At 45.5% G+C, this 68,635-nt stretch overlaps 6 protein-coding genes across 6 annotated transcripts in view; 3 read left to right on the top strand and 3 right to left on the bottom strand.

The window, feature by feature from the left end:
* Positions 1 to 1,141: 1,141 nt before the first annotated feature.
* On the top strand, positions 1,142 to 7,259 carry LOC137442572 (actin-related protein 2/3 complex subunit 5). The gene is made up of 4 exons (XM_068141514.1): positions 1,142 to 1,336; positions 2,111 to 2,183; positions 4,670 to 4,846; positions 5,999 to 7,259. The coding sequence occupies exons 1-4, from the start codon at positions 1,194 to 1,196 to the stop codon at positions 6,059 to 6,061; spliced, it is 456 nt and encodes a 151-aa protein (XP_067997615.1). The 5' UTR covers positions 1,142 to 1,193; the 3' UTR covers positions 6,062 to 7,259.
* Positions 7,260 to 9,979: 2,720 nt separating this feature from the next.
* LOC137442575 (14 kDa phosphohistidine phosphatase-like) lies at positions 9,980 to 13,653 on the top strand. The gene is made up of 3 exons (XM_068141517.1): positions 9,980 to 10,188; positions 10,942 to 11,066; positions 13,416 to 13,653. Exons 1-3 carry the CDS (start codon positions 10,059 to 10,061, stop codon positions 13,506 to 13,508), a joined length of 348 nt encoding a protein of 115 aa, XP_067997618.1. The 5' UTR covers positions 9,980 to 10,058; the 3' UTR covers positions 13,509 to 13,653.
* Positions 13,654 to 15,593: 1,940 nt separating this feature from the next.
* Positions 15,594 to 20,149, bottom strand: METTL18 (methyltransferase 18, RPL3 N3(tau)-histidine). The gene is made up of 2 exons (XM_068141516.1): positions 19,973 to 20,149; positions 15,594 to 19,754 (listed from the first exon to the last, which is right to left on the bottom strand). The coding sequence occupies exon 2, from the start codon at positions 19,525 to 19,527 to the stop codon at positions 18,520 to 18,522; it is 1,008 nt and encodes a 335-aa protein (XP_067997617.1). The 5' UTR covers positions 19,528 to 19,754; positions 19,973 to 20,149; the 3' UTR covers positions 15,594 to 18,519.
* FIRRM (FIGNL1 interacting regulator of recombination and mitosis) lies at positions 19,749 to 40,980 on the top strand. The gene is made up of 24 exons (XM_068141518.1): positions 19,749 to 20,336; positions 20,752 to 20,791; positions 21,435 to 21,523; positions 22,239 to 22,343; positions 22,861 to 23,001; positions 24,197 to 24,359; positions 25,667 to 25,751; positions 26,265 to 26,403; positions 27,210 to 27,290; positions 28,234 to 28,298; positions 30,266 to 30,414; positions 31,293 to 31,401; positions 31,911 to 32,097; positions 33,088 to 33,170; positions 33,742 to 33,793; positions 34,110 to 34,199; positions 34,794 to 34,979; positions 35,647 to 35,769; positions 37,255 to 37,350; positions 38,190 to 38,303; positions 38,729 to 38,833; positions 39,127 to 39,207; positions 39,970 to 40,083; positions 40,379 to 40,980. The coding sequence occupies exons 1-24, from the start codon at positions 20,238 to 20,240 to the stop codon at positions 40,562 to 40,564; spliced, it is 2,682 nt and encodes an 893-aa protein (XP_067997619.1). The 5' UTR covers positions 19,749 to 20,237; the 3' UTR covers positions 40,565 to 40,980.
* Positions 40,981 to 41,319: 339 nt separating this feature from the next.
* Positions 41,320 to 60,420, bottom strand: SCYL3 (SCY1 like pseudokinase 3). The gene is made up of 14 exons (XM_068141515.1): positions 60,357 to 60,420; positions 56,502 to 56,792; positions 55,824 to 56,009; positions 55,026 to 55,139; positions 53,545 to 53,601; positions 52,739 to 52,841; positions 52,069 to 52,180; positions 51,352 to 51,429; positions 49,220 to 49,359; positions 48,114 to 48,301; positions 47,146 to 47,317; positions 44,680 to 44,823; positions 43,370 to 44,100; positions 41,320 to 41,760 (listed from the first exon to the last, which is right to left on the bottom strand). Exons 2-14 carry the CDS (start codon positions 56,664 to 56,666, stop codon positions 41,698 to 41,700), a joined length of 2,253 nt encoding a protein of 750 aa, XP_067997616.1. The 5' UTR covers positions 56,667 to 56,792; positions 60,357 to 60,420; the 3' UTR covers positions 41,320 to 41,697.
* Positions 60,421 to 66,963: 6,543 nt separating this feature from the next.
* The window catches only part of KIFAP3 (kinesin associated protein 3), a 77,676-nt gene continuing 76,004 nt past the window's right edge, over positions 66,964 to 68,635 (bottom strand). Inside the window, exon 20 of the mRNA XM_068141519.1 lies at positions 66,964 to 67,377. Within this exon, the coding sequence (XP_067997620.1) occupies positions 67,269 to 67,377 (109 nt within the window). The 3' untranslated portion in view covers positions 66,964 to 67,268. The remainder of the gene's footprint in view (positions 67,378 to 68,635) is intronic.

The raw sequence follows: 68,635 nt of genomic DNA on the forward strand, positions 1-68,635 counted from the left end.
GGGGGTGGGACTAAATGCGATCCCTTCTAACCCCTATGGTCCTATGATTCTGTAATCTTCCTCAGCACAGCTTGAAGCCATTTCCTCTTGCCCTATCACTGTTACCTAATATGTTCACAGGAAGCTTTCTAAGCTGAAATGGGGTTGTAGTGAGGTGTATGTTGGTCTCTCCTCCCGACTCTGAAGTGATAGGATAGGAAATTACCTCAAGTTGCACCAGGGTAAGTTTAGGCTGGATATTAGGAAACATTTCTTTACTGAAAGAGTGGTCAAGGCCTGGAACAGGCTGCCCATGGAAGTGGTGGAATCACCATTCCTGGAGGTTTTCAAAGAATGTGTAGACATGGCACTTTGGGACATTGTTTATTATGCATAGTGGTGTTGGGTTCATGGTTGGACTTGATGATTTTAGAGGTCTTTCAGCAACCATAATGATCTTGTGATTCTTTATTACTTAATTTGCCAAAAAGCATAGAACCAATGATGTAATTTATTATTTAGTTATTTTTTAACAATCTCATAGCAATAAAGTGGTATTCAGTCCTCCAAATTCAGGACTAAACTGTACTTATTAGCCATGGGGCACACGTGTTGTGTTGACACTCTGTTGGGTGATCTGTGAGCACTTTGTGCCCAGGAAAATCTGGAAGGGGTTGGCAGCACCCTGCCTTGTTCATACCTGTCTGAAAGATGGGCCAAAGCTGAAGCACGGCATCATGGCTTGTCAGTGGTTCTGCAGAAATAGCTGGTAGGAGAAGCTGGACACTGAGAGAGGAAGGTGGACACCGGCACAGACTGCACACGGTGAGGCTGCACAGCCATAGATGGGGCTTCACACTGTCAGGTGAAGCTGGCCAGGGGCCAAACAGGACACCACAAACCCCACAATCCAGCAAACCCCAAACAAACACCACGCCACAAACCCCCAGACACTAGCGCAAACTGTGCAACAAAAAACACCGAAAAAAAATGCCACCCAGAAACACCGACAACCAAGACCGAACACCACCACGCCGCCAGGGGCGCTCGCAAGCAGCAACCCACACGGCTAAAGCGTTAACGGCCTCGCCCGCAGCAGTGGCCCCGCTCCCGGCCCGTGACGCACCTCGCGGCCCACCAATGGCAGCTGCCGCCGTTTCCGTGAGCGCGCCTGCCCTGCGCGCGTGTCCGTGGCAGACGCGAGCGGGGCGGCCATGGCGAAGCACACGGTGTCGTCAGCGCGGTTCCGCCGGGTGGATGTGGATGAGTACGACGAGAACAAGTTTGTGGATGAGGAGGATGGAGGCGACGGTCAAGCGGGGCCCGATGAGGGCGAGGTGGATTCGTGTCTGCGGCAATATCCTTCCGCCCGCGCGGAGGGAAAGAGTCTCGTCAGGAGCGGGCGCGGCGATTGTGGGAGGAGGGTGCGGAGCCTTGCGGGCAGGGAACGGGCGCTACGGCTGCTGCCGGAGCTGCCTTGTATGGGAACACCCGTGCCTGGAGCGGGGCGACCCGGCCGTGGCCTGACAGGAGGGCAGGAAGCGGCTGAGGGGAAGGGCAGCCGAGGCTGGCAGGAGGAAAGGCTGCAAGGCTGACAAGGGGAAGCGACCGGGACTGCGAGAAGGAAGCCAGCCTCGCTTCCTCCCCATCACGGCAGAGGCGGCGGCGGCGGCTCAGGGCTGCCGTATCTGGGAGGGGTGAGAAGGATGGAGGAATGGGTTTTCCTGTGGCGGAAAGGAGCGCTCCGTGTGCTCGCCGCCGGCTTCCCTGCCTGGCTACCTTACGGACTAGCTCTTGCCACAAGCCACTGTTAAGTCGCTGTCCCTAAGGCCTGCTATGAATTGCAGATGTGGGTAATGATTCATTTTACTGGGATTCTCGTGCGGTGAAGAACCAAAGAAGTATACTCCAATGCTGGAAGTGTGCAGCTTTTCGGTGCTGTGCCTTCCTCAAATGGCCTGATGATTGCAATCTCGCAATGTAGTCTGTGCTGGCTGTTGAGGGAATCATTGTAGCCACTGAACCGTTAAGTAATTTCGGTCATACACAAGCCAGCTACAGGTCTCGGGACCCTGCAGCTGGTTCTGTTGCTTCCTAAATACTTGGTATCTGGTCCTTAACCATCTGGCACAGGGAACATGATGGCTGCACTACAGGCAGCTCTGAAGAACCCTCCCATCAACACGAAGAACCAAGCGGTGAAGGTGAATAGGAACCAATTCACTCATGGCTTACTCCTTGTCCTGCTTTGAACTAGAACAAAACCAGTTCTCACTTCAGTGATATTTTTTACAGCCTTAGCCCCTGATGCTCCTTAGAAATCCTATTTTGTTTCTATAACCCCAAAAAACCCTGACAGGTGCACCTTAGGAAGCCAAGGAAGCTGAGTTTAGGGTATTCCCTGATGTCAAAGCATCTGTGTCCTCGGGTGATGTAATCTTGTTCAAAACACCACAGCTTTGTCACATGTGCTTTAACTTGGTGCTAGATCAGGTTTTGTGTGTTATCCTACCTGGGCTGCTGGTGTGTTGTGTGTCCTGGGTAACTCCACACATCATCGGGTACCCCATGCCTGATCCAGAGCTGGCAGCATGTAGATGTAGTTGGCACCAAACAACTGAGGAACCAAAAGTGCAGTTGTCACCTCTGACCAAGTAAGTTGCTAGCACAGCCAGAGCCTGAACCTGTGAAAAAGGAAGAACTGGTGGTTATTTCATTTGATCAAAACTGAGCTGTTCAAAACCTTAGTGCACGCAAGCACTCCCCCTGTGACAATGTAGGAACCTGCTGCATGGCTGTATTTCTGAGTCTCCCCAGAATAACCATGAATGGCTCCTGATAGTAGTGGCAGGAGGAACAGGCAAAGAAAATGTGGAATTGTTCAGATGGCAAGCACCTGTAGAGCTCTGTTCTCCCTGTTTGAGAGTCCCACAGGCATGTGTCTTGTGCTGCTCACCAAGATGTCCATGGAATCTTTTTCACCTTTCCCAAGGATTTTCACAGAGTTTTGAGATCCAGCTGTTCATAAGAAGTGTGACCAGCAGCAGGTTGAGGGAGGTTCACCTCTTCCTCTACTCTGCCCCAGTGAGGCCACATCTGGAATAACTCTGTCTAGTTCTGGGTTTCCCAGTTCAAGAGAGACAGGGAACCACTGGAGAGAGCCCAGTGGAGACTACAAAGAGGCTGAGGGATCTGGAGCATCTCTGTGAGGAGGAAAGGCTGAGAGACCTGGGGCTGTTGAGCCTGGAGAAGAACAGCCCAATAGGGGAGCTGCTACTGGTACCTAAAGGGGAATGGAGGTAGGGTCAAGAGGGTGAGGAGAGGATCTTTCCACTGTTGCCCAGTGACAGGACAAGGGGCAGCAGGCACAAATTGGAACCTAGGAGGTTCCACCTCAACAGGAGAAGAAAATTCTTAGGTGTGAGGGTGCTGGAGCCCCAGACCAAGCTGCCCAGAGAGGTTGTGGAATCCTCTGAAGAGATTCCAAACCTGCCTGGACACAGTGATCCTGTGCAAGCTGCTCTGGATGATCCTGCTTTAGGAGTGGGATGAGACTAGATGATCTCCAGAGATCCCTTCCAACCGCCACCATGCTTGGATTCTTTTAGGACAGCACTTTATGAAAGGCTTAAAAACTTTGTCCTCACATCAACCAACTTGTTTCCATTACAGCCATATTGATGTACATACTATGAAGGCAGAATTGAAGAGGGCAGAACAACTGAATGTTAATGTTAGGCCTCATTTTCAGTTGTTCTTGTGGAACTTTTAAGTTTTTACCTATAGTTTTTTACATGAGGTCTTGCTGAGCTGAGTAGCTATGGGATATTAAGCTGAGCAAACTAACATCCCTAATTTCAAAAGAATGAAACTGCTTGAAATATTTGTAGAATGGAACTATTCAAAAGTCCAACATGCATGAGACCTTTTTCTTTCATCTACCCTCAGTGATGAACAGGAAGAGCTGCTGTAATCATGCCAAATACATTCCTGGACCTGAAATGACATCCAGCTAGACTTGCAAATGGTTATTAATACAAAATATTAGTGCTGCAGGTTTGCAGGGACAGAAGCTGACTATTGAAAACATGGCTTCAAGTTATCAGCTCTTCCAGCCTGAGCAGTGGCATTTCTATGGAATAGAATCATAGAATCAGACTGCTTGGGTTGGAAGGGAACTTTAAAAGGTCACTTAGTCTAACTCCACTGCAGTCAGCAAGGACATCTGCAACTAGAACAGGTTGCTCAGAGCCCCATACAACCCAATTTAGAATGGGTTCCAGGGATGGGGCATCTACCACCTTTCTGGGCAACCTGGGCCAGTGTTTCACCACCGTAACATAACCTAGTATCTCATAAAATGGTACAGGTGACAAGGGAAGGCAACTCTTAGAATTATTTTGGAATTTACCAGATCTCAAGTTTCAAAACTAAATTAGTTAGCCATAACCTAAATTTATAGGTGGAGAGCTGCAAACACAAGCAGAGTGAGGGGAAAAAATCCTACAGCAGGACAAACACAATTCAACCCTGATGCTGTTTATCTGATATGTGTTATTATCATAAGCTTTGAGCACAACCTGCCCTTTTCAAACAGCCTTTAGAATAATTTAAAAACTATCTTTGTTGGAAAGATGAAGGCACTTTCCATGGGAGTGAGCATATCTTTGCTTGCTTCATTTCTTGACAGGACCGTGCAGAAAGCATTGTCCTGAAGGTCCTCATCTCCTTCAAAGCCAATGATATTGAGAAGGCAGTGCAGTCACTGGACAAGAATGGGGTTGACCTGCTGATGAAGTACATCTACAAAGGTTTTGAGAGCCCCTCTGACAACAGCAGCGCCGTGCTGCTGCAGTGGCATGAGAAGGTGAGTTCACAGGGTGTGCTCTTGTAGGGGTTATCTGTGAGAGCAGGTTCTTGGGTCTAGAGCATGCTTACCAAGCCTGGTAAGAATGACCTTGCTGCCTGGTAAAAACTGAAATGTCACATTTCATGCTGCAAGGAGGTCCTGCCTTTGATTACTTGGGTAAAGATTCTGCAGTTAAAGTTTGGGTTTTTTTAGACTGAGGGAAACAAAATCCTTCAATCCAATGATTCACATGGGTGGAAGTAGAATATCCTTCCCTGAGGGACGTAAAATTTGCAACTTAGAAATAAAAGCTTGTTAAATACCTGCCTTCAAAGCAAACATGGTCATTGTTCCCTGCACCCTGAGTTTGAGTGTAGTTTTGGTCCCCACTGTACAAAACAGATGCAGACAGGCTGGAAAGTGCCCAGAGGACTGGCAGCTCTGCCATGTGAGGAAAGGCTGAGAGAGCTGGGTTTGTTCAGCATTGAGAAGGCTTAGGGTGGTTTAGTTGATTAGGTGGGTTGGATTGGTTGATAGGTTGGACACAATGATCTTGAAGGTCTCTTCCAACCTGGTTTATTCTATTGTATTTATGGGCTAGAAAACATTTTTCATCCATCCTGAATGGTGCATCAGTGGTGTTGGGTGATAGGTTGGACTTGATGATCTCAAAGTTCTTTTCCAACTGTTTATTCTAATCTAGTCTAGTCTAGTCTATTCTTACTACCATGGACTAGTACAGAAAGGGTGGCTACCAGGAGGATGGAGACTCCCTCTTTACAAGGAATCCCATGGGAAAAACAAGACAAAGGGTTGGTGGGTACAAATTACTCATGGGGAGATTCCGATTGGATTCCAGAAGAAAACATTTCTGCAGGGGAACAATTAAACTGTGGAATCATCTCCCAGGGGAAGTAGTGGATTCCTCTACGTTGGTCAGTTTGAAGACTCAGCTTGACAGGGTGCTGGGCCATCTCATTTCAACTGATCACCTAGAAAGGTTAGACCAGATGATCCTTGGGGTCCCTTACAACTTGGTTCTCTGTGATTCTGTGTGATTTGTAAAATGTGGAGAGATGCTCATTTGAAATAGTCAGGAAGGCTTTCTGGTCAGTGGTTTCAGCCTGTAGTTACCTTGACCTGGGGTAATTCCTATGTTTCTGTTCCCAGGCACTGGCTGCTGGAGGAGTGGGGTCCATCGTGCGTGTTCTGACTGCCAGGAAAACGGTTTAAATCCAGCAACAAGCAGCTGTCTGCCCTCCAGGGCCTGGGAAGTGCTGGTGCAAACCCCAGACCACCAAATGCCGTTGCTGCCCCATGGGCAGTGCCTGTCTCTCAGCTTGCCTTCTCACTGCTGCTTTCATACCTGACCAGTAATGCATATCGTGATGTCTTTTTGATGGTTGTTTTTTTGGTTAAATTCTGGAAAACGATGAAGGTGCAATTTTGTTTCTAACAGGAATATTTGGTACTGATGAACGTTTCAGTGACAGCATCTAGTGATGTGTACAGCTTTGTCTTTAGGGTGATTGGCATTTGTGTGTAATTATGGCTGATTTCAACCTGACTTTCCAAGCAAGTGCTGAGGGACTGAGGGCAATGTCTTAATTCTTTCTGCTAGCCAGCAGTGTTTTGCCCTAAGATGTGCTTTTGAGAAGTGAGGCAGCTATTAATACAGGTAATGGGACCATGCTTCCTTTGGTCAACCTCTGAACCTACAACCTTGAACAAGACAGTAAGCAAAAATTCCTTTCTGACACCAATTATCATTCCTGAGAGCTGAGTACTTTTCTTACCCTCACATCATAAAGCCTGCACAGGTTCCTCATGATCAGTCAGGTTCTGGGTCCACAGCAGGAAGGTCATAAAGTTGTCCATCATGCAGTTGGGATGATGGAAGGTTGATGGTCCATTTTTGCTGGAGCCCAGCCCAGTGGGAGCAGCAATCCTGAAAAGAAGGAAAAGCAGCTTTCACACAGCAGATAATCCTTCAGCAGCTTGAAAGTGGTTTAATTTTGTCAAGCACAACAAAGTGGCTGCTTGGGGTGATCTGAGAAACACTTACTGGTGTCCATTCTGTGGTTGCAGAGCTCTCCCATGTGTTGTTTTCTGGTGTCTTAAGGGACACCAGAGAGCTGACATTCCTGTTGGGTTGAGCCATAATGTGTTAGCTAATGGGCAAATCAGGTTCCATAATACAGAGGAGTACCTCACCAAGAACTGGGAAAAGCCAGGACATCCCAGACCTCAGGTGACTGTTGATGGTTTAGGGCCAGGACTGAAACACATATTTTCCATTCACCATTTTACTGTAGTTCACTTGTGTAAAACTCTTGGGGAACTTGGGAAATCTTTCCTGTTTTTTGATATCTGCCTTTTTGTTTTTGTAAAAATAACAAAGACCAGACAATAAATCATTGCTGAATATTTACTTGGTGTCTGAAGTGCCTTCAAGTTAACTATGGGACTGACTGTTTTCAGCGGGCTGCTATTCCACAACAGATGACACTAAAAACCAAAGCCCTAAAACATATCCTGTTATTTTTCTTAATATTTCTGGTTTCTAGCTGCTACTTGTTTATGTATGTATCTCTGGATTGAGATCCCTGTTGTCCCATGCCATCCGCTTCATACCCTTGAGGCCCACAAAATGGCACATTAACTGGTACTGCCAACAGCAGGGGATTTCTGTCTTCAGCCTAAAAGCCAAGAGGAAGTTCCTGTACTTCAGTGTGGTGTAGGAAGCTACTTTTGGATGAAAGGGGTGCTTGGACAGACAAGCATTAAGAACATTACAAAATTCTTCTTTGCCTATTCTTAACTCACAGACTTATATGTTGAAACTCATGTCAGGTCAATCCAGATGCCTCTCCTTGTTGAGAACAAATTTCCTTTAAAGCGAGCTTCTGAGGTATGGCCTAAGCATTTCCTCTACCATCCTTGCCCTTGTTTATCAACATTACCATTGTTTGCTGCCAGTTCCTTCCATACATCTTAACTCAAATGGACTAATAAAGTTTTCCACAGGTTTAGACATGCAACAGACATTCTTCTATACCCAAGGAAACAAAGCATCCTTTTCCAGCTGAAAATCAACAGGCAGTGATCATTCAAACAAGCAAGCTCCAAAAAAAACCTTCCTAATGCTAGAGCTTCAAGGAGACATAATTAAGGCTAAACTAGAATAAAAAACCAATCAAAGTATAATCTGTAATACAAAAAATATTGAGACAAACATAGACCCTCTGGATTGCTTGGCAGAAACTTGAAAGAACAAACACTACAATGACTCTACAGGTCTTCATTTACTGAACGTGCTTGAGCAACCCCATCAACTCCACAGGGGTCTCAGCCCTGTGATCCTAAAGAGCACCTCAGAGAGATTTTATCACTTTCCCTGCCTGCCTTGGCAGATTCAGAACACTTCAGATGGTAAGCTTGCATTCCAGTTAAACCCCTCCTCACCTTTTCAATTCCTTCATTTGGCCTCTGGTTGTCTTGCAGTGACAGTGATGTTCTGTGCCCAAGAAGGCAACTGACAGCTATCTAAAATAGCAAAATATCAGAAATATTTATTAAGGCTTGGGACTGCTAACAAAGTTTTTTAGTAAGCAACTTCAATTATGAAGTACTAAATGACAAAAGTTTCAATAAAAAATTTCCAATTACTTAAACACCTCTAAATGCTTTATTTAGCTGATAATGTGTTGTTTCTCTAACTTAATAATGCTTTTAGTGCATCTTTATATAGCATTGATGGGATTAAAAGGAGGTAGTGCGTTTACAAAGGAAGAATTGTCTGTGAGTTGGAATAGAAAGGGAGGAACCAGACAGTTCTCCTTATCTATGTGTGTGTAAATCACAAAAGGGCCTCTGCTAAGTACCTTACCTTGAATCTGGTAAATCAGTAGGGGTCTGTCTGAAGATAGCAGACACTGAACACAGCCTGAACTTCTGAACTTTTAGGACAAGAGCACAGGCTTAGTAGACCACTGAATATTAACTTCTCCACCCAGAGAACCTAATTTAATGGAACATACAATGCATGATGCAAGGGGGTTACAAGGGAAGGGGGACATGCAGTAGGCATTTGGGAAAGATTGTAAATCCTGAGTGCCTCAGCCTAAGGGGAAAGGGAGAGGGAAATTTGCATCCAGGGATTTAGGATAAAAGGGAAGCTGTGTCTTCCAGCAAGAGAGATCCAACAAGGAATTGCCCTGTGGACTCTCCCTTTATTCCAATGAAGGTTTACAAGACTCCTCTGTCTCTGTTGTGAACAGGAACTTCTAGATCAGATTATTTTTTTCCTTACAGCATGCTGTGTATCCAGGCACTGGTTTTGTACTGTAAAACTATTCTAGATGGAAAAATTAATGTCAGCAATTATTTGCTACTTGTATGCACTAACAGCTTATTTGAAAGTGACCCACGTGCAGCACTTCAAAGATGCAGCTGTGTTGAACCTCAGCTGTAGAGATACTCTGGAACTCTTGGAAAAACTTAACTCTTCGAAATGCAAATACTCCCAGTTTTTGGAGTAAACACTTGACACAAGACCATGCTCTTACTGCAGCGCTACAAGGCAATAATTCTCTTTTTCCTCCCAAGAGCAGTGTACTAGAGACTGGTACTTCTCTAGATCCTGCTGTGTTTACGATTGCTGGTTTATCTTCTTCATTCTAGACGTGTGTCTTTGTGATGAATGTGTGTGAAGCTTGCCTAACTCATTGTGCAGAACCCCTAAAATATAGTGAGTGGGCAGTAAATTTCTGTCTTATTTAGTGTTTATAAGTACTTTATGTCTCTCACTTACAGTATGTAAACAGTAAACTATATATTCTCAGAGCATTAAGCTCTCGCTGTCCCTTCCAACCCTCCAGCATAAAGCCTTAGCTCTGCACTCGATCTGTGACGGTGAGCACCGGTAGCGCCCTGCTCTGGTCAGCCGGAGAGAGGAGACGGCCCAGCGGCTGAAGAGGGGGGCCATGGAACCGAGCACCCCGAGGCCTCCCCCGGCAAATGGAAGCAGTAACGCTTTGTTTTCCCCTTATGCCTTCACGCAAAGCCGGTGAGCCGAGACCGCCACCTCCGCCAGCCCTCACCCTGCTCGCCTCACCATGAGCCGCAGAGCGGCCGCGACAGCCCCGCCCCGGGAGCGTGTGGCGCCTTCCCGCCCACCGCGGAGGACGGCGGTGGCGGCCCGGTCACCTCACAGGCGGGTGACAGCGCCATGGCGGCGGTGCGAGACGTCGAGATCGACCCCGAGGGAACCTTCAAGTACATCCTGGTGCGCCTGCAGCGCCCGGGCGGCGGGGAGCAGCGGGACATAGTCCGCGGCACCAAGGCGGCCGAATTTCACAGTGCGTGACAGGCCGAGGGAGCGGGGCTCGGGAAGCGGCCGTTGGCGGCCCCCCTCCGGTGGCTTCTCCCTCAGGGACGGGGCGGCCGATTTCCCCGGGAAGCTGAGGCGGAGGGGAGCCCCCGGCCTGCGGGGACTGGTGCTTAGAAGTGCGTTTCGTACCCCCTTCATAGGTGTCACATGCAAATGCGACAAGTGGGCCCGTGTCTGTCACATGAAATTCCCCACCTTGATAAAGCTCATTTAGGAGAATGAGGTGTGCTAACCGAGCGAACTGGGAGGACAGGAAAGCTGGGGAGAGACTTTTTGTAGGGAGTGTAGGGTTAGGATGAAGAAAACGGTTTCCAGCTAAGAGAGGGTAGGTTTAGATTGACTATTAAGCAGAAAATTTTGACGGTGGGGGTGGTGAGGCACTGCAGCATGTTGCCTGGAGAAGCTGTGGATACCCTATCCCTGGAACTCTTCAAGGCTACATTGGTTGGGGGTTTGAACAACCTGATCTAGTGGAAGGTGTTAGTGCCCATAGCATGGGGGTTTGGAACTAGATGATCTTTAAGGTCCCTTCCAATCCAAACCATTACATGATTCCAAGTAAAAAATCTGAAACAGATAACCTTAATTACAGCCTTGCTATATCTGTCAAGAGAAACCTCCTGCCCTTGCAGCTGAAAGAGGAAAATGAATGGACAATAACTGAAGATTATTTGGTGCCTAGTGTGTATTCTAATGTCTCTAACCATTTTTTCTTGAGCAGATCACATATTTGAAAAACTAAATCCTGAGATGGAAAAGCTGGGATATGAGTGCAAGTGCCTTGGAGGAGGCAAAATTGATCATAATAGCAAAGACAAGAAAATAAGGGTATTTGGGCTCTCTACAGTAAGTGTCCCTTCTCATCTCACATGTCCCTTCAATTTCTTTTGTCTCTGTTCTGGGGTTTCTGTTCTGTAGTGTGGTGGTTCTTGGCCATTTGAATCACAGTGCAAATATTAACTGGAAAACTTGCCTGGCTTACTTATGAGATAGATTAGAAAAACACTAGTTCTAAGATCAGGAGTCCAAACCAAAACTAATTGGATAACTTAATGCTGATTTTATTCCATGTTAACTTGTAATCAAGACTAAAATCAGAAGTTAGCACCTCTTTACTCAGAATCTGTTCTTGCTGCCTTAGCCCATTTGTAGATACAGAGTCCTGCTCCAGCTGTATTGTGATCTTTATTTGCCAGTAAAAATGTTGGTTGGTAGTGACCAGCTAAATTGTGAATGTTCTGTGTGTATACTTAGTGAGAGGAGTAGAACCAGTTCGAGTGTGGTGAATTTTTATTGAAGGTGTAGTGTCACATCATCTGGGAATAAAAGTATCTTCCATGAAGAGAGAAACAATTTTTGTTACCTGTTATTATTACGAGTAAGTTCAGTTTCTTTGTGAAACACTCAGTAAAGGGTAATGATTTCTTGAATTTAGGGGACATGCTGTAGTTGGTTTCTGGTGTTGCCCTGTGTTGAAGCATGGCTGCTTCTGTAGTAACAGTGGAAGCAAATATTCTAGGCTTCTAATGTAGTCAAGAAGAAAAATTTCAGTTAATTGTTTTTACACAAAGTGATGGTTACTTCAACTCAGCTTACCTTGGAAGAGCAATGAAGGCTGGCCCTCAAGTATGTTAAGCTTTTGTTAAGCACTAGTGCTGATTTTGTTCCAAAGTGACTCTTGCCACTCCCCTCCAAATCTCTTCAGGATTTGTACGGAGGGAGAAGGCAGTGTCTTTTTCTACTAAATTCTTGTGATTGTAGGGCCTCATCATAACTGTATTTTTAGATGAGGCTTGACACCTGTGTTATTAATCCAGCTGTCAATGTAGCATTAGAGGTAGCAAACAACTTTTGCTCTTGTAATGTAATGTCTATGAACAATACTTTTTTCTCTGCTTTGGCCACCCTGCTGTTTAGAGATGGGCACCATATAAAATCAAAAGTTTTATTACCAGGAGACCTGGAGGTTCAGAAGACCTCAGTAGCAGGCCAGAAGTTAGTATATTTATTACACTGGTTTAATGCTTCTCTTCACTTGTAGATTTATTGTTAGACAGAACTACGACCTTGATACATTCAAAAAACCATGAAAGTAGTCACTACCTTCTTTTGAAGTAGATGCTGTGCTATTTGCAAAGCCAGATAGTCTTCAAAGTGGTTACCAAGGCAAGAGTGCTTTAACAGACAGGATAAACCTGCAGTATTTCTAACATAACTATGGTGTTTTTCTAAAGTTTGCATTTTATAATGCATCAGTATTTTTAACCTGGGCAGTTTAAATGCTGGTTTACTTAAGTTGTTCCTCTTGAGGATGAGTCAGTCAGGAATAACAGTACATGTTGTGTTTAATAATACAATCTAGAGCACTTTTTTCAGTCTGCCAAGTTAAGTTCCATGTGAAATATTCCTAGGGGGAAAAAAAAAGTAATCTGTAAATCACAGAGTTTTATGAATTAACTGCACTGATGTGCAGTAAAAGTTTTTTTCACAAGGCAAAACTTACATGTAATTGTGAACTAACAAACTGAGATAACTCCAGTCCTATAGAAGAATGTAAGTGCACTACTCCAGGCACCTCTACCACAGCTGTCTTAAATTTCAGTGAAAGAGTAACAGGGATTTAAATGAGTTTAAAAATCACAGGGGTCATCTGACATTGCCTTAGTTCAAAGGTGCAGGTATTTAAAATGATGTCATTACCAGGAAAGGCAAAATTGCAAATAAATCATGCAGACTGATTTTTTTCAGTGGCTGGGATACTACTCAAATGTTTACACATGTGGTAGCTTATTCCCTTTTCCATCACCTGAGCCAATGTGTGCTCATACATTAAGGTGGGTAACATGCAATGTCTGTAGTTTAAAAGAACATTCAATAAGTATGGTGAATGAGGGGTTTGGAATACTTTAGAACAAGCTTTCTGCTGGAGAAACCATGTGAAAAATGCATCCTCTATTACCTGAGATTGCTTGACCCAGTCTCATTCATTTTCTACAACTCAAGCTGGGGAAGGAATTGGCGAAACAGGAAAAATAAAACAAGATACTGCAAGAATAATAGAGCCTGTATTTGATTTTTACATTAACTGCTTGCAGAATCAAATTGTAACTGGATAATTTTGTGTTGACAAGAACCAAATGGTTCTGTGGACTGACTTTCCGTACATGTCTAAGGAGCACTTCTTCTTTCCTGTAGGGCTATGGAAAAGCAGATCACTCTGTGACTGTGGAGATCCTGAAGAAAGCATACACAGATTATGAAATCACTTGGTCAGACGACAAGAAATAAATCAGCTACTTAGGAACACAACCAGCTCAAACCTGGTAACTCTGTGAGCTCTACTTTGATAAATTAAACTGAATGTGTCTATGTATGCTACCATAAATCTGGAGTAACTGGACTCTGCTGTAATTTACAATACAGTTGGTAACCCCCAGATCAATTTCAGATCATTTTTTTTTGGTTCAGAATCTGAAGTTCTAAGCATTTTTTTTTTCCTTTTGATATGCCATCTAATTAAACACACTCATATCTTACCTTCAGGTTGTTTTCATCCAGTCCTCTCTCACTGGTGCTCTGTAGGAGACACCAGGATTTTGCCATCAGCTTAAATACCACAGGCTCAAATCTGTTCCCTTCATCATTTGACTGTAATGCTTTTGGTTTCCTTTATTGCTCTTTTGGATTTTCCTGTCTACATTTAGAAATACTGGGAGGGTGGGGAAGGTTGACTGTTACAGATATTCATCAAGGATCTAAATGTTCAATTTACTCCATGGATTTGAAAATTAAGTCACGTTCCACACAAATAACGATCAAGATCACTTGTGTTCTGTAAGACTCTTCCCTAGAGCAGACTGATTGCAATGTCAAACTCTGACAATACTTGTTTCATTCTGATTTCCCTGTACTACTTTTATTCCCTATGAAGATAATGATGCCTTCCCCTTTTTTTCATAGCAATAATTATCTTAGTTAACTACCTCCCAGCCAGACCCAGTACACTTAGGCAGTGCCTGAATTAACTTAGAGCACCTGCTTCATCCCATTGTTGTGGAATGTTGCTCTTCATTTATTGCTGAACTATTTGCTACATTTGACACCGGTTTGTTTCCCGCCAACCTTCTCCTGAATGCTGTTGTGGATTTCAAGATTGGTACCATTTGTTCTTATGTTTACATTGCTGACTTGCCATCTTCAAGATGTACGTAAAACCTGTTCTCTTTCCCACGACTTCTACAGCACTTACCTACCAGTATCTCCTGTTGTATAGTGGCTTTTTCTTTTCAGTGTGCCTGTGACTCTTAAAGTACACAGTGCAAAATTTAAGAGGCTTTAGTCCAGTTTCTACCTGTTGTAACTGCCTTATTACACCAATAATCCATCTTACATCACCCTTTTGTGTCTGTTTTGATTGCCTGAGCAGAGAGGGATTTCCTTTTCTCATCCTTGGATCAGTCTATTCCTTATTAGAATCCATCTCAGTAATCACCTGGGAGCAGGATCTCTTGACCCTTGTACTGCAGGTCTCTTCATTGGTACCTGCTTCCTCTCATGCAGGTTGGAATTTACCCTCTAGCATTGCATTTGCTGTTGGTGCTTCTCTTTATACTCTTGTGCAATGATCACCTGGCTGCACCACTTCAAATAGTGTAACACTGATGGCAGGTTTAATTTTTATTTTCTTAAGAAGGGCTTGATTTCAGAACTTGATTGAATGTCTATGTACTGAGTAACCAAGAAGAGCAGACAAGTTGATAATTGGGAAATTGGGCACTTCCCACTTCAGTTTTCCTCATGGGCTTTTCCCCCTACACTTAAGTAAAATAACAGTAAGGGATACCATTTAACTGGTGCCAGTATACAAAACTAATATAGCCTCATTTCCCAAAACTAGAAAATAGTGTTTAAAGGGAAGTCAACAGTTAAGACAGTGCCAGTTAAAACAAGAAGCTTTTAAATTTAGTTTCCTGAGATGTTTAATGACTAATTTAAAAGTTTCTCTCCACAATACTTACAGGAAAGACATAGATTAAACAGGATTTCTTGATGTGATGAGTTTCAGAAAGTGAGGGGAGAGAAGGGATGATGAGTTGGAATGAGCTGATAAAGTGAGTTACCATAGCTATTAATTAATATGTGAAAGCATTACATGTGAGTGAAACATTTTTATTCCAGACCATAAAGAGAAGCAGGAAACTCGTCACTAGGGTGGTGGTGATTTGGCAGGTAGAGAAAGCCTTAATGTAGATTAGGGAAACTCGTATTAATGCTGAAAATACCAACAGAACAACCAGCCTACAAACTTAATGTTGAATTCTGCTTTCTCTCAGCATTTATCTACTGTGTTTTAAGAACAGAACTCCTCTGGAATTCTGAAAATCCCAGTGCTAACTTTATTGATTTCACCTGAGAAAAACATCCCATTTCAGAATGAGTAAAGGAACAAGACCTACACAATCTAATCACAATCTAATCCTGTATTTGCACAAACCCAGATCTATCTTTAAGCAGTCCAAGGATAAAATGAGTATGCAGAGCAAAGGAATAGTATATTAAAGTCAAGACAGTGAGTTTGATTGTAGGATATTTTCAAGAGGAAGCATTAGGGTGGAAGATTAAGTGACTTCTTTACTCATTAAAAAATACATGAGATCCTTGTTCTTAACTACATTCATTATCATAGTGTTAACATTTATTATTGCAGGTACTGCCCTCTGAAACAGCACTAGAACAGAAGCTATTCAGTCACTGTGTGCAAGCCACCATTTGTCTTACCATTAAGGTTTGAAAAATGGCAAATGGCTGTCATTTTCATAGACTCAGAATGGTAAGGGTTAGAAGGGACCTCTGGAGATCTAGACTAATACTCCTGCTAATGCAGGTATGCCTAGATCTATCCCCAGTTCCATTTAAAACCTTCTTCCACACTTTAAATGAACATTACTATCCAATTTTACTTTGTTTCCAGCTTTCCAGTTTTGACAGGGAAAAAAACATTAACAATCGTTTATTGATCTGTCAAAGCTAAAACTTCCTTTTGTTCCACAATCCATAGTCAGCAGTTGTCTATCATCACTAAGTGTCAGAGCTGATGCAGAAAAATTCCAAAGCGCAATCACAGCCCTGGCACACCTGCCTGATTTTTCCTTTACCCTCCTAGAAAACAGCAGGTTAAGTAGTTTCCCTTTAAAATAGTGTACTTACAGTTGTTTTTGAAACAACAGACTCTTCTGTTAAGTACAGGAAATCCTCTATGACTCTCTCCTAATAACAGCATGGTTAAAATAGGAGTCTTGCAGTTGACTTTCACAGCCTCCAGTGACGGGAACTTTACACAATAAAGTGATTTGGATCACTACTGTACTTAAGTGTCTTTCCATCCCATTAGACTGTTGTCCTTTCTCCCCTGCACTGATTATCTCTACATCCCTACATTCACTACAGTGGTTTACTGTCTTGACTTTTCTATTTCTGTGAAGGCATGCAGTGAATGACAGCTGCAGTGATGATGAGCAGTTGTACCTGTTAAGAGTTGTCTGCTTTTTGTCCAGTTTTAGTTAACAGAAAATATGCATTTAATTTTTCTATGTGTGTGAATTATAGCATTACAGACTGATAGGGATAAGAAGGGACCTCTAGAGATCTAATCCAATCCAGTCCATCCACCTGGAGCAGGTTGCACAGTGAGGTGTCCAGGTGGGTTTTGAATGATTCCAGAGACAGAGACTTCACCACCTCTGGGCAGCTAGTTCATTCCACTGCATCACCACCCTCAAAGTAAAGAAGTTCCTCCTCATGTTTAGATGGAACTTCTTTGTTCACGTTTGTCCATTAACTCTAGTCCTGCCACTGGATACCACTGGAAAAAAGACTGGCCTCATCCTCCTGACACCCATCCTTTAAGTATTTACAAACATTGGTAAGATCCCCCCCTGCCCAGTCTTCTCTTGGCTAAAAAAGCCCCAGGTCCTCAGCCTATTTTCATGAGAGATGTTCTAGTCCCCTAATCACCTTTGTAGCCCTTTGTTGTATCCTCTCAAGCAGCTCCCTGTCCTTGAATGAGGGAGCCCAGAACTTGATATAGTACTCCAGATGAGGCCTCATCAGGGCATAGTAAACTGGGTAAGATAACCTCCTTTAACCTGCTTGTTTGTTGGTGATATTCAGCACTTGGGAGCAGGTTTTGAAGTTCTTTGGTTTGTCTGCATTTTTGGAAATATAATTTCTTGAGCAGTATCACTATCTTCAGCCTAGGAGTGCCTGGTCCACAGGTGTTTCTCAACTCTTGCTGCCCTGTTCAACTGCTGGCAAGACTGAAAAGGTGTGAGCATTCAGAAATACTCCCAGGAAGTTTTGAAAATGGGTCACAGTGCAGGGGCTGCTAATTTCTGGAAAAATCTTGCTAAAAAGCCATACAGCAATCAAATTAGCAGCCTGCTATAATCATGCACTGTACCTCCCTTCCCAGCTGCCTTTGCCTTAAACTTTATTTCCATGCAACTAAGCCTTGAAGGTACCCAGAGCTTAGTTCTGTCATCCCCTGGTTTCTTGGACTGCACTTTTAGATTTATTTGGAACTTCTCTAAGGCAAGAAATAAACTTCTATCAACTCAATTTGAAACAAATTAATTTCTAAAATAATTTTGGCTTTTCCCAACTACTTGCTAAAATTCTGAGTGACAGGTCAAAATCTGAATGAACATTCACAGACCACACCAGTAAATATTCCCTGGTACACTTTTTCAAAGGCTTCACCGAGTCGTGTATGTTACACATAGAAACGTTACAAAGATCTGCGAGATGGTGAGCAGAACAGAACGCAGTTAAGTACACTCACATCACCCTCTGGTGGCAGAGCAGCAGACCACACAACTCTGTTTCCAGTCCAGTCTGGTATCTGCTGCTGCAGTTAAACTTCATGTGAGCTGGAAGCCCAACCCTTCAGGCCTGCTTCCTGCACACTATTAGGGTGCTGAATGATTTTGTTCAGGCTGTGCTAGGGACAGTTTCAGCACTGCCAAAGAATGAGAGAGGGGGACTGGGGACAGCACCTTGCTTCATTTTTAAATCCATACAAATGACAATTAATTGGCATAAGCAGGTGCTGGTTTAGGCAAAAAGCCTTCTTTTAATGGAAAACCAGAATCAGAGGAGTCCTCCTAGTCAGATATCAGGATTTGTCAAATATTTCAACAGCAAGCATGCTTAATCTGTCAAACCAGAGCAACTCAGCAGAGGCAAATGCAGAGATATGAGGATTATAACATTTTAAGATATTTTTGAAGCACCACTGGCTTTAACTGGAACCTTTAAAGGCCATTTCCAGAATACATCGCTGCAGTCCTTTATCAATCCTTTTAACTGTGCTGGTCCTAAAGACATTTCTTTCTTCAACAAACTTCTCAAAGAGGTAGATACCTCCACCAACCCCAAAGTAATGCACTTTGCTTGCCAAATACACACGGCCATTTGTATCCAGGAGCTGAGACAGCGTGTCATGCAAAGCACTGTAGTAGTCAGGATTATAGATGGTCTCAGATGTGAGGATTAGATCATACTTTGAAAAGGGTTTGCTGCTGCTTAACAGAAGCTGGGTGACTGCAGACCACTCTCCCGAAAAAAATCTGCATTTGGTGAGCACATCAGGTAAGCACTCTGCTACCTTAGGCCTCTTTGAAGGAGGCTTGCTGGTTTTTCTGTCATCTCCATGGCACTCATTCATACAGTTAGCCACTGCATTAGGCAAGGTTATTTTGTCAATCACTGTGCTGTTGTAGTCCTGAAAATGGACTTTTTTAGCTTTACCCCTTAAAGCAGCAATTCCCAGCAGCCCAGCCCCACAGCCAAGATCCAATATGGTCTTGCCAGCAACCTGTATTCCAGCCTCAGAAAGGTAGTCCATGAGATCAAAGGTGCATTCCCAGATCTTTAGTCCTCCTTCATAGACTCCTGGGATGAGATCAGAATGAGAAGAAACACTTTTAGACACAATGCCTTCTTCGTCAGCACCATTTAAACATGTCATTTCCACTGCAGACATCTTTACATAATACAGGTCTGATACAGTTTCCAGGACTTTATCTTCCAACAGTTTGTTAAGATCTTCAGGAATATCGTGCTCCTTGGCAGCCTTAAGGCAGAACTTTTTCTTTGGTGTCTCATCCTGATGGTTTCCAGTGGCAGTTTGCTTGCTCTTCTCTGTGGATGCCTGCTTGTGTTTTGCAGAGCACTGCTCTGTCTCATCATGAGTGTCTGCTTCATTGTTCTCATTTTCATCAGTAAAAAAGTTAAATCGAAAATCCATTTTCAGGAGTAACGGGGGGGGGGGGGGGGGGGGGGGGGGAAGTCACCTTATTTTTTAGAGCCAGAACCACTCATCTATCTCCTCTATGGGCTAAAATGACACTTTTTGTTGTTGGGTGTGTGGGTTTTGGTTGGGTTTTTTTAATGTTTTTCTTTAGTTTTCCTTCGGGGGAATTTCCTTGCGGGTAGATTATCCGACGTTCTGCCAACGAGTCAGGTGAATTACTCCTGGAAATAAAGAGCAAATAATTTTACGTATCGTTAACCTGCCAGATAATAGCACAAACAAACTGATTTTAGCACTCTAACTTTTAATTTAAAAATCCCCAAGCAAACCCCTAACACATAAATTTGTGAAAGGACAAGTGTTGAGAGCGACCACGCTTCTCACGGAAGGTGGATGTACGCAGGGAAATGAGGACAGCTTCATATTCCGGTGAACTCACATTTCAGACGCCCAGTGATGTAAACCTAACGCGCCCAGAGGCTGCTAAAGCTTTCCCTTCCCTGCACCTCGGCTGAAGCACGGAGACCAGGCACGGCCATCCGGTACCGCTTTACCCGTACCGACCCTCAGCAGCCGGACGCCGCGTCCCCACTTCACCGCACGCAGTGGAGGCTCCTTCCGCTTCCTGCCGCGGGGGCTGCTGGGAGAGTGGAGCTGAACTTTTCCCGCCACTGCCCATCCCTGAGGCGAGCGGAGTGGGCGCCATGTCCCAAACAGATCCCGAGCTGCTCCTCCAAGAGCTGGGAGGTTGGGACTTCGATCTTTGCCGCCGCGAGTTACCCGCCGTCCTGCCCCGACTCATTATATCCTTCCTGGGAGGGCGGTTCGGCTTGGGTGGCAGTGGGGACTGGGGAGGGCTCCGAGATGGGGGGCGGGGGGTGGGGGGCGTTTCTCTTTCAGCAGGGCTGACACAGGACCGAAAAGCACGTATTTCACTAGAAATGAGTACAGCCTGTCGCTGAAATTAAAGGTTCATGATAGAAAACCGCGTGTGGTTCATCTGGCAGTGTCGGTAACGCCCCTCCCCAGCTCCCTCCAGGAGTACCGTGCGGGTACCGAGTTGCATCTGCCTGCACGGGTTAATTTCAGAGCATCCCTGCACCTTTCAAATGATAGATGAGGTCTCACTGGGACGCTGAGAGAAAAGTGGCTGCGATTTCTGCAGATGCTTTAAAGTCATGACCTTAGAACGAGTTGGAGTTTCTTTAACGTTTTTACTCTCTGTATCAAGAGTCTGAAGACTGGACTGAGCATCTTCGTAAGTGGTGACAAAGCATTGCCTTTTCTTCCTACGGCTTGTATCGCAATTGCATTATAATTTCAGCATTATATAAAAGCACTTAAGCAATAACTAGTGACTTCTACAGTCTTCAGCAATCCAGCTGGACTTAGCATGTTACAGCAATTGCATGTTGAATGACCTTTATAGAAACCCTTAAAGAATCTTAGGTATGTAAAGATCATAGTATCATAGTATCATTCAGGGTTGGAAGGGGCCATAAGGATCATCTAGTTCCAACCTTCCCACTACTGAATTTTTAGATACTTGAAAGACTATGGAGGCTTTTTGGCAGTTGTCTTACATGTGGCAAAGCTCTGATAGTGATAAGAAAATCGGGCTGATAAGTAACTGTAAGGAGTCTTGCTAGTGTTCACTGTTAAGTTGCATATTCATTGCAATCAGAATATTAAATGTCCATGGGTGAACAATGGTTCTCAGCCTTCAATGCAGTGTAATGGTTTTGTGCTTGTTGGAGCTCTTCCTTGCTTTTTCAGGTAATGCTTAAGTGTCAGATCAAATTCCTGATCTGTTTCTGTTTGCATTTATTATGGTAGGTTGTTATGTATATTTGATCATCATATGTTGCTTCTGTGTAATGCTTAAATATTTTGCTTTGTAGGTGTTTTGAGGATCCTGACTGAAATGTTTTTGCCCCATATCAGCCTCACAGATTTAGAACAAACCTTTTTCTCAAAAGTATTACCTAAGGTATGACAGCTTCTATTGGATATGGAATTTGCAGTCAGTCCAGTGCTAAAACCTGCTTAGAATGCAATGATTCTTTTCTTGAAGTCTCTTGATAAAATCATTCTCTTGGATACAAAACTTGCTATTTAAATTTTACCCTTCAAAAGGTTTAAGAGTTTTGTATTGGATTGTTTCTGTGATTATTGCCTTTCTTTATGGCAGGGAAAGGGTTGGACATAGGATGTTCTGCCTGCAAGTACCTCACTGCCTTTGCAGTCTCAGCAGTAGCACTCATCAAATATCCAAAGACTTCTGCCAAAGTAAAATGATTGTGGCTTGCAGGTCATAGATTTATTTCTTTATGTATTCAAACTGTTAACAATCATTCTTAACAAAAAAACCAAAACAAACATCCTTAGTTTTTCTGACACAAAATGAAAATACTTTTGAAACTGTGGTTTTAACTAAGTGAAAAATGTTTGGTAGTATGAAGCACATGTTTGAAGCAAATTAGCTGGGAAGTTTGTTTTTCAAACAGATTTTAGCAAAAATAGGAGCTGCAGTAGGTTCTGTCTATACTTTATGATTTCAGTACTGAAAAGGGTTATTTTCACCTCTGAGTTATCTCAGTAGCTCATGACTCTGTGACAAGGAAGCAAGCAGATTGAAAATGGTGTTGCTATTTGTGTGGGTACATGTATAAGTAACATGTTCAAGTTATATAATGTTCTTACAGACTCTACAGATATTTGATAACTTGATGTATGAACTATCCAGTGAGGCCAAAGGATTAACCAAACAGAATACAGAGTTATGCAGCACCATAAGGAATCTTCTGCAGGCAAGTCCCATGAAATAAGCTGTTGGAGGAATATTTACATTATTGTTTGATTTTACTTAAACATTAAGAGGGTTTTAGAATGTTTTTCATAGCTGCTAGCTTACTGGTGAAAACTTAATTTGATATTCCCTTGCAGATGAAGGTCAATTAACATTTTGTGAGTGATTTGATTACATTTAATGTGTGATTCCAATCAGAATCAAAATACATCTCAAATTCTTAAGGATTTCATCCTCCATATTTGCAGAATGAAACTGGCACCTATTTATGAAGTCACTTAGTTCAGAGTTTTAAAACTTCTGTACATTTGAGAACAACAATCAAAAGAAATATGAAGCTCTGAAAGTCTCTGGAATTGCCTGATATTATTTTATGGAGCTTCATTTATCTGTAGCAAACTACTTGAACTTTAAATGTCATAACAACGTAGGGGCAGTTCAGCTAAGAAAAGGTGCTTCTGAAATTACTGCAGAAGTGAAAAGTGTTGCTTATTGTTGCTGTTTATTCTTGCTTTCAGACTGTGGTGCAACTGCTGGAAACTCTGACTGGCTGTGTCCGCTACGTCTGCTCCCTGCAGGAGTGTGTGTCCCTGGAGAGCATCCGCACCTTGCCATCCTCCGTGCTGTATGTAATAAAGAGCACCTTCACACATTGCAAGGTAGGTCTGTGTTAGGAGGACAATTCTTACACTGGTTGGTTGGCTTTTAGGAAACACTCACTTTGTAGGTAGATCTTGTTTTGAAATAATAATATTGTCAAATTATTAATCTTCTTTTTATTCTGTAAACTATTAAACAACTAAGTTTAAATTGCTCTGTGCAGAAGCACAGGGAGGATTTTCCAGCTGCCTGCCTGGGAAATCTGGCCTGGTGGTGAGAGGAGCAGGCTCTCCTGTTTCCATATTTGCATCAATGTAATTTGAACATTTTGCTTGTGAATGTAGGCTTTCTGTGATAGCTGTGCTCTTCTGATAGCTGCTGTATTTCCAGAGCTATAAATTGTTGCCAAAATTGTGCTACTTACCTTACGTCTGTGAAGTTCCAAAGTGGATTGAAAACCGAGATCAGCCTTTTCACTTTGGTTGTGATGAGTGTCTTACATCAGTTTCAGATGCAACAGCAATTCCCCCTAAAGCAGTGAAAATAAAACAAGGACACAACAGCTGGCCTTCCTTTTCACTTTTCAATTAGTCTTTCTTATGTGACCATTTATATCCCCCTGCACCAGGGGAGGTTTAGACTGGATGTTAGGAAGAAATTTCTTCATAGAGAGAGTGATTGCCTGTTGGAATGGGCTGCCTGGGGAGGTGGTGGAGTCACCATCATTGGAGGTGTTTAGGAGGAGACCTGATGGGGTGCTTGGTGCCATGGTTTAGTTGATTGGGTGGTGTTGGATGATGGGTTGGACACGATGATCTTGGAGGTCTCTTCCAACCTGGTCTGGTCTGGACTATTCTATTCGATTCGTTTTCCACGTCAGGACTCAACTCAGCTGCCATAACATTTTTCTAACAATTCTGATTTGGAAGTGTTGGATAATACTTGGAATGCTTCTTCCTTTGGTACTAATACAGTCCTGTTTTGTTCAGAAATGTAATCTTAGGCTTGTACATGGAGACCTAATGCAAAGCCCACTAAACTTACTAGAGCCAGGCAGGATTCATCAGTTGTTGAGGCTTCAGGTGAATAGCGTTTCATATTAGCAAACTGGGTGGTAGCAGAAGCTACAGGTCCTGCTGTGTGTGGAGTTGAAGTAGCTACAGCTGTGCCTTGTTCATTTTTGGTGTTTCCAGCATGTGAAAAATCAGGTTGTGATTCCTGAACTTTTTGTTTGAACCTCCTTTTTTCCTAAAGGACAGTGAGTCAGTGTACTGTGGGCACCTGCACTTGATTTCAGACCTCCTACAAGCTGTGTTCAAGGAAACTTACTCTCTTCAGAAGCAACTGATGGAATTACTTGATAACATTTCCATGGACTCTGCTTCTACTGAAGATAACATCACAGATATGGTCTCAGGTATTTATGGATTGAACACTTTTCTAAGTCTTGTGCAGTCTTTTTTTTTTTCCTATGGAGAATATATCTGAATTTTAAAAAACAAGGTTGTGAGCGTGCTGAGTTCCTGCTGTCCTTACCAGCCTTTCTGAAGAAAGTGTAATTTCTTCACCAAAAGGATTGTCAAGCCCCAGAAACAGGCTGCCCAAGGCAGTGGTGGAGTTGCCATTCCTGGAGGGGTTTAAAAGCCACATAGATGTGGCGCTGAGGGACATGGTTTAGTGGTAACCTGGCAGTGCTGGCTTCCTGATCTTAGAAGGCTTTTCCAGCCTGGGTTGAGGCAATCCCAGGCACAAATACAGGCTGGGCAGTGACTGGCTGGAAAGTAGCCCTGAGGAGAGAGACTTGGGGGTGCTGGTGGATGAGAAGCTCAACATGAGCTCTCAGTGTGCACTTGCAGCCTGGAAAGCCAATCAGATCCTGGGCTGCATCAGGAGAAGTGTGGCCAGCAGGTCAAGGGAGGTGATTCTCTCCCCACTACTCAGCTCTGGTGAGACCCCACCTGGAGTACTGCCTCCAGTTCTGGAGCCCCTATTACAAGAGGGATATGGACATGCCGGAATGTGTCCAGAGAAGGGCCACGAGGATGATCAGAGGGCTGGAGAAGCTCTCCTATGAGGACAGACTGAAGGAGTTGGGGCTGTTCAGTCTGCAGAAGAGAAGGCTCTGAGGTGACCTAATTGTGGCCTTCCAGTATCTGAAGGGGGCTACAAGAAGGCTGGGGAGGGACTTCTCAGGCTCTCAGGGGGAATGGAATGAAGCTGGAGGTGGGGAGATTCAGGCTGGATGTGAGGAGGAAGCTCTTCACCATGAGAGTGGTGAAGCCCTGGAATGAGTTGTCCAGGGAGGTGGTTGAGGTCCCAGCCCTGGAGGTGTTTAAGCCCAGGCTGGACGAGGCTCTGGCCAGCCTGATCTAATGTGGGGTGTCCCTGCCCATGGCAGGGGGGTTGGAGCTAGATGATCCTTGTGGTCCCTTCCAACCCTGACTGATACTATGATACTATGAAGCTGCCTAAACAATTTTATGATTCTGTGATTTTGAAGCTTGAAGTAATTCTGTTTTTTTCCTGAAACTGTCTCTGTGGGATGGGTTGTGTCATGCAGGTTTGTAGGAAAGAGGCAGCACTGACCCATTTTCCTGATTCGGTGTCAATGCAGTGGCATTCCCTTGTGCTTATGAATGCAGCTATTTTCCTAGGAGAAGAGCATAGTTGTGAAGTCATGACCCTTATTTAACTGAATTGTTGCTGTTCTTATTTCCTCCTCAGTAATCCATACTGTGCTGGAGATCTCCTCTGTCATTTCCAATATGGACCATGCTCTTCATGCCAATACATGGAAGTTCATAATCAAGTATGTCAGCAGACTCTTTGGATTTTATTGTAATAGAAACAGACTGTTATTTTAAATGTTTCAATAGCTTTATGTTCAGAGTTTCAAATGAAACTGAAATTACAGAATTCAGTCTGGCTAGTAAGTAAATGTGGAGATCTATTTTAGCAATGTAACTTGTAAGAGGTATTAAAGGTACTGTCTGTGAAGGCAGGTAGAAATCATGCATGAAAAGCAGTAGAAGCTTGAGTTGTATCACAGTGCAGAAGGAAACTTGAAACACTGATGTCTGAGTAAATAATCTTAAGAGGTCTGAGCTGCAGTTTTGTGGATGCTTTTGGCTTGAATTGTGCTGCCTTTCACTTGGGCCCTGCTGCTTCAATTGTGACTGTGAGGAGGGTTGGTCTCTCAGTTTCTGGGTTTGGTGCATGTGGAAATTGCAGCAGTAAGGGTTGTGTAAAACCCTAAATAGAAAAGTTATTTATTTGGATCACATCTGTCAAGTAAATATCTGGTGTTATTCTTGTCTTTTAGACAAAGCCTGAAGCATCATTCTCTGCTTCAGTGTCATCTGAAACACAGTGACATCCTCAGTGACCTCTGCAAGGACACTCTGTTTTCTTTTCACTCCTGTTTGCAACTGGCTGAGCAGATGAAGATGTCAGAGAGAGAGGTGAATTAAAAAGCTGCCAAAGCTGCCATTGCACTTGGGGAGGAGAAATGCTTTGTGGTTTGTTGCTTCCAGTGTTGTTTTGGGGTTGTTTTCTGTGTTGTGTTTTGTTTGTAGTTTTGGGGTTTTGGGGTGGTAAGCAGAATACCTTGTTCTTTTGGAACTGTATGAAAGTGAAGCCCATAACTTTGTTGAGGTTGGGGATGTTTTCATGAAAATAAGATTCCAACATAGTCTACATGGGAAAAGATTCCCAAAGTTAATCAAAAGATCACCTTTCAATTCTGAATATTGCTATAAAAATAGAATAGAATAGGATAGAATTAACCAGGTTGGAAGAGACCTTTGAGATCATTGAGTCCAACCTATCATCCAACGCTATCTAATCAACTTAACCATGGCACCAAGCACCCCTTCTAGTCTCTTCCTAAACACCTCCAGTGATGGTGACTCCACCACCTTCCTGGGCAGCCCATTCCAATGGCAAATCACTCTTTCTGTGAAGAACTTCTTCCTAACATCCAGCCTAAACCTCTCCTGGTGCAGCTTGAGACTGTGTCCTCTTGTTCTGGTGCTGGTTGCCTGGGAGAAGAGACCAACCCTCACCTGGTTACAACCTCCCTTCAGGTACTTGTAGACAGCAAAATGTTGAGGTATACTGAAGCTTTTTAGGTTTTCCCCCCTATAAAGTCTGCAGAGGATCAAGTTTAAAAATAGCACTTGAACAACTTGAGCGATCTAGCTTCCCTTTTTTATTGTATTACTTTGCATACCAAGTTTTAGAACTGCCTTTTTCTTTTTCCGGACAGGAAGGCACTGACCTTAGGCTGTTCCAGAAGACAGTCAAGCTGTGCCGGTTCTTTGCTAATTCCCTTGTACACTACACCAAGGTAGGTTTTAATGCTTGAATTCTATGTTAGTATTAAATCTAAGCCTCTAGAATAATTTTATACTGCATAATACCTTAACAATCTATGACTACACTTCATGGGTGGTACAATGAACATCTGTGTACAACCTGCTTATAGTTCTCCCCCCTACATATACTCACCAGCCTGAGCAGGATTACAGTTGCAATTTAACAGAGAAACAAACAAGAATGATAAACTGTTACAAGTGATGTCTCTGAGGAGTTGGTAGGAGATGTCCAGGCTTTAAAAACAGTCTTGAGTCAGTGCAATAGTACCTTTTACCTGGAAGAATTAAGCAGGTGAAACATGTTGTCAAGTCTTCAGAACTTCTGTTTAATCCAACCATTGAAAATGACTTGGCAGCAATAGGAGGAAATGCTCCTGTGCTGCTGTTAGCTCTCATGCTAACTTCCCCCACTCTTTCTAGCCCTTGAACTCCATGTCTGGGTCTTCTTTTTCTCATTGTCAGAAGATAAGCTGTAAATCTACACATTTTAAGAATGCATATGCAAATTTTGCTCTTTAAGAGCAGCAGTGGTGGTGCATTCTGCATCTGTTCTGTCGCATGGAGGAAAAGCAGGGGGAGGCTTTGGCTTTTGGGTTTTTCTGGGGACACAAATGGCTATTATTATGACAGGATAAAACAGCCTTACAGCATGTATGAGATTCATATTTTTGCAGCTTTCTGTGGCTGTTACAACTCTACTTATCAATGTTTTCTAAATCAGCCTATGAATTTTTACCTACACTATGTATACATGCACTGTAATTCATCTTGGGAATCTGTTGCTTAGGGTTTGGTTTGTGCTGTGGATAGTTAGGACTTCACCATTTTTTGCAGATGCAGCAAGAACAGAAAGAAGGTGTCTTTAGTGATGTATTTTGTATTAAAAGTGCCACTCAAAATTAATGGCTTTTGCAGGAATTTCTTTCTTTCTTCTCTGATTCGTGTTCTCAGTTACATCAGCTCTTTCTTCAGATACACAGGTGAGTGAAGTACAGGAAACTGATTATTGGTAGTATCTTAATAATACCTCCATGTTGCATTCTTAAAGTCACAAGTGTTATGAGATGTAAAAATACAGTTCTTGTTCTAGAGCTGGTGCCTTCCCCCCCCAGCTACAGAAATCTAATTATTATTTTTTTAATAAATTTGGCCTCTCTGTGTGATATTAGTTACCTTAACCCCATTCTTGACCAGTGCTTTGAAATCATGTTAACATTTCCTAAGTTGTGCACAATGTGCAGATTGATTGTCTGGGTCACTGGGTCTGTTGATGCAAGTTCATTTGAAGATTCTCATTCCTAAAGTCATAGTATCAGGGTTGGAAGGGACCACAAGGATTATCTAGTTCCAACCCCCCTGCCATGGGCAGGGACACCTCACACTAGATCAGGCTGGCCAGAGCCTCGTCCAGCCTGGTCTTAAACACCTCCAGGGATGGGGCCCCAGCCACCTCCCTGGACAACCCATTCCAGGGCTTCACCACTCATGGTGAAGAGCTTCCTCCTCACATCCAGCCTGAATCTCCCCACCTCCAGCTTCATTCCATTCCCCCTAGTCCTGTCATTACCTGAGATCCTGAGAAGTCCCTCCCCAGCCTTCCTGTCAAAATCTAGTTCCTAAGTCCTCCTTGAAGGTAGGATTTGCCCTGTGGTCACCTTGCTGTGATAGTTAAACTGCAGCAACCCAGCAGGGTACCTTCCACTTCAAAACAAACAGCAGTGTGAAGTTGGTCAAAGCATGCAGAGTCACAGCAATTCAGAATTGCCATTCCCTAGTAATCCAAATTCCTCTCTGTCATGTATAACTGAACTACCAATACTTTCTATCCTAAATTCTAGTGAAAGAGAAAATCCAAGACTAAATGCAGGTATCAGCAGCAACACTTGACAGATTGCTCCTTCTTTAAGACAAAGTATGGAAATATTTGTCCTGAGGAGAGAGAGGATCGGAAACAGAATCCTCTCAGAAACAGAATTTTCTCACAGCTGTTCTGTTGTGTTTAGGATCTTGTGAAATTTCACAAAAGGACTCTGTGGTTCTTCTGGAAGCAAAAGCTTTATTTAATGTTCTGCTTATAAAGCATGGCAGTCTGCAAGCAGCTTTTAATTTTTCTTTGAAAAGTTGTGTTCCATTGTTGCAGTAATGGTGAAGAAGCAGAGTTTATACCAGAGGGCTGATTTCAGTCCTCCTTTAGGAATTGAAACCAGGTTCTGTGGTGAGATAAGTTCGCTGCATGTTTCACTGCAAGACTGGGCAAATACTTCTTTACAAGTTTCCTCTTGTCACTTCAGCTACCTTACAGATCTTCCTCAAGTGGAAGATTGTAAGCTTTTATTCACTCATCAAAGCTAAGCAGGATTTTTGTGTAGGAAGGTAGTGTTTTTATAGTCACTTCATAAGCTGTAAAGGTAGAAGGTTTTAATTTCTTGATCTGTTTTCCTTTGTTTTCATATCAATTTGTTGGTTTTTTGTTTTGGTTTGGTTTTTTTTTTCCTTTCTCCTTTATGGTCCAAGGATTTTTTTTCCTTAAAAAAAAAAAGTGGTACCATTTTATTAGCATCATGTGTTGAAGTAGTGTTGCCACATTTATGATTGTGTGTATACAGGTGTTTTAATGGCCTCTCATTGCTTGGCCTTTTTTGTGTGTGTGTGATTCAGTACATTCCTTCTCATGTCTGTTACATATTTTACACACACTTTCTGTGGAACTTGTAAGGTTTTTCTTTCAGTGTTCAGTAAAATACTGGCTTGTGATGCTTTGTTCAAAGGCTGGAAGCAGAGCTGTAACTCTCAGGCCACAATATATATTCTAACATGGGGGAGCATTTTCTGTCCTTTATTTCCCAACAAGAAGGAAATAATGAATTTGCCTCTTTTTTGCAGTTCTTTTGAAAAATAATGCTAATGAGAATATTTGGTTTGTGGTTTTTTTTGTGTCCCTCCTCAGCAAATTTCCTCCCAGTCTGTATGCTCCAGAGATCTCTGAAGTCCATCGAGATGAAATATCCCGGGTTTTTCTTGTGGCTCTGGACCCTCTCATCAGCCAGCTCCTTCCCTCTAGCCCTTTCATGGAGCAGGTGTTAAGTGAGAAGTTAGGTGGGTTGAAAACACAGCTACCACTGCTATAATGCTATGTAAGCATCCCTAAGGGAACAAGATTGATACTCTTTTATGGGCCAAAGTAGTATTTTTGTCCCGGTTTGCTTGTCTCTAATTCTTTTGTAAGTTCTGTGGTACAGGTAGTTGCACCTTAACTCAGATGAATAGTTTAATAACAGATAGTTGTTGGTGTTGTTGAATGCATATTTTCCAAAGCACTCACAAACACCTCAATGTTGACCTGGTTAATGAAAATCCTGTCAGTTCTGCTGTTTTGCATCATTTCAATCCACATTTGTCACAAACTTTCAAAGTAGGTTTAATGTTTTGCTGCTGTTCCATTGGTGGGGGAAGACAGCTGTGTTTTCCTGAATTAAGTCTTTTCTGTGTGAAGCAGAATGCCTTCAAACTGCAAAATTGTCAGCTTTTTCAGACACAGCACAATTCCTGCCTTGTCCAACATGTCAACAGTTCTGAGATAGCTGGCTGACTTCTCTCCCATGTGCATACTCTGACTTTGTGATTATCCTCACACACTTAGAAGAAAAATTCCTATTTCCAGTGCTTCCAAGGAGACTGGAATCAGGAGGCATCCAGATCATAACTCTTGCAGCATCTTGTAGTGACAGTTCAGAACTGGAATAATTTATATTCTACCTGCTAGAGTATTTACTTTCTCTCTTCAAACAATGTTGATGACAAAATGTTCTTTTTTTTTTTTTTACCCCAGCTGTGTCTCTGAATAATTGTTTTACTGAGAACTTTCCTAATTTACCAGTTGTTCATTGTTTGTCACTTGCTTAAAAGCCTGTTTACACACATGATATATTTGCCAGGGCAAATGGCATCACATTCTAAAATAAAAACTTCTGCAGGTCTCCCTCCTGAGCAGCAGCTCCCCCAGTGTCTCCTCCTGATTACCATAATGGACAAGCTGTCCTCTCAGCCTGAAGATGTGCAAACTCTCTGGATCACAGGAAAAAGGTACTAGAAAGGGTTTGATTGTAGTTCTTCACCGCAGCAACCAGTCTATATAGGCAAACAGAAGGACTTAGCTGCTGGGGGTTCTCTTGCAACCAAATAGTTAAATCCATCAGACTCAGTGGATTTCCATCCTTATACTGGGCAGAGGGGGGAACAACCTCTGATATTCAGGGCTGCAGGAATGAAGGTTACAGAGCCAGAGATGGCTTTGTTTTTTAAGAAAAGGAATGTAATTTGAATGTTTCCAGGATAAGAAGAGAGAGATGTATGCCATTTGTTGATACTTCACTAAGTTAAAATCTTGTGGTTTTATGCCTGAAACCCGAATTTGTGAAAGAGGCAGGTAATCAGGAACGGCAATACGGTGTAAAAAGCACTGAAGTTACTGCCATCATTTCTGGTCAGAGATTCTGTAGTATGGATGTTGCTTGTGGGATTTGGGATTTGCATAACTGTAAGCCAACTGTTGTTTTCCCCCCCACCCCTCTTTTTCTCTTTTACCTTTGCAGCCAGTCCTTGTTTTCAGCTCTCTTCTTCAGTTTCCAGCACTGTTCTGCTGAGCTTTCTCTCCCTGTTTGTTTGCCAGAGGTGATCAGTACAGGACAGGCAGCAGTTCCCATCACTCTCTATCACTATGTCTGCATCCACCTGTGTTCCTTCATTGCTTCCATGCTCCCATCACACTTTCATCAGCTGGTAAGATTGGATTTTGCTTATCATCTCTTCAGCTGCTGTGATGCATTGCTTAAAAAGGGATAAATTCTTGCTCATGATCTAGCTCTAAAGAGATGAAATAGTTCCATAGAGCACAGCTATGATACAGCCACTTAACTGGAGTTCAGTTATACAGCAAATGTCACTTCTGGGAAAGAGGAAAACAAAGCTTCAGACACATTCTGGAGAACTTCAGTGGTAGTGGAAATTTTTGTTCTCCTTGGGAGAGGGTAGGTCCAGATGTTATGAAAGTGTAATGCTTTCCTTTCTACAGCATTCAATGTGTATTAAATTTACCTAATTTTGTTAGTCCATACTGTGAAGTAATAAAATGGCATTTAATATTTAGAGTAGATGATACTGTTTAGGGTAGATTATATTGTGCTTGCAGCTAAGAGAACATTTAAAGGGCAAAAAGCACAGTTTTTTTCAACTTCAAAGGAGTATTTTGGGCTTTGATTTTATGTTGTATAATGCTTTTATAAGTTTCTTCATTTGTTACCATACATAGCAAAAGTACCTTCAGATAAATGTAAAGCTTCATGAAGTTAAGAGCTGGGTTCTTTTTCTGAATGCTACGTTCATCTTTCAGACTTTTTTTCCCCCTAAAGAGGAAAAGGGTTTATTTGGTTTTGAGTAAGCTGCCAAGAAAATTTGCAGTACATTGGTTTAAAAAAAATACAATACAATATTGTATTTATTATCATTTATATGCATGAATGAATGCATGTGATGAAGAGTTGTGACAAGCAAATGATCTTCAGCTCACTGAAATAAAGTGCATTCAACTATGCACAACTAAAGGTGGCCGCTTGGTGGTGTAGCTGAATATAGAGCATGAAAGTGAGTTCTTAAAGCATTTTAAATTGGCTAAGCTGAAAATCTTACTAGGTGTTCTGGTAATTAGTGGAGTGAAAATAATAGGCCTACCATCTGCTTCTGCATGAATTTAGATGTAGGTTTTCTCTTCAGGAGTATGCTCTGTTGGATGCTGTGCTGGGTTCTAGTATGATCGCATCTCTACTAGCAATGGACTCATGGTGCTTCCTTGCCCGGTAAGATGCTTTTATTACTGCTCAAACAGGACTTCCACAGATCCAGTTTAGTTCTGTTGTTGTACATGATTCCCTGAGAGGGATTTTTTTTATAATGGGATTATTTTCAGATCTAGAGCATGTTGTGAAAACTAGGAGCAGAAGTGGCATAACCATTTTTACACTGACTTAAGCAAGGGAAGTACACCATTTCCTTTTCTCTTATTCAGTAATTTGGGTGTGGAATAGAATCAAAGAACATACTGGGTTGGAAGGGATCTCTAGAGGTCATCTAGTCCCACCCCTCTGCAATAAGCAGGGACGTTGCCAATTAGATCAGTTTGCTCAGAGCCCCATCAAGCCTGACTTTGAATGTCTCCAGGGATGGGGCCTCCACCGCCTCCCTGGGCAACTTGTTCCAGTGTTCCACCCTCATAGTGAAGAACTTCAAGGTTGTCTGAAGTGAACTGTGTCTGTGCATACTGAGTGTAAATATGTTAGAGGAAACATTTGTCTCTCAGAAAAGATTAATAACATTTTGACCTGAAAAAGAGTAGGAAGTGGAGGCTCAAAGCTTGTCTCTGCATTCCAGGTATGGAACATCTGAACTTTGTGCTCACCATGTCACTGTCATTGCCCACTTGGTAAGAACCACACCGATGTTTGCAATTTACTATCAGTTTCAATCCTAGGTCTGGAAAGACCAAAGTCAGCAATTTTTTTTTTTCTTTTCTTTTTCATCCAAGTGGAGATGGTTTTAATTCTTCAAATCTGGTTAATAATTAGCAGAAGCAGTACTGTGAAAGCATAAACAGTATGCCTGGTGTTTCCAACATGTCTTGTTTAGTGTGTCATTTGCTCTGATCCCATGTAGTAACTCTCAAGAGCATTCTGTAGAGCATTCACTTGCTGAGCAATTTTTTTGCTTAATGAGATTCATTACTCTTTACCCTAATTCAGGTAAAGTCTTGGCCCAGTGACTGTTACCAGGTCTCTGCCTTGGGTGTCCTGCTGAGGCGTATGCTGTTCTTGATGTCTCCAGATCATCAGGCAAGTTTAGCACCAGTACCTTTAGCCTTGAACAGAAGAGATTTGACTCAGTGGCCTCTGTTAGAATATCCTCTTGCAGCTGAGTGCTCACTTGCTGTACCCAACACTGCTTGCTAATTACTTTGTTGTAGTAGATCCCAATTTGTGCAGATGTGCTCCTTAGAACCAGACACAGACCTTTCTAAGGGAAGTCTTACTGGGTGGCAGTGAGATGCTTTTTCTTATTAAGCATGAAAACACATCTCACAGCTTCAGCAAATCTGGATCTCCTGTTCTTTCATCTGTGACTGGTTGTCCACAGATCTTCTCAAGTCACTGGATACAAGGAGTAGTAACATTTCTTGTCAGTACCTCTATATACCTTAGGGAGGCAAAAGCACTTCCTTCTACTTAATATGGCCATTGCTTCAAGCAGCTGAAAGAATAAGTTGCTTAATCGGTCTGATGGCCATGCATGTGACAAGGGAGGTGGCAGTTCTAGAAGTTTTATATAGAAAAAGTTGGATTTTTATTTAACCAAAAGCTTTTATGCTTTCTGACAGATTATCAAGTTAGTTTCTGGTCTGTTTAGTTCCTGTTAACTTTTGTTTGCAGGTAGAATTTGCTCACAGGTTTCATCCCCAAGAAGCGGAGAACTTGGCCGTGTGGCAGCACGTATCCCTCAAGGCCCTGCATCCCAGCCTGAGGAAACAAGTGGCTTGTCAGCTCTGTGCGGCTGGGCTCACGCAATGCCAGCGGTGGTTGAGCAGCAGCTGTGCTCTGGGAGAGCTCCAGCCTGTGGTAAAGGGGCTTTGGCTCACTGTGTTAAAATGGGTGAACTCCAGATTTCCAAACTGTAAGCATTCTGTCGCCATCCCCTCAGTTCTATTTCTCTGTGGGTTGCACAGATTTCTGATTTTCCGCCCCCCCCATGCCTACTTAGCATGTGCATCAGGAAGAATTCTCATTTTCATGTTCTCTTCTAGTACATAGAACCTTAGGACCCTCTGCTCTAAGGGTGGCAGCAGAGGTGATTGTTTGCTCTCTGGATGAGCAGGTGGATTTTTCTTCAGAATTCCCAATTTCCGCTCTGTCATGCAATTACTTCCAAGTTTTGAAGTCCTGGCTGGTTTTATGTGAAATCAAATCTGGACAATGCTCACTGGTCTCCTTGGTGAAGTGTGAAACCAGAGGCTTCCACATGAAGTATCTGCTGCCAGCTTTCACCTGCTGATGCAGCTCATGACTGTAGCACCACGTGAAACTCACAGAACTAAGGGATGCTTTCTTTGCTTTGGAAGCTCTTTTGGCCAGTGGCCTGGTGGATTAGCTGTACTGTACAGCTGGCACAGCACATTGGGCTTCATGCCATCTTGTATCATTTTAGATATTTAATATGAGCCTGGGTTTTGGTTTATTTTACATGTGGGTCTTTTTGGTCTTTCTTACACATTTTTTTTCCTACTAGAATACCGCTCTTTCTGTCCTGCTGACTGCTTGCAGTTTTGCTGGTGACACCCTGGAGGCAGAACTTCAGGCATCTGTCTTGAGAGTGCTTGGTCAGTTCTGGACTTTTCTCCAGGCTAAACAGGTAAGAGAATTTGCTGCTCCAACACTGAAAGCACAGTGATTGTGAGGCTGTTTTGTTGTGGTTTTGTTGCTAAGCTGTGTTACTGAAAAGTGGAGCTTTTCTGTTAAAGCACAGTGTTAACTGCTGCCCATCTGCTCTCAGCTGGTTTATGTATGAGGCATGTGTGTGCTCTGGGAGGTGAGGCTTGAATGTCCCCAAATGTATGGCTCCTTGTTACTCCATCTATCACTGTCAGATTCATACCTGATTAACAAGAAGTCTGACATACCTCTCTCTGATTTATGCCAGTTAAAATTTGGCCATTTTAAATCTTCATTATGAACAGAATTCCTGGTGATTTAATGGCATAGCACATGAAAACTCTCAGAGCTAGTAACCCTCTTCCCACATTTGGGACAAAGGAGATAAGGTGACTGTATACCTGTTTGTGTCTGCAGTTTCAGTAGAGAAAAAAAGAATTTAATAGAATAGAATAAACCAGGTTGGAAGAGACCTTCAAGATCATTGCGTCCAACCCATCAACCAATCCAACCCACCTAAACAACTAAACCGTGGCACCAAGCACCCCATCAAGTCTCCTTCTGAACACCTCCAATGATGGTGACTCCACCACCTCCCCAGGCAGCCCATTCCAATGGGCAATCACTCTCTCTGTATAGAACTTCCTCCTAACCTCCAGCCTAAACCTCCCCTGGTCCTCTTGTTCTGGTACTGGCTGCCTGGGAGAAGAGACCAACCTCCACCTCTCTACAACCTCCCTTCAGGTAGTTGGAGAGAGCAATAAGGTCACCCCTGAGTTTCCTCCTCTCCAGGCTAAGCACCCCCAGCTCCCTCAGCCTCTCCTCACAGGGCTTGTGTTCCAAATCCCTCACCAACTTCGTTGCCCTTCTCTGGACTCGTTCCAGCAAGTCAACATCCTTCCTAAACTGAGGGGCCCAGAACTTGACACAGTACTCGAGGTGTGGCCTAACCAGTGCAGTGTACAGGGGCAGAATGACCTCCCTGCTCCTGCTGGCCACACTGTTCTTGATGCAGGCCAGGATGCCATTGGCCCTCTTGGCTGCCTGGGCACACTGCAGGCTCATGCCATGGTTCATACTCCAGATAAATAACAGTTTGAAAGCTGAGGGGGGGAAGAGCCACCATTGTGCCCCTTAGAGGTCTCTTCCAACCTCAGCCATTCTGAGAAGATGCCAAGTAAAAATATATAGTTTCAATAACCTTTAGCTGTTAGTGAGTGAAAGAATGAGATGAGGGATAGGATATACTACTACTACTAATAAAACGGTGTTATCAATATTTCTAGGCAGTGACATTTTATGTGACTTCTAATATTTATCTTGCTGCTCAGAATGTGATTGTTTGTGTGTGTGTGTGTGAAGTTAGCCCTAAGGATTTTGGAACACTTCTGTAACGTAAAGAATTTGAAGTAGTAAGTCCACAAGCTAAACTGCAGCCATACTAACATCTTGTGATCTGTTGAAGGTCTCGGAGGAGCCCTGTCTCCAGCAGACACTGTGTTTGTTACTTCACCTTTCGGAATTTTTCATCCAAGCATTAGATGCTCAGCTGATCACTCAGGTAAAAAAACAAAACAAAACCCAAACCAAACAGCTCTCTACAACTACCTGAAGGGGGGTTGTAGACAGGCAGAGGTTGGTCTCTTCTCCCAGGCAACCAGTACCAGAACAAGAGGACACAGTCTCAGGCTGTGCCAGGGGAGGTTTAGGCTGGAGGTTAGGAGGAAGTTTTACAGAGAGAGAGCAATTGCCCATTGGAATGGGCACCACCCGAGGAGGTGGTGGAGTCACCATCACTGGAGGTGTTCAGGAGGAGACTTCATGGGGTGCTTGGTTGCATGGTTTAGTTGGTTGGGTGGTGTTGGATGATAAGCTGGACACGATGATCTTGAAGGTGTCTTCCCCCCCACCCTACCCCACCCCCAAAACAAATCAACCCAAAAACCAAAGCAAACAACCAACAAAACCAAAACAAACAACACAAAACTCCCCCAAAACTTTTGAATCATTTACTTCATGAAAACCAACTTCTTTGTGATTTAATAAATTATTCCAGAGCTTGTCCTTCACTTAACATGTGGAAGTTCCTGATTTTTTTTTTACTTTTTTTTTTCTTCTTTGATTACTTTTCTGGCCTTTAAACCAAGGATATGGCACTTTGGTTATTGAGAATTCCCTTATGGTGTAAGGTAACAGAGGTCTGTGGCTATGCTATAGAGCATGCTTGTTTCTTTCTGAAATGAATGCTACAGCTTGATCCTAGCCAGTTTTCTTCAATGTGTGGCACACCACCTTTTGTTTTCAGTTTTCTAAAAGCAGTGTTCCCAGATTTAAAGCTAAGACAGAGCAGTTCTTACCTGCACTGTCTGATAGAGCTTTGCTGGGGTTTGTTGTCTGCAGGTGTTTGTGCTGCAGTCTTCCCTCTTCCAGCTGGATCCACCCGATCATGTTCGTCTGGCAGTGGTGGATTTTCTGTCTTCAATGGGCAAGGTGTTTATACCACAAGAAGCACAGGTAAATGGCCTTAGTGAAATTCTTCAGTCTTGATGAAAAGTTCTATTTATATATAAAGTTTAAAAAAAAACCAAGTTCACTAAATACCTACAAGAACGCCAGGACAGCGCCATCTTGGAGACTTAGTAATGGTCTATGGCAGTTCTATTTGCCATTGAGACATGCAGAGTGCATGCAAGATGCCTGGCTTGTTCACTTGCTTGTTGCTTCTCACCAGTTAGAAAGGGCTGGCATTTGCACCTCCAAGAAAGAACAGAACTTACCACCTCCCTTACGGTGGTTTGTTTGGGTAGTAGCACTCTGGCATTTCATGAACCTGTCCCTTGACCTTAAAGTAATTCTTTTATCAATAAATTGCTTTTTATTTATAATAAATCACGACTGTAGTGTAGACACAACTCACTCTGTATTTGCTCCACTTCCAGAGGCAAGTTGTACCTCAGCTATTGTGTTTGTTTGCTTCTCTGCTCGCTGACCAGACCTGGCTGGTTCAGCAACATGCACTGGAGGCATTCACACGGTTTGCAGAGGTAAGCACAGCAGAACTCTGGCTGCAGGCTCTTTTAACATGCAAAGGTTCTTCTGAATCTGTCTTAAATGTTTGCTGCTCTTCACTTATCAGTTTAGATCTTAGTGTTACAGATGCTGTTGTGCATCAGAAGTAATGAGGGCTGTTGCACTTTTAAGTGATTCAGGAGCTGGAAGTGGAGGAATATAAAGCATTGGTTGCAACAGGGAAGGGACTGTCACAGAAACATTTTCTTGCTTTGTTGCTTTGTTAGTATTGATGTACTGAACAACTGTTACTCAACATTTCTGACAGGAAACAAGCCATGTAGATGTTGTTCCTCAGTGCCTGAATTCTGAAGAAGCTAAGAACAAGGTTGTTAGTTTTCTGGCTAAGGTATGTGTCTTGGTGGATCCATTTACTGCTCTCATAGTTGATGTTGTATACAGCCATTATAAGCAGTACACACCCTTTGTCTACACCTGCATCATCTGCATGGTGATTAAATTAGTTTAAAACAAGTGATTTTTGTTAACTGGGATCTGGGTGAACTTTCCTACCTGCTTTAATCAGTAGATTTAACAACTACCCTTCCTATGCACACTGCTCTTCCAGTACTTGCTAACGTCAGTTGGAGTGCTTTACTTTTCCCTCTTTAAATGACCAAAAGGAAATAATTAAGTACAACACTAACTATGCCAGCAGAAGAGTTACCCATTCAAAAGTCAGGGATTTCATCATTTGGTTTGTGTGATTTCCTCCCTTGTTATTTCTGGATCAGTTTCTGAAAGCTAAACGAACTTGTGTGAAAGATCTTAGTCCTTGCAGATGAGGAAAAACACCCTTAGAAGTAGATGTCTCTTCATGCAGCATAGAGATGGGGGTGCAGAGGGGGTGGTTATCATGCTGGAACCAAAGGCAGAGGGATCTGGGTGAGCAGCTTTTGACAAGCAGATAATTTGCTAATGAACTGATGGCTGCCAGTGATGCTGCACCAAAGCTGTAGATAACTTCAGTCTCTTGCTCAGAAGTTTGTGAGATGCTAGATTTGCCTAAGATCTCTCCTGCCCTCCCCTTCGTTCTGGCATATAAACAGAGCCTATGAAGGGTGGTAATGCTGCCTTGGCTTAGTTACCTCCCCTGGGGCTTTCTCCCTAGATGAGGCAAGTGGAAGAGCCAAGGGAAGCACGAACAGAACGCCTGAAGCAGGAAAGGATTATCTGCAGTGCACAGTTGAAGAAAATGGATGGAGAACTGGAGTCAACAGGAGAGGTAAGTGCCCTTCTTTAAATTATCTAGGCTCTACTGTCAGTTTCTGAAACATCTGAAGAGGTTTGAGATGGTCTTGCTGCCCTCCATGCTCTAAGAAAAAAGGTTTATGTACCCTCCTGGCCCTTACTATTATACCTGAATGTCCTGTACTGCCTGCCAGCTGGCAAGAACTCTCACAAGGCAGGGGAGGAATCTCTTAGAGCTCCTCTCTAGCTAAGGGTTTTCTTTTATTTGGATGAACACTAATCATTTCTGTAGAACATTACAAATGTCTCATGTTTACTTAAATCTGCAGCCTCTGGCAAAACGAGCATGTCACCCACCCTCTGAGGAGCAGTATAAGGCAGCTGTAGGCACGATGGAGAGAGCAGTGGAAGCTGTGAAGCTGCTGCTCCAGAAAGGTTCACCCCCTGCTTGGCTTGCAGTGAAACTGGAGGCTCTACATACAGCTGTAGCCACCCTGAGAGACAGTGTACGGTAAGGTGCTCAGCAGGTCTGAGACAGTAACACAGCTCAGCTCCCTGTTGTGAGGGAGGAGATGCCTTTGCACATGATTGCTGGAGAAGAAAAAGCTGTGATGCAGGACCATGCTCTGCTGGGTCTTGGTTAATGTGCAAAAAGGATCTGAGGTGTCAGATGTTGACCTGAATTTCACAGCTACCTGGCTGGAAGGACTGGTATGTTTTAATGGACACTGTTGTGCATCCAAGCTGTAATTTTGTATAGTGCTGGCGCAGAGCTCACTTTCCTAAGCTATTGTGTGCTGATAAACATTTCATGGGATTGTATTTTCAATACCCAGATGTTTGAGTTGGTTCTGACAGTAACCTTTGTTTCTGTCCTGTACAGGTGACCAGGCAGTAGGTTTTTATCTTAATTTTAAAATACATTCAATAACAATTTAAGGCTCTCGAGCATTCTCTGAATGTACCTCTGCTGCTTCTTCCTGTCCACACTAGGGTCAGCTCATGAAAATCTTTATTGGTCACAGGAGCAGAAAGCAAGGGGCACTTAAGCAGTTTGCATGCAGTGGTCCCTCAGTGCACTGTTCCTCCCACCTCTTGTGCCATCCACTCACAGAATTATATCAACAGAAATGAGTAAAGTGTACCTTCATCTTAAATTAATCTTGTAGCTAAAAAGTTAAAAGGAGCCCTAAGGGATTTAATTTGGGGGGAAGAAGTGGGGGGGGGGGGGGGGAGGAAACCCAAGAGAAAGGCACATTAGTCAAGGAACTCCATGTGACTTTCCTTTATTGTCAGCAGTTTTTCAGAGCAGGGATGAGTTCTGGAACAATCGCTTACACCACACTCGGCCTCCAGCAGCACCTCGGCACCAGCACACCCATCACGCTGTTCCTCCGTCTGGTGGCAGTGGCACACACCACAGCTGGGCATATTGCTTGAATACAGGCCTCACCCCTGCAGGTTTTGGCACAGACTGGAAAGGAGCATCCACTGCAGGATGTTGGGCCCCATGGGGTCTTGTGGCTGCTGCAGCAGCAAGTGCCTGCCCTCTGGCCCAAGCAGCACTGAGGTACTTATCCATTGTATTAGGAAGCAGCAACTTCTTGTACAGAATCCAGCACACCACACACTGTTGCTTTCAGTCCTGTCACCAGTTAGTATCATCTTCCCAGTTCAACTCCTCCTCTTCACCCCAGCCTGCAGCTTCAGCCTAGAATCACATAGTTACCAACATTATAGAATCAGAGAATTGTTTTGGGTGGAAAAGACCTCTAAGGCCCAGCTGTCAACCTAACACCACCATGGCTGTTAAACCATGTCCTGAAGGGCCATGACCACATGTTTCTTGAATGCCTACAGGGATGGTGACTCCACTGTCCCTGGGCAACCTATTCCAGTGCTTGACCACTCTTTTGGTAAAGAAATTTTTCCTACTATCCACTGTAAACCTCCCTGGCACAATTTCATGCTATTTCCTCTCATGCTGTTGCCTGATACTAGGCTGAAAAGACCAGCCCCCACCCCACTACAACCTCCTTTCAGGTATTTGTAGAGAGCTTGGGTACTGTATTCCCATCCTGAGCATAGCCACAGGAGCCAGGCAGCTACAATGGTAGAGCAGGACTGATCCAGAATACTGCCAAGTTCTTCATAAGACCAAAAGTAAAGTGCCAGCATTTGCACTTTTCTGTTTTAAAAGCTAACTACAAAAAGAAACACCTTAAAGACAGGGGCAAACTAACAAGGGAAAGTCTTTTTTTGTTCCTTAACATCGAAGCAAGAACTGTTTATAACAAAATTACTTTGCATTAAGAACAGGACTCTAGCAGCTAGATGTTTTCATTCCTCTAAAAAACAGCTGTTGTCCTGTTGTATGCTGCATTACAGTGAGTGGCTCCCCCTCTAAACGGGGTTGATACCAAAACAGCTTCTCAAAAATATCAAGTGTGCAATTCTTCCATGTTGTAAACAACTTCAGTGTCTATCTACAGCTCCTCTCCCTGTGCTGCTTGCTGTCCCTGTGGTGGCTCTCTTGAGGGTGAATTAGCAAAACAACTTGGAATCAACACCTATTCCCTAGCTGAGTTTGGTGTGCAGGTGGCAGTGCCATCCTCCCTCTGTGGAAACAAAAGCAAACTCTGGAGTCTCTGTGATGGGGCCAGAGGAGGTTCACCGCTTACTTAGATGCAATTTTACAACACCTCTGGTTCTCTGAAATGAAGAAGTGTCTATTCTTTCATGAAAACAAAGCACAACAAATGTTTTACTCTGTACTTGTGAGGTCCTGGTTTCCTGGCCCTTTATTTACAATGCTATCAGATCTTCTTACAAGAGCCAGGAGCAGTGAGAGCTGAGTACCCTTCATGCCTGCAAACCCCCATTTGTGCACGGGGCTGTGCCTGTTCAGCAGACAGGATCCAGCCCTGTTTGACCTGTCCAGCAATCCAAGACTCTTTCTAACACAGTGTAGGGTCCTTGCACCCAAGATGCAGCAGCACAAATTGAGAGCTGGAATTAGAACTTAAGTTGGTGCCTTTGGAAGTGCACAAGTTGTCCATTCCCTCACTGCCCCCTCCCACAGCTGTAGTAAGAGCCTGCTGAATTACCTGCTGCCTGGTAAGATGCATCATTCAGAACTCAGCATCTTCTATTCACAGGTAAAGACTCAACCACACAGTTGTGTGCTGCTGACATTTCCTCAGATTTTCCATCCTCTGATTAAGGAGCTGCTGGTGCTACCACAGTGTGTTGGGCTGTATGTACATGCTTTAGGATCCTCTCAAGTGTGTGGTCCTTTAAACCCCCCTATAGCTTCTTACCTCAATGACATCAGCTGCTGCAAATTTGGATGAAAACAGCATATTCTGGGAAGCACCTTCTCTGCTGGCTGCCACACCAGAGTGACTGGGCACAACTGCTTCTGTCCTTGCTTCAGGTAAAATCAAGATAGATGAAGAAGGTTTAATGTCTGGGATCATGTCAGCAAACCAGTCCAGCTCAGGGTCTTGCACAGGTTTTCTCTTCACTTTGATGGTGAATTCTTCTCCTAGGCCAGACTCTGATGGTGACTTCAACCTTTCCTGAAAGGCTGGTTTTGGCAGCACAGTTTCTCCCAGCTGTTCCTGCTGGTCCCACTTGTTGTTGCTCCAGCTGTTTTCAGGGCAGGGTTCTGAGGGAGGATTCAGCCTGAGGTTTCTGAATTCTTTGCTCAGTTGATGGGTACCTGACAGAGGCCTTGGCATTTCAACTGCATCAGCTTGTGTCACAGTGAGACAGTTTCCTGAGGACAGTTCAGGACTAGGGCTGCTGGGCTCAAAGTCTTCCCAGGGCTTTTCCTCTACATCACGTTCAGGAAAATAAGGTTCCACCCTCCCCTGCAGCTCTCGGGGCCGAATCTGAATGTTCACAGTTTTCTCAGTGTCTGTCTCCTCTGGCTCACTCCAGTCTGGCCACTCCTCTGTGGGCTTTTCAGAGGTAGTCAAGGAACTCCTGCTGTTCCCTAGCATATTAATGCTTCCAGGAATTCCATTCAGGGAGGACCTGTGCTCACCTGTGGAAGACAAAGGTATTATTACATACTCATTTCAGGAGAGTGACTGTAAAGACAGAGCTGTGCCTAGGACTCCTTGACATCACAGGTGGCACATGGCACAGAAATAAGCCTGTGAAGTCGACTGGAAAGAGGCCTCAGCACTAAACTCCTCTCAGGCCAGAAAGCATGGCCACCTTCCTGCCTGCAAAGGAGGGTGTTCATCTCAGAGCCCTGTGGCTATAAAGGCTGACTACTAATAAGCTACAGGTGACTGAAAATGGCCATGAAAGTAAACTGAAGCAGCTTCTGAGGGCAGAGAACAACTTGACCTATAAATCTAGTGTGTGCCAAGCTGTGGCAGGGTGAAAGAAGCAGAGAATCTGCTGTAGGGAAACAGAGAATGAAGTCTGGCCAGCCAGCAGTCTGTCAGCTTCCCAAGTTACTGTTCCCTGGGAAGTCAGAGGTCATGCTCTTCCTTCCTTGGTTCACTGAAGCTCCTTCAGTTCAGCATTTAGGGAAAATTAACAACTTTTCCCTCAATGCTTCATTTGTAGGGCACTTGATTTCTAAAAAGGAAGAGCCAGGACAAAGATTTACCTGTCCTTAAAGCCAGTGGATTGTCTTGTCGGACAGAAAGCTTCTTGGCAGGTGCATTGCCAGCAGCTGGGAACACACCAGAATGGTTCTTCAAGGGCTGAGAGGTCTGATTCCTCTGATTGCTTACAACATGACTTGGGGAGCCTGCAGGACAGAAGAGGAGAAAGGGACACCAGGTCCAGAAGGTGCATTGCCAGTCTTAGCTGCAACTGCCCCCCAGCACTGTTGACAAGCACTGGAGTGCTGCCCCCCAGCACTGTTGACAAGCAATGCTGACTGAAGGCTGGAGCAGCAGTGCAACAGCTGCACCTCTCCTCACACAATACTCCTCTGTTCTTGCCCTCTGCAGCTCTACTAGCACAGTTTGGGCAACTGCAAATGGTTTCTGCTGATGTGTTCTTTCAAGAAACACACAATGAACAAACTGACTGTGATCAGAACAGATGCTTAAGAAATGCTGTCTGCCACCTAGCTGGACCCAACCCCCAGCTCCTGCCTCACACTCTGCTTCACCCAAAAGCACAGCACTGACTGTCCCAGAGGTTCACAGCATAAGCAAACTCACACAACTACACCAGCCCTCCTTTAAGGCTGGACACGAGCAAGGCAACTTACAGGAACAAGAGTCCTGTGATGCAGGTACTGTGACAGCCTCCCTTGCACCACTCTAAAGTGAAGGGGGGCTGGCAGTCACCACATTTGGAAGCTGCAGAAGGATGGTTTGCTTCCCCAGGCCACTGATGAGAACTTGGCAAGCACCCAGTTGCTTGGAGGGAGCTGTGGCAGTGATTGACCAGCACAGGCCTCAGCGGTGTGAGGCCCTCTGGCCACCATCCCCAAACAGCATGGTGTGGGCCAGTAGCTCATCTCCATTACCAGCCAGCTGTGCCTGCCTAGGCTGCAGTTACCAGCACAGCCCAAGCTGCATGGCCTGTGGTACAGGGAAGGTCACACAGAACCTGACCCCTCCCCCTAGTGTCCCAATAAAAGGCCTTGCTTCGGTGGGGGGAGGGGGTGGACTCCATCTCTGGAAGTCCCTTCCAACCCCTAGCATTCTGCACATCCTTTTAGAGGCTTCAGCAAACAGCTTATGAAGCCTTATGTGTCTGGCCTCAAGGACTGTTTTCTTCTGCAGGTCCTCTCACTGCTGAGGATAAAGGGTTTTTTTCAGTTGTCTAATTTAAAATCTGTCCTTAAAAGTAAACTTGGGTTTAGCATGTGATCCAAACACTAAAATAATGTGAAGAAAAATAATGCCATGAGCCATCCACAGATTTTAATCAAGGGTGGTAGCTGTCAGTACACACATCACCAACACTGACACTTGGACTGATCTCTAGCACACATTTCATTTGGTGTCTCTATGCCTACAGTAGAACAAAAGCCGACTCCTGCCTCCAGTCACAGCCATTCTAGGTTGGAATATCCAGCAAAGCTCTTAGTACACTTGGTTCTGAGTGATCTGGCAGGTGCAGGGGCACCATGTCTTCACTTGGATTAGCTGAAAAGCCTCCTGAGAGCTGATAAAATAGGGAAGTTCGTATTCCTTTTCCAATCTATGAATAGAAATCGGAGGGAAAGGATGAGATTCACTATTTTTACAAACAGGACAGAGGGAATATTAAAGAACTACCTGGATAGGTGCATAGGTGCTTTAGAAGGGCAGCAGAGTTTTTCCACAAACACATAATCTCCTTTAGAATCATAGAACCAGTAAGGTTGGAAAAGACCTCAGAGGTCATTGAGTCCAACCTCTCACCCAACACCTCCTGACAACTAAACCATGGCTCCAAGGCCCACATCCAAGCCTTTTCTGAACACTTGGAAGACCAAAGAGGAGTCACCTGCCAACCGGCAGCAGAGGCAAGGTGCAGAAAGTCACCTGCCCTGCTCACCCCAGGCAGCAGCTTTGGAGGGAGCAGCCCAAAATGAAGCCACAACTGTCCTGAGCTTCAGCTTGACTCAAACCCTCCTCTCATCTCCTCCTTGGCCAAGACCCTCCTGAGCTCCTCCCTGGCCCAAAGCCTCCTCAGCCATCCTCACTGAAGTTGTGTTCTGAAGAAATCTGGGGCCACTGATGAAGATGACACTTCCAGGTGAGAGAGAGAGAGAGAGCACAGCAGGCACTCGAGCAGAGCCAGAGCCTCACTTACTTACAGAGATTCTTACATGAAGCAGCAGTTTCATTTTTCCCCTATTTCCTACATTTAAAATATTTTATATAACTCTGCTATTATAATTCTGATGGTTGAACTCAATGACCTTAGAAGTTTTTTTCCAACCAAAACAATTCTCTGATTCTATGATCACTTCTCTATCTACAAACCACCTCCTGTGGAACTGAAGTTTAGCTGCAAAAGGGCTTGTTTTCAATTAACCTGTTGATTAATCATCCAAGAAACTCTGCCCACTGCTTGGGCAGGAGAGGGAAGAGAACCCCAAGAGCACTCTGAGTGTATCATTTACCTTCTGGGGAGAGATCAGCTGTTTTCATGAAACTTGGTGCAGAGCTCTTGAAAATCTTTGTTCTTTCTCCACCTACAACCACTTCGGGTCCAAGCAAGGAGACAAGAACGGCTAAGCTGTGCAGCGTTATCGCAACGATAGAGTCACTGGTGTCCCGAAGGCCCAGCAGTACCTACACCAAGAATATCATGTTACCAAGAACAGAGAATTCTGCTTCTTTACATTTTTTTCCCCTTTAAATGTTGTATTTGCAGCACATTTCATTTCCATGATCTCCCATGGCTCTCAGTAGAGCCTGGACATTATTCTGTAGCATGAAATCAGCTCTCTTTGATGAGCTAAAAGAGGGTGGCTGACCTTAGTGCCAAGGCACCCTGAGCTCAGGCTGATTCCTCCTCCACTCTTGACAGCTATGGTGTAAAACAAAGACAACCTCCTACTGTGAGGCTGCCAGTCAAGGCAGACACTGACCTTGGGGTAAGACTTTTTTTCAGTGGTGCCTAGTGATAGGAGAAGAGGCAACAGGCACAAGCTGGAACACAGTAGGCTTCACTTAAGCAGCAGGAAAAACTTCTTGACTCTGAGGGTGCTGGAGCACTGGACCAGGCTGCCCAGAGAGGTTGTGGAGTCTCCTTCCTGGAGACTTTCAAAATCCACCTTGGCAACCTGCTCTGGATGAGCCTCCTTTAGCAGAGGGATCTTTGGACAAGATGATCTCCAGAGATCCCTTCCAACTGCCATCATGCTTGGGTTCTGTATTGACACAAGCTGTGTGATGGAGGGCACCAGGTTTAACAAAATCAGTACTCCAGGCCAGGATGGGGAGTAAGGGTTGGGGCTTGCACAGAAAGGAGGTTGCAGACTGTTTGGCCAGCAGTAGGAAATCCTAAATTTAAGCTAAGGACTAAGCCAAGCAGCAGCAATCCTGTATTCCAGGCTACACCGCGCGCCGCTCTGCCGTCCCTGACCTGGGGCAAGATGATGTTTTTCAGCTCCTCCCGGGAGAACAGCTCTGCGTAGGCATGAATGTGAGACAGCAGCACCATCCGCACGTGCTCCTCGTGAACCTCAAACAGCTTCAGCAGCACAGGGATGACATGGGTCTGGAACACAGCTGGCGACAGGAGGCAGCTGGTCTGGCTCTCTCCAGTTTGCTCTAGAAAGGGAGGGGAAGATGGGAAAAGGCTGCTGCTTCAGCAGTGACAGACAGCTCACCTAGGAGCTGCTCACTAAGAAACTCCTCCCAGGCAACCAGCACTACAAGAGGACACAGTCTCAAGCTGCACCAGAGGAGGTTTAGGCTGGATGTCAGGAAGAAGTTCTTCATAGAAAGAGAGATTGACCATTGGAATGGGCTGCCCAGGGAGGTGGTTGAGTCACCATCACTGGAGGTGTTTAGGAAGAGACTTGGATAGGGTGCTTGGTGCCATGGTTTAGTTGATTAGATGGTGTTGGATGATAGGTTGGACTCAATGATCTCAAAGGTCTTTTCCAACCTATTCTAATTCTATTCTATTTCTATTCTATACCATTGCAGCACACTCATCAGCTGCCAAGACAGCTTTTTAGGGATGTTAAGAGATGGGCAGGAGGAGAGGTGGCAGTGCCCATGTCCATTGCTGAGGCAGTCACAAGACATGCACTGCTCAGCTGGGACACCAATGGCTATTTAGGAAACCTTTAAGAGAGGGGAGTCAAACAGCAGAGACAGAGATTGCTGAACACCTGTGACAGGAGAGGAGAGTAGACTGAGCACCTGTACAGAAATGCAGTTGTTGAAGAAAAAGGGCAGACAGAGGATAACTGAGAAAAGGAAAGCCACTGGGAAAGCCTGAGGTGACATTTTATAAGCCTGGGAAAGAGCCCAGGCGATTCTCAATTCTCCTTTCAGCACCAGCAGAGAAGCGGAAAGCAGAGGGAAGCACACAACTGCCCTTTCCACTTCTGCATGTTACAGTATTTGTTCTGGTTAAATAAATGCCATTGTTCCCTTGATTCAACGGAACCACTGCTCTGAATTCATTCCAAACTTGTCAGTAATAATCGTGGTGAGATTAAATATTTCAAAGCTCACCTTTCTTTGGACCCAGCAGATGAGGAAGAAAACTCTTGACAGCCACAGGTTCTGCAAACACAAGCTGATTGAGTAGAAGAGGCACCAGCCGTGACGCGATCAGCTCCTCTGACAAGCCAGCTACCCTGTCCAGCAGGAATCTGCAGTCCAGGAGAAAGCTATTAGTATGGAGGCAGCCATCCATGCTTTCCTGGCTGTTTCCTTTCATAGTGCTTTAGCCTCTGTTTGTGTCTGCCTCATCTCCTAGAGGAAGTGTCCCACTGCAGCCTTTGCCTCTGCATGTACTCTAATCCAGAAGGAGAAGGCTCTGGCATGGCTGAGGCTTTCAGTCGAAGGTAACACGGAGCAGGGGGCAGAGACACATCCTGTAAAGCCCCAAACCCAGGTCACAGGCTCTCAGGAACACATCCAGAAGCACCACTGCACCCACAGCTGGCACACAAAGGCTCTCCACTCCAAGAAACTGCCCACTGCAGTGGCATCAAAACACAGCTGCTGTCTCCCATGAAGTGCTACAGTGTTACTACTACTGCAGGAGAGTTGTCCTCTCGCCCCACAGCCTGGTGCACCCAAAAAAAATCTTCCTCCTCCTTGAGAAAAGCCTGCTCTGCCCACCACAAGCTGCCCTTGCAAAAAGTGAATCCCACTTTGAAACTACCATTGAACACATTTTAGGGATGGCCAACAGAGCATGGGTTGTAGTTACTTCAGTCACAGAGTTTGCTTTGTGCAGCTGCTCCATAGAGGGGCAACACTGTGCTATCTTGAAGGGCAGTATTTAATCCCTCCCTTGGTAAATACTGCTGCTACAGAGATAGTGGGAACCCTTCTGAACACTCCTGATGGTGGCTACAGGAGTACCAAACAGGCAGGAAAAGAGCTCTGTAAGAATTCTCTGTCTCCTTGTAGGGCAAAAAATAAAGGACAATTCAGGTTCCGCTTTTTCCAGGCCCAGATAAAGCCATGGCTACAGGGCATTTACAGAACACTTCTTAAGGACCACAACAATAGGATTGCCTGCAGATGCTGCACTGCTGCAGCTGAGACACTTGTAACAGACAGCAGCTTTACCCAGACTAGGCTGGCTCCACAGCATTAATTCACCCAACATGCCTTGCTGAAAACCTTCTCATTGGCAGCTTACAAGATCTGCCTAAAAGGAACAAAACTGCAGCCTCAAGAGCTGGCTGGTGCTGGATTTCCCTTTCTCACAAAGTCACATCTAAAATAGAGCTACTTCTAAGAACGAGGCAGGGGAAAGGCTGGGGGCTTCGCAGCACGTTAAAAGCAGCTCTCATCTTTTAGAGCACCCTGAAGCGAAGCGAGCAGATGGCCTTTGTCTACAGCAGCAGGACCCTAGGACAGCTCCAGTGAGGACCTGCTCACCAGAGCTTAGGCAGATGAGCTGTTAGACCATGGTTTCTCCTCTACTGTATCGCTACAGCACGCAGATGGGATTTTCAAATGACTCCTGCTGACCCTGGTGCAGTGGGAGATGGACGGTGCTGCTGGAGCAGGTGGAAGAGAGCCTGAATAATCTAACTGTTGGTAACAGCAGCATTACGCCCCCCTCAATGTGCATTAGCTCAGTTAGAACAGGGACAAGGGAAAAAATGCTTTGCTTTTCATATCTATCCCTGTACCCCTGGGACAGCTTCTCCTCTTGGCCCTACAGATGCTCCACTCAGCTGTTAGCAACCAGACAGGACTCAAAGAAGAACCCCTGAAGTGACACATGCCACTACAGGGCCATTTCTAACCACATCTCCAGCAACACTGGCAGGGCTGTAGCAGGTCAAATACTGCTGCCTGTACAGCTGTGTGTAGTGCCACTCTTGAGGCCAGAGGGTGTGGAACAATGCAGAGCCCAGCAGGTACTGCTGCTCCCAAACACCAAACCATGCATGAGAAACTGGGGAAGGAGGGAGTGAAGAGTCTCCTCTCTGATCTGATCTTGTGTGGCTGGAGTATCCAAAATATTAGAGAACTAACAGTGTTCTGCCAAAGCAGTCAAAGTCTGCCACCTGAGGAACCACCTCTCTGTCCACCAGCCTTCCCAGGTTCCCTCACAATCCCGTTTGGCAGAAGTATTTCTGAAGTGAGAAGCTTCCCAATGATACTCCTTCACTTACTTGAAAAACTCTGTCTTTTCCTCCTCAGACTTTACAGTTAAGGTCTTCAGAAAATTCACAACTTCCAGAAAATCATTCCTAAGCACAAAAACACAGGCTGTCAAGTGCGATCCTTATTGATGTTAAAACCTCCCACAACTAAAGAGATGGCAAATCCCCATCCTTCATTTAGCAGAGAATGCTAGACAGAGGAACACAAATCAGGTGCTGGTGGACCATCAACACCAGCATGGTGGTGTGACTAGGAAACCCAAAAGCTGCACTTTGAAGCCAGCATTCCCAGGGAGATCTCACCAACCTATCATAAGCCACCTTTGTCCATCTGACTAGGGCAACGAGAGCAAAGTGCCACCCTACACTAATGCCACCACCCAGAGCAGCACTGAGGTGACAGCTGACAGCTCTGTGTGGCTATCTGAGAGCCTGCTTTGCTCCAGCAGTATCACTAGTGATGTTCTTTTCCAGAGCATTTCCCACCAACTCCTAAAAGCTTGGGGAAATCCAACTGGTTGTGTGTGACTACAGGACACGTTTCTGTCATCACCTCATTTGGAGGGCTGCTAATGCTCTATTCATTTAAGGAATGTCCTTGTCAAAGATCCCTGAAAGAGGGCAGGATTAAGTCTGTGCTCCCCTTCACAAAGGTCACACAGCTGCTACACAGCAACAGGCAGTATCAAGACATACCCAGACAGGCAAGGATATTCCTTTCCTTACCTGAAGAACTCATGAGACAGTAAGCTGGACAGTGGTGGACGAGACTTTGGGTCTGGATTCAGCAGTGTACTGTGCAAGGTTTGCTGAAAGCTGGAGAGAGTATCTGCTGAAACTGAAATCCAGAGCACCCACAGTTAGATTTCTCCCTCAATGCTGAATAAACTACATTCAGGAGTCCTCCACCCTCCCATAACCTTATTTTTAGCTCTCTTTGATAGCAAAATTGCTCTTGTCTGTCCCTAAAGGAAGAGAAAACAGAATTTCCATTTCTCCTCCTAAGCTGCTTGGCTATCAGGGCACCAAGGAATGCTGCTGCTCTCCCACAAAGCTTCCCGCTCTGCTAGGAGACAGCAGCCCCAGCTCAGCTGTGGTACACAACACCCTTGACAGAGCAGCTGCTGGGGCAGGACCAAGCAAACCTCGGACTGCTGCACTCATGTTACACAGGCTGGTGACCTCCAGCCACATCTGAGCACATTCAGATGCAGGAAAAGGGGAACTCAGCAGAAGCCAAAGCCTGTGTTTTAACTTGGGAAACACAAAGAACAGCAACGGCCGCTGAACGTGCAGCACATCTGCCAGCTGCAGTGCAAGGCAGATGGCTTGGCACACACAAGAAAGAAGCTAGAGAGTCCTGCTGACAGCCAGGCAGACAGGTGTCGTTCCTCACCCTGATCATTTAGGACTGTCAGGAGATTTTCGACCATTGCTCCGAAGGCGTAGGCGTCCCTCGCGTGCCCACAGCTGTTGGGCAGAATTTTGAACTCTGCAGACTGAAAATAAACCCAAAAAGATCAGCAAGAAAGGAGTTAACAAAATACATGGGAGTTTGCAGAAGTCCCTGTCCCTGTCCCCACCATATACACTCTCCAATTCCTTTTGTAACACCAGAGCTCCGCTAAGTAGCCTACAGGTACTTGCTAAAAACACCTCCACTGACTGGGGAATTTATAACCCAAAGGCAAAACTACCTAACGATGGAACAGCTCCCTGGTGAATGCACACAGCAACTGCACCTTCCAGCATTTCTATGGAAACAGGATCATTAGAAGGAGAAAGAGCTCCTCCAGCAATTCATTGGATGCTTAATGGGCAGGAGGTGCCTAACAAGCGACATAGAGCTTGGCTGCTGCATAGAGCTTCACAACCATGGGACCACAGTGCTCTGACCATCTCAGCAACTACTCTTAATTTTTGCAAAGCTTTGGTGATGTAGAAGCACTGAAGACTGAAACAAATATAGAGAACCTGCTGTTCCATCACTTCTCACTCAGAATTTCACTTCCCTGTGTGCAACATCATTCCCAGATCAGGGATGGGATGGAAGAAGGAGAGTAAACCTCAGATTTTATCCAACAGCCACTTCCTCCCATTCAGGCATAAGGAAATAAAATGTGTGAATGAAAACTATTTCCCAAGCATCACACTTTCACTCACTGCCAGTAAGAAGTTCCTCCAGCAAGGGATGTTACTCACCAGCTCCTCACAAGGGATGCATGACTGGTCTCGTACCGACTTGACCTGAGAGAGAAACTGGAAGAAGAGAGAAGGGGAGATAGGAGTTGCCCCAGTCGCTGCTCTGTGGAGCAGGGCAGATGCTGGGCAGGTGGCAGAAGTCTGCCCCTGCACCTTGAGCTGGCAAATAGGGAAAGCTGTTTTCATAGAATCAATAAGGTTGGAAGAGACCTCAAGGATCATCAAGTCCAACCTGTCACATCACTCAAGGCCTCATGACTGCTAAACCATGGCACCCAGTGTCACGTCCAATCTCATCTTGAACACCTCCAGGGACGGTGACTCCACCACCTCCCTGGGCAGCACATTCCAATGGCTAACAACTATCTCTGTGAAGAACTTTATCCTCACCTCAAGCCTAAACTTCCCCTAGCACAGCTTGAGACTGTGTCCTCTTGTTCTGGTGCTGGCTGCCTGGAGCAAGAGACCAATCCCCTCCTGGCTACAACCTCTCTTCAGGTAGTTGTAGACAGCAGTAAGGCCTCCCCTGAACCTCCTCTTCTCCAGGCTAAACAACCCCAGCTCCCTCAGCCTCTCCTCATAGGGCTTGTGCTCGAGGCCTCTCCCCAGCCTCACTGCCCTCCTCTGGACACATTCAAGTGTCTCAATGTCCTTCTTAAATTGAGGGGCCCAGAACTGGACACAGCCCTGCCTGGAGAAGCAGCATAAATGGGCCAGGCATGAAGCACCAAGCTGGCAGCACATCACAACCAACTCATCTCTTCAGTCCTCACTCCTACCATCCCGTGTGAGCCACGCCAACAGGCAGAGGATTTAATGAGCAGGTTTTACTGCCATGCTGTTGGCATTGTTGTGCAGCACCAGGCACGTCTGCCTGATCCCTTCTGAAAGGTGACACATGGCAGTGACACTCAATACAGTTCCTGAAGAATTTGTGGGTCCTCTGGGAGATGAGGCAATACACATTCACAGCAGTGCCAGGCTGCAGCAATGGCTGCACAGCATGCAGCAGAAAGCAAACCAGAATTTTTTCTGCTCAGACCAGTAAGAAGCAATGAAGATGCCAGAAAAGCTAAGAAGTCATTTATCTTTCTTATTGATTAGTTCCAACCAAGATCCTTCTGCTCCACACTGAAGCTTTTTTCATTTAGTTTGTTTTTAAATCAGACCAGAGGAGCAAAGATTTCTTACTCTGCAGATTCTTGAACAATCTTCTCCCTCCAGCCAGTCATCTCCCTAGGAAAAGCAGCTGCTTTCTGGGGAATTAGTTTCTGTTTGTGCAGCCACTGTAGTTTATAGTTATGGTGTCCTCAGAGCAAAGATGCAGGTCAGAGCTGGACATGAGCCAACACACTCAGCAGTAAGGGACTGGGCCTTTAGTAGTGGAAAGACTTGGGCCTTTGCACCCATAGCTGGCCAGCTTCTGCAGACCAGGAACCCCCTCCTGGGCATCAAGTGGGTGGCCTTTGCTTGGCTCTTACCTCTGGGGTAGCTTCAGTGAAGTTACAGACTGTTTCCATTCCTCCCAGCTTCCAGTGCCCATCCTCACTTACAAACACGGATGATAAGCAGACATTGTTATGTGTTAGGTTTCCCTAAAACATACCAAAGGATAAAAAGAAAAAAATAAGATAACAGGCTTGGGGATAGATAAAGATGTAGAATCCTAATCATAACTAATGAGGGCCTGTGAGGAGCTGAAGGAAAGCTGCCCAAAAGCAGAGAGCTCTAAAGGTCCTTCAGGATTTGCCAGGTGACTAGCAGGTACCAGGCAAATGGGCTGGGGCTCTCCAGGGGACAAAGCTCTAATTGTCACAGCCCTTGCAATGCAACTGTAAATCCAGAGAAGATCTCCAGCTATGAACACCAAAGCTACAGTCTGAGCTGGGATTTAGCTGCAGTCCTGGACAAACACATGGTGCCAAAACAGGGGAGCAGTGACAGCAATGTCTGACACATGGCAACAACTGTAAATAAATGCCAAGGCCGAGGAAACCCATTCCCCTGAAGTAAGCAGCACTGCAAGCAGATGGCAGTTCATGAAGGGAGAAGTGCTCCCTTTCATCCAAACCCCATAGCATTTTCAACCACCCTCCCTCCTACAAAGTAGCCAATGATTTGAGCAGTTTCAGCCTAAAAGAACTGTCAAGTGTGGGTCTGTCGTGTCGTGAGGAATCAGGAATGAGGTGGTCATCCAGCCAAGCCCATCAACAAGCTTCTCCTGTTACATTTTACCTGGCTTCTACAAAAGCCTGATGACTCTTGCCAGTGGTACCTACCCTGTCATGGAGGAAGATGAGTGCCAGCAACACATCATAGATGCCTGCACAGATTTCTGCAGAAGAGAGTGTCTCCAGGACCATCTCCAGAGGCTTCACACGTTCTGTAACCAGGTGGATCCCATTTGCTTCCACAGTACAGGAGAGGAAGCGCAGAAGGCAAGGGTGGCGCAAGGTCTTCAGGTGCTTCCAGAAACAAGAACACCTGTTAGATCTCCTCCAAGCCATCTCTCATGGCTGCAGAGCTTAGCCTTATACAGTTTCTGCTTGGATTTAGACAGCCCAATCCTGCTCCTCACCACACATTCAGCACACTCACCCACTCATTGCAGAACCCTTTGTAACACGGCTAGATAAAGTCTTACACTAAATAAACACAGGTTTTTTGGTAGGATCCACCCAAGGCTGGCTGACTGAGACGTGCAGGAGAGGACCAGCACTCTGCAGAGTCATGCAGGTATTGCTACCTGAACCCCACTTCTCACATCAATGAGCTCTGCAGATGCCACCCCACTTCTACACCCTGCACAGCAGCTGTTTGCAGACAGGCTCACCTTCAACCTTTTCTCCTGCCCTCACTCCCCAAGGGTTTTGACCCTCCTGAACTGTATCCCACCTCTCCAAGGAAAAGGAGGGCCAGCACTGAGCAGTGTGTCCCAGGCAGTGTGTCTGCAGTACCTTGGCAGCTTTGTGAACCTTATCTTCGTTCTCTCGCTTGTACACAAAGACAGAGGCGAGTTTGCCATCCTGCAGCACGGCCGGGTAGATGGCATGTCCTGTCGGCAGGGTGAACGGCGGCTCCTCCAGCGTGTAGCTCTTTAAAGCGCTGTTCTCCGAGCCCATCACTTGCACACTTCAGCTGTTGCAGAGGTCCCCTCCTGATGACAAACTGGCCTTGGGGTGAAGGAAGACTTTTTCAGGCAGACTTACGTCCAGCAGACACTGTCCACTTCGCCTTCAGAGCATTTTCTGCAATGCATAAGAGAGCCATCAAGAACCTCCTGCTGCCACTATCTTCTCCCTCAACTGAAGGACAAGAATAAAACCTCCATCCACTGTAATGGAAATCCAGTGTCCATGAACAGGTTCAGATCAGCAGGTGAGCAGCATTATAGCTGTGGAATCATAGAATAGGGTGGGTTGGAAGGGACCTTAAAGATCATCTGTAGCGTTCCAACCCCCCTGTCATGGACAGGGACACCTTCCACTAGACCAGGTTGCTCAAGGCCCCATCCAGCATGGCCTTGAACAACTTTCTTGGGCAACCTGTTCCACTGTCTCACCATCCTCACTGTAAAGAATTTCCTCCGAAGAGGAGCTAGGACTGTCCTGGCCTCTGTCAGCATCACCACCAGCTATAACCAGCTCTGACAGATGAACAGACAGTATGGCATCCACTAGTCCTTGATGTGACTACCAAAGCCAGGATCCACCAAAACACCCCAGTCATGCAGACACCTACTCCAGAGGTTTTACTGGGATTAAGCCCAGTCAGCAGCTAGGAACTGTGACTGCCATGGCCTTAGTGTACAAGCAGCACCTGTTTGCAGCTTTAAACACAGTCATTCCTCAGCTCTCCAGGCCAAAGAGGATTTCAGTGAAGCTACAATCAGGTAAGCTCCTCCAGCAGCACGCTCTTCCCTCTTACTTCCAGTTTACCTTCTCCCCACCTGACAAACATTCCATCTGCCTACCAACCCTCCCTTCCTCTCACAGCCTCTATCAGGAAGAGGCTGACCCATATTTTTGTGCTGCTTCCTCACACACAAAACCAGTAAAACAAACATGCCGATTGCAGAGGCTCTCTCAGAAATCACTGACCAAGCAGATACTCTGTAACCAGGCTTGTGATCAGTCCATAGGCCAGGCCCCAAGCACTGCTCTGCACACAGGCTAGCAAACAATCTTTGGTGGGAGGAGAGAGAAAAGCCTCAGTTGTCAGGAAGTGGGGAAAAAGCAGACCACCCCCAAGCATTTTTTGCAATCAGACAATATTGTTGTGGTGCCTGTTTCCAACCATAACTTGAGGCTTCAGGAGGGCAACAACACAGGAGTCTCTCAGCTCTCTGATCAAGCTGTTCCAGCAAAGCTGCTGCTCTGGCCCCTCTAGATCAGGCTCTCCCAGGAGCTCCAAGGTCAGCAGCACCAGGAGCTCTTAGAAGAGAGCTGGTTTGTTATGGTTCCCTGGATTCTTTTCACTGCTTCTGTTAAGAATTAGTTACCTAAATAATTTCTGCCCTTTTCCCCAAAATAGCCCATGTTTAAACATGTTAGGATCTGATGGCTTTATTAAATGCAAACATACCAGCTGCACAGCCCCCTAGCCAACAGGAGCACCGGGAAGGAGCAGAATGCTGCCTCTTTAATAGGCTTCATACAACCCCCCTGCTCATGCACCCTTTTAATTGCCTTTGTTCGCTAACTGCTCTGTAACAAACAGGTCCCTATAACTCCAAGTGTGCTTCTTGCTGTGGGGAATGGACCCTAGACACACGGGACAGGGGAACCAGAACACCTCACAGCTCTTACCTGGTTGATATGAGCTGATCTTAACCCTCCAGAGTGTACAGCCACCACTATGGTCTGAAATGATGTTTGCTTTTTATTCAATTGAGCTTGTGTGTCCTGACCCACCTGAAAATCTAACACTAAACTAACTACAGAACACTCACCTTCCCATTGTTCTCTCCCCTCTAGTGTCAGTTTCTTTTAGAGTGACTTTAAGTAGTAAGGAAAAACACTATAGAAGCCTAAACTACAGCTCCCCAGCACTACACAGAGTGGAGAACAGGTGGAAAGCAAGGACCACACAGCCATTAAACACACTCCTAAAAAAACCCACAACTTTCTAGTGAACTCTCTGGCACAGAGGGACTCACACTGCCCCAGGATGGTGGGCTTCCCCTCAGCCAGTCCCTGGGAGCTCTCCTCTGGCTCATCACAGGTTAACATTCCACACCTGTGTACAACAGCACCAGCTGCCCTCCTGGGCACAGCTGAGTGAACTCACCTGCATTCCCTGCTCTTTCCAGTGCTGCCTTGTTCCCTGACTCAACTGCAGTTATTCCTCAGTCAGATTTTGCACAGAAGAGATGAAAGTGTCTGAGCTGACCTAGTGCCTCATGCTTTCCAAATACGTACGGACACACTCACCGGTGACAAATTTGGCTTCGGAGACACCCAGGGTACAGAAATATTCTAACACAGTCACTCAAGTAACAGCAATGTACTCCAGCACCACTACACAACCACCAGCTCCAAATAAGCATCCCTTGCTCCAGGTAACCACCTCTCAGGAGGAGCCCAGTCCCTCATTATCAGGCACTGAGCACCTTCAAGTGAGCAGGTTCTACCAACCAAGCAGCAAGAGCAGCCTGCAGAGACACGACCTGGTTCTCAGTAACACACTAGCTTTGAAAAGGCTGCAGTTGCTTTCTTTTGTTTTTTCACACCACTCCAAAATTGGCTACTGAAAGTCCAGCAGGCAAACCATTTGCAAAGGTGTTCACCCAGGTGTGGCTAAAACCCATGGAAGAACTTCTCTGATGCTAGGATAAACAGTCACACAGCTCCGGTGTGTAAGGACTGTGGGTGCTTTGTGGGCTAAGTGTGTTACCCACATTAGAATCCTTTAATATCTTGATCTATGCTCTTACTTTCTGTAAGTTGTAAACATGAACATCAGATGTAACACACAACACACACTGAGACGGAGAGGAGCCCAGCAGGGAAAGCCAGAGGGAATGGTAGTTCAGAACAATTTGCCTTTGCCACTACAGTGCTAGCTGGAATCTCAGTTTAGCTTTGTTGACTGCTAGCCCCCCAAGTAAGGAGGTATCCACCCAAAACACACGCGAAGCCCTGCTGCTCCACAGCTAAAAGTGAGGCAGTCTCCAGCTCTCCCTCGCCCTGCACGCCGCTTCCCGTGCCAGCAGAGCCTCCTGGAAGCCGCTGTCAGAGGCTACAGCGTTTTGCTCCCAAAGGCAGAGAGCTTTCTAACTCAGCAGCTCCCACGTCCAGCGGGCACCTTGCGCAAGCAGCGCCACGAAGGGGGGCAGGTGGGCGATGGGCAGGCAACGGCCTCAGGGAAAGGATGTGATTTACTGCACCTTCCGAGGGGCAGCACAAGGCCGGGCACCAGGCAGGGGGCCGGAGCAGGCATTTTAAGGGAGGGCTTCCCGAGGAACAGCAGGGGCCGGGAACAACGCCGCTGCCTGCGGCGGCACTGAAAACGACGACAGTGGCCGGTGGGGAAAAGCCAGCTTTCGGCCCCGCCGCAGGACACACCTGCGCGCACCGGCTGCCCGCACCACGGGAGGACAGTGTCACCACTGAGTGAGCCGGGCTGCCAGGGCCCTCCCCAGCCCGACCCGAGGCACTGACCGCTGCCCAGGCGCCAGGGGAGCGCGGCCGCAGGGTCCCCGGGCCGCCTGGGGCGGGTGGAGGAGCAGGGCCCTGGCTACCCCGGCCGTCACCCCCCATTTCCCTCAGCCCCTCATCAGCGGTTACCCCCCGTCTCGGCCCGCTCCCCACCTGCTCCCCGCCGCCTCGGCCCCGCCGGCCGCTCTTCCCTCACAGCGCGGCCGCCGACTCGCGCTTCCGGCAAGCGCTGCATCAGAGAGGCAGGAGGCAGAGCGTCGCCGAGAGCCTCGAGCGCCCCCTGGCGGCGGGCGGGACGGGGCGAAGCCTCGGTGGGGGTGATCGCTTTGCTTGAAGGCGTGGCCCGCGAAGCGCGGTGGCCATTTTTGTTGTGGGCAGTCGTGTCCGTCCCTCGGTGATTCGGCGCCGGCAGCGATGGTCTGCGAGCGCTCCTGAGCCTTGCACCTCAAGCATCTCGGGAACGGTAGCAGCAGCAAAACACCGGCGTGAACCCAGAACCCAGCCCTGTACGCAGCCCGGGCAGGGGTCAGCCCCGCGGCTCCCGTCTGCGCTGCAGGCTGCGTCTGCCTGTGCCTCTTGCGCGGTGCCGCCAGCCGTCCCCCTTGCAGCAGGGACATCTTCAACCGGATCAGATTGCTCAGAGCCTGGTCCATCCTGACCTGGCATGTTCGCAGGGATGCGGCATCTACTACCTTTTTGGGCAGTCTGGCTTGGGCCAGTGCTTCACTACGCTCAGTGTAAAACATTTCTTCCTTAGTCTAAATCACCCCTTCTACATCTATCGCCTTTATCATGTCACAACAGGCTCTGTCTTCGTTATAAGCCCCTAATGGCTGGACGCTGCACTGCAGAGGGGGTCTCACCAGAGCAGAGTGGCACAATCACCTCCCTTGACCTGCTGGCCATGCTTCTTTTGATGCAGCCCAGGATGTGCGTGTCCTTCTGTGGTGGATCATGTCCAGCTTTTCATCCACCATCTTCCTTTTATCACCATTTAGGAAGCTAATTTCCTCCCACAGCTTCCCTGCTGAGCCCCCACACCACTGCTACAGGGACTCAAGCAATGGCTTCCCCACTAGCCCAAACAAGGGGTGAGCGACAGGGTGAAAACGGCGCACGCGAGGCAGGTGGTCTGTCTCACACATCTCCTGCGCCACCACCCCGAGCCCTGCGCCTTTGCTTTGGTGGTGTAACTCCTGCATCATAAGGAGATCTATTTAATGCCATTAAAACTAATTGCTCTCCGTGCTGCAGAGTAAAGGGACTCTGGGGAGAGATTTCACGTGAGTATTTTGGAGAGGAGGACGAAGGTTGAAAGGAATTACTCCGGTGCGGTGGGAGGTCTGGGCTTTTCACACGCTATTTTCATATCACCAGTGTTATTCCAGTTTCATGCAGCGCCAGGGCATTAGGATGTGGTTTGCTCAATCATTTTGAACCTAATGCTTAGAGCAAGCAGGGCCCAGCAGCACACCCCAGACCCGTGGCCTTGTCTAGACAAAGATTTAATGGCAATGGCAGTGTTTTAACAAAGGTGGTCTAAGCAGTGCTTTACTCCTTGGCTTGCTTTAGTAACTAAACTCCACCAGTTTAGCTTCCATTAAATTTTGTGCTGTCAAATCTGGCACAAACTCTGCAGAGCATATTCTTCAGCAGTACACTTTCCCCCTCTTTCTAGTAGTGTTCCAGTCCATGCTCAGAATGTGGACAGTGCAGCTACTCCCAGAGACACAGGTCTGCTGGCCACAGGCTCATTTATGCTACAGTCCCTTTAGCATGACAGAGACAGATGGATCACGACAGAAAGGATGCCCTAAGCTACACACCCAAACTCCATTCAGCTGAGCTTTGTGAGCTGTTTAAGCAAGCACACTGGGAGGTCTATGAGCCGGCCTGTCAGGGTAACAAAGGGCAGAGGGCTTGGAGGAGTCCTCTGCTCTGGCAGAGTGACCCAGTGGCAGCTGGGTGAGCTGGGTCTTTTAAAATTAAGTAGAAAGGTGACGGCAGTGGGAGGGTGCAGGAAAGGAGAATGGGTTGGTTGTCACATATTATGGGGCAACACAATATATACAGGGACAGGAATTAAAATAACTTCAGATATGCCACCTCCCTCTTTCTAAGGTAGGAAGGAGACAGGGTCTTGGGCCCAAATGGGACAGTCTCACCAAAAGACCCCAGTCCCTAAGCACAAAATAAGGGGTACTGCAGACATTCCACACCAGTTTATTCCAGGGCCCAAGCATGGATTTGTATGTTTTCTGTGTGTGTGTGTCTGTGACAGGGGAAAGGCAGAAGAGTGGAAGACCTGAACAACTGGAGATAAAGACAAACAATTCTTAATAAGCAACAACTGTTTTCTCCTCACAGCACTTGGCTCCAGCGTTCAGGCTCTAGTGTAACTGATGTGGCTCTCAGCAAACCTTGGCTGCTCTGCACCATTTGTGATGTACTTACTTTGCTGAATGGCCTCCTTCACCTCCTTCTCCTGTGTGAGTCCACTGTCCATCTCAAACTGAAGAGGTACTGGGGTACGTACTCTGACCAGGCCCCTGGTGTGCTTGCTGCGGTACAAACACAGCAGCTGGGCTTCTGGCCTTCAAATGCTGCAATTTGCCTTTCCTCAGCAGAGCCAATGTAGAGTCTTTCAGAGAATAACTCAGGACCTAGTGAGGTAGGTGTGAAACCCCTTCTTTCTCTTTCAAGGGAAGAGATGGTAGACAGGGAACTTGCAGGATCACAGAGCTCTCAGCAAGTGTCTCGTTAGGTTGGTAAGTGGTTATTTAAGTCAGCTGGGCAAGAAAAGACTGGCCTAATGGAGAGACAGACAGCTAGTTTCGAGAAGAGAATGGGGCAAAAAGCACATCTATGGAATAGAGCCTGTAAGATCTAAAGGGACAGTTAGGAGTACTGTCACTATCTGCACTGTAGAACTGTTCTGAGCTCTTACTCTTGCAGGCCACAGGGTCTTTGGAAAGGGCAGATGGAAGAAACAGGGCTGGGGTGGTGTTCCCAGCACCAACCTGAACTGCAGCTGCTGTCTTTTCCAGTGATGTCCTCCTGCTGCATGGTTATGTTAGTTACAACTGCATGACAGGAGCTTTTTGCTGCTGAGGATATTTCTGAAGTGCTCTAATTTCTTAACAAACAGAAGGGAGTTTCTCATTTCTAGGGGGCAGAGACACCAACATACCAACTGCAGAGAAGTCACATTCTCACTTAAGCTCTCATTTCTTGACTGACTGGTTGCAAACATCACCTTCTACCTGTGAACTACTTGCCATGCAGTGCTGTCTTCCACTGCCTACGCAGGCACGCAGCTCCAATACCTCTCTGCTTGCTTCCAAGCTTTCTCCATAACCTCACAAAGGAAAAATAAACAGACTGGAACAACTTTAAGGGTTGACAGCTGCAACCTAAGTTGTGCCAGTAAGTCAGCTCCACTGTATTTCATTTTTCTAGAGGATGATTGTGGAAGGAGTGAAAGTTGTAGGCATTCTCAGCCTTCTCCCATGAAGAGAGGACAGCTGAGCTTACCAGTGCTGTATCATGGGAATTCCATTAAAGAACCTGCCAGTGGAGCTTGAAATCTCTGGTATCTATACAGAGCTTGTCCTGCTTGTTCCAGAATAAGATACATCTTGTTCCTGTTCCATTTAACCCATTGTGGATTAAATTAAACAGAATCATGGCAGTCTTGTTCCAGAATGAAATGCACATGGTTAAACAGCTACTAGACAGCTCCATGCACACCTCAGAATTTGAAAGACTGATTCAGGTCCTTCACAAGCTCTCCAGGACAAGGGTATTTGTTTACTTTTGTCTTTCTTCACCCTCTGTTGCCCCAGAAAGCTCCAAAGCTCCAGTATGGTAGAGGTAATAATTTAAAACAAGATCTTGGGCTGCTGCATTAAGTAGATTGCTCACTGAAATTACACTGTACAGCTGCAGAAAGCCTGAATAATAGCTAACAGACGGACCAGCTTCTCAGCCTGTGCTCACTTCGCTCTGCTGTTAACTTTACGGCCTCATTATAGCCAAAATACCTGCCTAACCAAACTCATTAATTAATTAGCAGCAGTCTGGGAAAGAGGATACTCCTGGGATGGTTAGGGATGGCTGCTGTAGGGAAAGAAAAAAAGGAGCTATACAAATTCAGGGAGAGAAACCAGGGAGAGGAGGAAAGGACAAAAGTTGTGGAAGTTGCTAAAAGAAAGCAGATCTCTCCTTGCCCCGCTTTATGCAGGATACAGCACTCAGGGGCTGAACCCATAAATACAGATAATTAAAAAGTTACCCTACAGGTCAGACTCTCCAGTCTCCCTCTGACACCCACAGGAAATGTGATATAGATTGAAAAGTCTATGTGCTCATATCTTTTTTCCCCTTTTTGGCTCAGGAACTGTAATTAAAGGGAAAATCAGCCTCTCTCCTGCCTTAGAGAGTATAGTGGCACAGCTGGTTTTCATCTTGGCTAGCAGGCTCTGTCCTCAGGCTACTAAGTGCTGAGTAATTTTTACCAAGCTCTGCTTGCAGATAAATGATGTTCTTCTCTTAGCTGCTGCCAGGCAAAGCTACAAATACTTGATCTTTTATTCTTTTCTCATAAACTCCTAACACTGAGTACTTAAAAATGCAGCCAGAGATTTTTCCACTGCCATTTATTCTCAGCATGGTCACAACTGTATTACAATTGCAGACACCCTCCCGCTTGCTGAAGCTCAACTGTAGTTCCTCATTAACCTGAAGCTTCCAATTAAAGGCTCCTTCAGTTTCATTGATAGTTTGCATATACTCCAAGGACTCACTTCTTTTTTTTTTCCCCTTCCCTCCAAAACACATTCCACAAGAAGGGCAACTGCTTTAAATAACTTCTCACTAATTTTCTGGGAAAGCCTGACGAGTGAGCGCCAGCCTCAGAAGAAAAGCCTGTGTGTGAATATGCAGTTTGGGTAAATTTCTCTCACAGCAATAACTATAAACATAGCTGAAAGCTTTTGACTAAACCTGGCACAACTGCTAGGCTGATAGAGCACGGGCTCAGGCCAAGGGAAAGAATCTAGAAAGGCACAGCACTAGAAACCCATTAGTCCAGTTCCAGTTTTCTGCAGTACAAGGTATCACAGTATCACAGTATCGCTTAGGTTGGAAAGGACCCCGAGGATCATCGAGTCCAACCTATCAACACAGACCCCATGCCTAGACCATGGCACCAAGTGCCACGTCCAATCTCCCCTTGAACGCCTCCAGGGTCGATGACTCAACCACCTCCCTGGGCAGCCAGTTCCAATGACGAATGACTCGCTCGGTGAAGAACTTCCTCCTCACCTCGAGTCTAAACCTCTCCTGGCGCAGCTTGAGACTGTGTCCCCTTGTTCTGGTGCTGGTTGCCTGGGAGAAGAGCCCAACCCCTTCCTGGCTACAACCACCTTTCAGGTAGTTGTAGAGGGCAATCAGGTCACCCCTGAGCCTCCTCTTCTCCAGGCTAAACAATCCCAGCTCCCTCAGCCTCTCCTCATAGGGCTTGTGTTCAAGGCCTCTCCCCAGCCTTGTTGCCCTTCTCTGGACACGTTCAAGTGTTTCGTACATGTTCTAAGAAATGGCAAAATAATGAAGCTAAAAATGGTCTAGAGAATTATTTTTAAAACTCCTAATCTTGGCAACACTGTTCTCCCACCTACCTCCAGCAAATGGAGTCATGAACACCAAGCCAGCACAGGGAGGAGGCTGAAAACTGGTAAGAAATACCAAAGCTAATTTTAGAACCGTTTCCAGCCGTGCAGCACGGAACACAGAGAGCAAGAGGGCTTCTAACAGTACCTGCAGGGGGCAAGGCAAGCTTTCCAAACAGGCTGGACTTCAGAGATCATTTTGAAGTGTAAGACCAACAGCCTGTCAATTTCCTAAACAACCCCATGCCTCTGAAGATCACCTTCCTAGCACCCAGACCAGTCTTAGGGGGTTACTGGCTTTAGTGGTATCAGCCTCTGGTGCAAGCCTATCTTCTGTTTGAGCCAGAAATGAGGGAGAAAAGGATCTTGAAATCAACAGCCATTTACCAAACAATCATGAGGTGGAGGCAGCTTTTCTTTTAAAAAGTGGAAACCTGAACTGCTGACTGGGTGGCTGTGGTTCTCTCCTGTCTGTTATGGCTGTGGGTACACAACTCACAAGCAACTCTAGCCAGAACTCTGCACGTAGCATGTTTCAAAACACTTCTGAATGCAACCACCGCAGTGCAAGACCAACACGAAGGTGTCTTGGCCTGTCTCTGCTGCTTGGTCAGTGGTGACTGCTTGGACTTGACATAAACCCTGCGAACAAGTAGGGCAGGATGTGTCAGTACTTTAGATGTGGAAGGTGGGGGAAAGGCTCTGCAGCTGGATTCTGAGCCAAGTTGGAGTGTTGTTTTCTCTTGCTAGTCCTCAGGATGTGGCTCTCTTCTCTGAACCCACAGAAGTCTATTTAAACATTATGCTAAAGGTATTTTGTTGTAGCTTCTAATGTTAAGTGTTTTCAAGCATTTAAACGAGATGGTAAATGTTTGAAGCTCCAGGGGAACGAATCTGTGCCATCTTTCCATTATTAGTCTTCAGACCCAGGACTGGACTTTGGTAACTATGTGTCAGGGCAGTGCCAGGAGATGCTGGGGCTTAACAGTGTTCCTGTTACTTAAGTGTTAGTGGGAAACGGTCCATGTTAAACACGCTTAAATGCCTTGTAAAACAAACCCAACATTGGTTAGGAACACATTCACCACTGCTGACCACACAGGTTTTTATATTTAATAGAAATTAAATTAGTAGCTTAATATACACAATGTGACACTTTCCAGTCCAGTAGCTCTCCCATTCCTGCTTCCAAGTCACAGAGCAAATACTGTACAAAAATGATAACAAAGAGCAAACACTGTCACGACAACACTGGACCCAGAAAGGTGTAAGGTTATCTGGAGCTACACACGCCAAAGGATACATAATGCTGTGGTACAATCATGCATTACCAAGGGACAGATCTACTGCTGGCTATGCACAGGCTGCTTGCTGCAGGACTGCGGAGCAGGCTGCCTCATCGCGCCCCGTAGCTGTAGTAGTAAGGTTCGTCCGGGCGGTATCCGTACGCAGTGGCTGGGCGGCCAGGAACCCCCGGTGACTGACCAAATCCATCGACTCCCACGCTACAAAAAACAGCAGAAGAGACAAAATGTGGGTTTGTGTATGGTAGGGAAGGTAAGCTAGTGCTGGTGTCTCCAACTCTCTTGTGAGGCAACTCAGCCAGCCGTCTTCCCCTTCGGGCTAGCGTTGCTCCATCTCCTCTTCTCTTGGTGGGAAGAGAAATGCTGCAGAGCAATTAACACAAAAGGTTTTCAGGTCAAACAGAAATCCCAGAAGAGACAGAAGTCTTCTATGCTTTTATAGATTTACTGGCAAAGCACTTTACTTCTCTGACTCAGTTCCCCTCTCTGTGCATTCAAATGTATTTCAGAAAAGGCCTCAAGCATGCTTGTTGCAGAGCCCACTGGTAGCCCTGCCCTGCCCTGCACATCTGAACAGCCTCATTTCTTCCTTTGGTACATTTCTGAAGCCCTGGGAAAACACCAGCTAGACATGAGGAAGTGAGAATATCTGGCACAGCAACACAGTTCAGTAAAGGACAGTGTTGCTGGTGGGACACAAGATTGGCAGCCAAATAGTAGAAATAATTCATCAGATAGTGAAAGGCTATGTACTAATGAGACACAATAATTCATTTTTCATCCAGAACAGCATCTTTTACACCTAAAAAGTCTCACAGCAATGAATTAGATACTGAAGCAAAAGGACTGCACTGGGAAAAGTGGCACATATTTCATGCTCAACAATAACTCTCATGCAGGAGGTAGAGGGAAAATGAACATTGTCTAAGATACTGGATTACTGCCTGTTCATAGTTATGGCACTTCTTAACTTCCACTTCAGTAGAAGGACAAATGGAAAAGGATCCTGATTTATTGTCTGACTAAAGATGCATTGAAAGGAATTGAACTTGCCCTCTGAAGACTGTCAAAACACAAAGAAGCAAAGTGCTTTTGGAGTGGAGAAAAGCTGAAGCTCATTACTGCCAATTATACATATGGTGCATGGGTTATGCAACAGTCAAGGCTGGGAAAGAATGACCCATCCAGAAGATGTACAATGGGTGGGCCTCAGGCCCTGGCTCAGCCAAAAGCTGGCATTGCTGAATCAGACTGAAAGGGCTCAACTGAACTTCTGGGAGACCACATCCATCATTCTGTCTCTGCAAAGACACTTTCCTCAGACTGTGTTTCTGTGAGGTCCTAGACAATGATGCTTGGTGCTTGGTTTCTCAGGTGTTCACTCATGTGATCTTCTGATAACCAGGTGAAGGTGGAGGGTCTAAGGCTAAAAGGGTGGGAACAGACAGTCAACAAGCCA

This window comes from Melanerpes formicivorus, unplaced genomic scaffold (genome assembly GCF_026170545.1).
Source record: "Melanerpes formicivorus ecotype bairdi unplaced genomic scaffold, bMelFor1.0.p_v2 SCAF_7, whole genome shotgun sequence".
In the NCBI taxonomy this organism is placed as follows: domain Eukaryota; kingdom Metazoa; phylum Chordata; class Aves; order Piciformes; family Picidae; genus Melanerpes; species Melanerpes formicivorus.

What these genes read in the sequence shown, in the direction of transcription:
- METTL18 (XM_068141516.1), bottom strand. Translation starts at nt 19,527, where the DNA reads ATGGATTTTCGATTTAACTTTTTTACTGATGAAAATGAGAACAATGAA.
- FIRRM (XM_068141518.1), top strand. Translation starts at nt 20,238, where the DNA reads ATGTCCCAAACAGATCCCGAGCTGCTCCTCCAAGAGCTGGGAGGTTGG. An exon ending in CCCTTGTACACTACACCAAG is followed by an intron (nt 27,291 to 28,233) that starts GTAGGTTTTAAT and finishes TGGCTTTTGCAG; the next exon opens with GAATTTCTTTCTTTCTTCTC. An exon ending in CATCACACTTTCATCAGCTG is followed by an intron (nt 32,098 to 33,087) that starts GTAAGATTGGAT and finishes TTTTCTCTTCAG; the next exon opens with GAGTATGCTCTGTTGGATGC.
- LOC137442575 (XM_068141517.1), top strand. Translation starts at nt 10,059, where the DNA reads ATGGCGGCGGTGCGAGACGTCGAGATCGACCCCGAGGGAACCTTCAAG. An exon ending in CAAGGCGGCCGAATTTCACA is followed by an intron (nt 10,189 to 10,941) that starts GTGCGTGACAGG and finishes TTTCTTGAGCAG; the next exon opens with ATCACATATTTGAAAAACTA. An exon ending in GGGTATTTGGGCTCTCTACA is followed by an intron (nt 11,067 to 13,415) that starts GTAAGTGTCCCT and finishes TCTTTCCTGTAG; the next exon opens with GGCTATGGAAAAGCAGATCA.
- SCYL3 (XM_068141515.1), bottom strand. Translation starts at nt 56,666, where the DNA reads ATGGGCTCGGAGAACAGCGCTTTAAAGAGCTACACGCTGGAGGAGCCG. An exon ending in GACAGTCCTAAATGATCAGG is followed by an intron (nt 52,181 to 52,738) that starts GTGAGGAACGAC and finishes TCTGGATTTCAG; the next exon opens with TTTCAGCAGATACTCTCTCC. An exon ending in AAAACATCATCTTGCCCCAG is followed by an intron (nt 47,318 to 48,113) that starts GTCAGGGACGGC and finishes TTCTTGGTGTAG; the next exon opens with GTACTGCTGGGCCTTCGGGA.
- LOC137442572 (XM_068141514.1), top strand. Translation starts at nt 1,194, where the DNA reads ATGGCGAAGCACACGGTGTCGTCAGCGCGGTTCCGCCGGGTGGATGTG. An exon ending in GTGGATTCGTGTCTGCGGCA is followed by an intron (nt 1,337 to 2,110) that starts ATATCCTTCCGC and finishes ACCATCTGGCAC; the next exon opens with AGGGAACATGATGGCTGCAC. An exon ending in TGCTGCAGTGGCATGAGAAG is followed by an intron (nt 4,847 to 5,998) that starts GTGAGTTCACAG and finishes TTCTGTTCCCAG; the next exon opens with GCACTGGCTGCTGGAGGAGT.